At 40.9% G+C, this 65316-nt stretch overlaps 3 protein-coding genes across 4 annotated transcripts; all 3 read left to right on the top strand.

Moving 5' to 3' along the window:
* The first annotated feature begins 36540 nt into the window (after positions 1 to 36540).
* On the top strand, positions 36541 to 39770 carry LOC141639374 (replication protein A 70 kDa DNA-binding subunit B-like). The gene is made up of 8 exons (XM_074448522.1): positions 36541 to 36687; positions 36828 to 37089; positions 37159 to 37261; positions 37345 to 37469; positions 37680 to 37758; positions 37890 to 37998; positions 38099 to 38158; positions 39630 to 39770. The coding sequence occupies exons 1-8, from the start codon at positions 36541 to 36543 to the stop codon at positions 39768 to 39770; spliced, it is 1026 nt and encodes a 341-aa protein (XP_074304623.1).
* Positions 39771 to 40415: 645 nt separating this feature from the next.
* Positions 40416 to 43452, top strand: LOC141639371 (uncharacterized). Of its 2 annotated transcripts, XR_012542496.1 has the most exons (4): positions 40416 to 40780; positions 41259 to 41360; positions 41676 to 42328; positions 42425 to 43452. XR_012542496.1 is itself a non-coding variant. In XM_074448519.1 (2 exons), the coding sequence occupies exons 1-2, from the start codon at positions 41605 to 41607 to the stop codon at positions 42466 to 42468; spliced, it is 768 nt and encodes a 255-aa protein (XP_074304620.1). In that variant the 5' UTR covers positions 41367 to 41604; the 3' UTR covers positions 42469 to 43452. The 2 variants fall into 2 exon arrangements, 1 of the variants encoding a protein (XP_074304620.1); XM_074448519.1 differs by lacking the exons at positions 40416 to 40780; positions 41259 to 41360 and having other exon boundaries at positions 41367 to 42328.
* Positions 43453 to 44673: 1221 nt separating this feature from the next.
* Positions 44674 to 45642, top strand: LOC141639372 (uncharacterized). Its single transcript, XM_074448520.1, has one exon. The coding sequence runs from the start codon at positions 44674 to 44676 to the stop codon at positions 45640 to 45642; it is 969 nt and encodes a 322-aa protein (XP_074304621.1).
* Positions 45643 to 65316: the final 19674 nt, after the last annotated feature.

Raw genomic sequence — 65316 nt, 5'->3', positions numbered from 1 at the left:
TTGAAGTATTGAAATTTTTGGTGGGAAGTTTAGAGTCTAATTACTTCCCTAATTTAGCTTACTTTATGGACAAATTAATCATCCATCCCATTTTCCATTGTACTTTTACTACTTCCTTATAATTTTCTTAAGACTTGTGCTAATTGTACTATGGTAGAGTGGAATTCAATAGAGGAAGTATCTTATATAAAAAGAGAATAGGGGGTTTGCCTATTTTTACACAGCCTATACCCTTTGACTACACATATATTTACAGTCAATGCCACTTAATACTATTAATTTATGTTTCTCTTATGTTCCATGTACACCGCCTAAAATTTTTTGTTCATCTACCATTCCATTCCGATTCATGTATCCAAAAACTTCTCATCTATCATTCTTATCGTTTCCAAAATTGATTATAATTGATTTGAGATTACAAGATTAGGAAATTTGCCTTTGTTAATTTTTTCAATTTATTTCAGTACAGGTACAAACAATTAAACTGGAGAACAATTACACCAACAATGGCGGAAAACAAAGATAACAAGAAGAAGGTCCTCATCCTTTGCGGTGATTATATATATGGAAGATTACGAGGTTCTTTGCTTATAATACTCAAGTAGTTTTTTTTATTGCTTATTATTCGAGGAATCGTTGTAATCTTTTCGGGTAATTTTTTGCTTTTCTATATTTTTTCTTTAGATTGTTCAGCACCATATTTTTTAATGATTACTTTTGTATATCGGTTTTTTAATGAATTACTTTTGTATATTGTTTTGTTTTCATTACAATTCCATTATTGTTGCGTTGTCGACATTCGTTGCCCAAGAGCTATCCTGTTTATAGGAAAAAAAATTTTGTAAGGTAATTCATTTGTGCTATTTTTATTTACGTTCCAAGCTGTAAATCGAACACAATTTAGTTGAAAATTGGTATATGTTGCTCTGAATATAGTAATTTTTCTTATATGCATAACAAGTGTTTGTTGAAATGTCCCATAGAAAATCTCCACCATTAATTAGGTAATAGAGTGAAGAACCTACGAAAAAGAAATAGCTGGACTATTGATTGTGACCAACATGCTTAAACAGAAGAATGTAGACAAGTAGGATTATACTAATACGACAATTTCAAAAAGGTATAGCCAAATTTGCTTATACAAGGATGGTTAGTATATAGGGTAGTCATCCTTTCTTTTGTTCCTTTGTTACAAGTTTTATAAGTAGATCCAATATGGTCAAACATCACATAATTCATTTGGTTAATTCTTAATCTTATTCACAACTTGACCCATAGTTTGTATGTCTACCATGTTTTGGTTAATTGCGCATTCCAAAGCCTTCTTGACGCCAGTATTCCGATGCCTAAAATCACCAAATCTTATACAATCAGCTATGTTTGCTTCTGTTGGAGTAATCAGGTCATTTCTGAAGCCGTCCAAGGCAAGCAAGACAAGACCTGCAAGGCCTTGCTCATGTTTGGAAGGAGGTGAGATGGTACCAGCCCCTTACTGCGCACGAGGGAGTGACGTAGAAGCAGCAGCGGGTGCAGGTACGGAATGTGTGCTACGAGTAGGAGCAGATGCTTGTATGTTCAGAATATTGCGTTGAGAGTAGTTCATATGGTTGTTATTGGTCCCTTTTTAGGGTAAGTTTCGGTTGGTAGAACTTGAATATTTGGAAGGATTAAGCTTAATATCTTTTCCAGCTTGTTGCGGAAGATTGACGGAATTTTGGGCGTAACACGAGCATTCAAATATACTTATTCTACCAATATCAGGAGCACTATTAAAAATGGGAGCTGAAGGGGCTTGAGGTCTAGGGTGGGCAGGACGGAAAGAATGGTTATGCGCAACCGGAGGAAACAAGTTCCCAGGGGTGTAACAGAGAGAGCAGGGGCATTGCTGGGCCTATAAAACAAAACATCTTCTAAGTTGTAGTTATCGTCAATTTTGCGAGGAATGTAGTTTAAAACAGTTTGTGTTACGAGGCCTTACATCTGTCTATGTCGTAGTTAGTTCATATTTGATTATTACCGTTTAGTGTAATACTACGGTTTTCTATGTCTATGGGTACTCTATCGAGTGGGGCTTACTCTGTCGAGTAAGTATGTTTTTACGCAAAACAGTAGTCTGCCTATTGGGTACTCGATCGAGTACGTGTGACACTCGATCGAGTAAGGGCACTCGATCAAGTAAGTCACTTACTCGATCGAGTAAGTGAGTTTTACGGGCTGAGTTTGACGGGTTTTGTTAATGATGCGAGATTGATATAAAAAGATGACCGTCACTTTTCTTAATCTCTTTTAACATTCTAAAAACCTATTTGAGAAGAAGAAGAGTTACGTAAGTTGTTCTCGTCGCATTGTTAACAAATCTCCAAGGCTAGGAGTGTCGAATCATCTTGTTCTTTACGCCGTTGTGATCCTTGTGTCAAGGGTAAGCTTTTTATATAATTTTTATAATGTTTTGTAAAGTTGGTTGAAACCCTAATTGGGTGATATTGGGGATTTTGGGTGATTTGTATGAATGTGGTAGTAATTATATGTATGTGTGTTATAGGAGGAGGTTTCGTTGAGGAAAGGTTCTGATTAGCTGCTAAGACCGTCTGTGGTGTTTGCATTCCAGGTAGGGTTTCCCTACTCAGTATTAGCTACATGGCATTGTTGGTGTTAATGTTGTTAATGTTGTTATTGTTGTTGAGTAATTATCGTATTGGATTCTCATTTGGTGATTTTTGATAGAATATTGTGATTATTGTATAACTGTCTGTGATCTTCGGGGTGCGTCCCTGGCTGAGTGGAGTCACTTGCAGGAGTGACTTCACGCCCTTGATTCGCCTTCTGTGGAACCCGCCACAGAAGAGGTGTGCACATTAAGAAACATGGGTTTATCGCTCGATGGAGATGAGCGGGGCTTAGGTGGGACCGGCTGTGGTCCCCCACTGGCGGCGAGGAGTACTTGTTGCGATGGGTACTCTGGCAGGACTGCACGCTTTAGTGTGTAGTCAGATATGAGGAGATAGGGTGGAGTGTGGTAACTGTGATGTGTGGAATTGAGTTGTTTGTATTATCGTTTCATTGCAGTTGTTGTCTTTATGTAATTAGTACTGACCCCGTTTAAATGTTTTAAAAACTGTGGTGATCCTTTCAGGGGTGGTGAGCAGTTGTTTAGCAGGTATATCTTGGATACGCGCGGGTGTAATACACGTTCTTTTAGGGACCCGTTGACCAACGTTGACCGACCTTGGGAGCAGGTAATAGCCCTTAGTGATGCGTACCAGAGTTACCTAGTGCCATGGTTGCCTTTAGATTTGAGTGGTACTCGATAGAGTAGAGGTTACTCGATCGAGTAGCTTGGGTACTCGATCGAGTAAGGGCCACTTGATCGAGTACGTTAGTTACTCGATCGAGTAGCGTCTTTTCAGCGAGGGTTTATAATCGTGTTTCGAGAAATCGTAAATCATTTCCGCCTCCTTCCTTCAGACCTAGATGTCGCCTCCTTCCTTTCCCTTCACCTTAATACCTTCCATGGGAGCCTTTGAAGATGCTTGTGCCATAGGAGTGGCTAGCTTGAGTCGGGTAGCGGTCTTTTTGCCAGGTTTCTACGTGTAGGTATGTCGTCATCATCGTTCTTGTCGTTGTGTTTTCAGTCAGGGTTAGAATGGTAGTGATAGAGGATTGTATTGTGTGTATATGTGTTGTTTGATTGATGGGTGTTGCGTGTGTGGACGTGGAATCGTTGTGGTCGCTTAAAGGTAGGTTCGCCTACTCAGTTTCTGTTGATTGTCTAGTGTGACGGTTGTTGTGCCATTGTTGTATTGTTGTTGTCACCGTGTGGTTGAGTATACATGGTAGTTGGTTGGTGTATGCTGTTTTGTTGATTGTCGTTGTATTGCAGCTGTGTGTGATTGATTGTCTCTGGTTCTCGAGGTGCGTCCTCGGCTGAGTGAAGTCACTTGCGGGAGTGGCTTCACGCCCTATTTTTGCCCTCAGTGGAACCCGCCACGGGAGGGGATGTGCACATTAATGGGACAGGGTTATCGCTCGGTATGATGAGCGGGGATTTGGTGGGTACGGCTGCGGTCTCCCACTGGCAGGGTTGGTCCAGTGGACAGTCGGTGACGGAGATTGGTTGGAGTGGTGGTGACTGTGTGTGTGTTTGATTGTTTTTGTAGTATGTTGATGATTGATTGTTGTGTCTTGCCTCAGTTACTGACCTTGTGTGGTTGTCTTGTTTGTCTTATGTATCTGCCGTGATCCCTTATGGTGAGCAGTCCGTCTTAGCAGGTGTTGTCTTGGATGGTTGCTGGAGTCCTGGCTGGGATGAGTCCTCACGAGTTATGACAGAAGTAGTATATAGTTGATGAGTTGTATCTTTATTTAGTAGTTTGGCTGTAACACTTATAAAATAACTGTAAATGTTCTTCTATCGACGTTTTGATGATTTCTTACCTCGGGTAACCGAGATGGTGATGCCCTTATATGCTAAGGAAGGTCTTCTTAAGGCTCCTTGGTATATGGGGGTGTCACAAAGTGGTATTAGAGCGACGATTTTGGAACCTGTAACAAATGAACCTAATGAACGTAGTGAGTCTGATAAAATGAACCTGGTGTATGTATATTGGGAGCCCCAACTGATGCTAGATTTTGGGTGGGTAGGCGCCCTCATTTCAAAATCTTGGCCCCATTGTGCTTAAGCCGGTCACTGGGTATGGGAATGTTGAGTCGACAACTATGTACCTTATGTGTATGGTGATTATGTTGGAATTGGTTGTGGTCGAGTCTCTGTTGAAGTTAGCATGTGTATAATAGTTAAGTTAGAATCATACATGGTAAAGTTTTGATGGAGTTAGTATGTGTGTGTGATGATAATGAGGAGTGTGAAAGGTTTTATACGATAGAAGTATGTGACAAGAGTAGAAACGTGTGATGCGATATGAAATGTGGTAATGACTATGTTTGTTGAAGTCGTTAGTCATGATAGTTTCTATACGGATTTATAAGTTTTATAATAGTGCTAATGATGATAGTTAAAGAGTTGTAGAATTGTAATGAAAAGTACCAAATGTTAATGGATGAATGTGATACATGTATGGCTGAAAACTTCCGCATGTGACGTGATTAATTTGAGTAGATTAATTGTTTGTGTTGAAACATAATTATGTTACTAGCTCACTAGTATAATATCTGTAAATTTAGTGTTAAAGGGGTGATTAGAGTAATGTGACTATAAGTTTATTATCGATGTTGTACACAAAGGTTTAGATACGAAATGGTACGTTAAATGTATATATGAATGATTTAATAGCATGGTGAACGATGTTGTGTGGAGTTCGTTATAGAATAACATGATATGTATCCTAGTTGGTGAAACCGGTGTGGTACAATTGAGTAGTAATGGTATAATGTGAATGGATATGATAACCGGTGACGATTTCCGAACTCGGTTTGGACTCGACACGTGATGTTGTTTTGCAGGAATCTTCAGTAAACTCGTAAGTTCCGACCATGTACCCAGCCTTACTTGACCGAGTGTGAGTGCTTACTAGACCGAGTAGACCTCACTCGATCTAGTTAGGAAGCTATGACGTCAAGGATGTAGGAATTTCCTGCGAACACTCGATCAAATAGCGCCTACTCGATCGAGTAGAGGGAACTCGATCGAGTACCCGAGACACTCGATCGAGTACCCGAGACACTCGATCGAGTAAGCTACAGTACCAGAATTTTCACGGGTTCATAAACCCCTTTTCTTCCTCACATCTCGCGAACCCTAACCTACATATCCCCCTCAAATTCTTGAATCCTTGTGCTTGTGGTGATTTATTTGGTCATTTTCTTTGCTTTTACTTGTTCTTTCACTTCCTATTTGATTAAGGTATGAATCTCTTTCCTATTTTAATGCTTTTCATCAATTAGGGACAATTGGGATGGTAGAAAAATCTGAAATTTAGATTTATATGGAAGAAAATTTGCTTGTGATTGTTGTAATATGATCTAGATGCTTCCCTTTTATGATTATTGTTGCTTATAATACAAAACTCAAATAGAAATTGCATATATTGGTGACCGAATTTTCTAGGGTTTGAGAAATTAAATTGATTTTTGGTTGTCTTTTACATGTTAAAGGATGAAATTTGAGTGCTTTATGTTGAATATGTCATGTGGAAAGTTGATTTTTGTGATTTTCACCTCAAAATTTGCCTTAAAACTCCGTCTTAAAAGTGCCTCAAATTGGAATTCGTTTCATATGATTGGAAATTTATGTTGTACATGGATGTAGTTTGAATACATGAGTCCTAAAATAATTGTGGTAGTTGAGTTAATTCATGTTAATCTTGATAAGATTTTCACAGCTGTAAAGACCGTCTAAGCTATCAGAATTTGAAATTCTACTCGTAATTTGGGAAATTTTTGGTGATAATGTGTACTTAGATGATCCTTTCATGAGCAAATAGGTGTCCTTTGTACGTTTTGTTACATATATGCGGTGTATTTAAATACTATGTTGGAACAGATGCCGAGACTAAACTTTGGGACCAGACAAAGTAAGAGGGGTAGGGCTTCTCAGCCCGAAGTTGGGGAGGGTAGTTGACCAGTGGTACTAGCTGTACCAAAGTATCCTTCTGTGGTCTTTGTATACTTTACACAACGGGAAAGGTTTGTGGCCTTACAGTCCCGTAAGATGAGACCGACTCGTTGTGTGGACACGACCCTTTTAGAGGACCTGGGTATTGAGACGGATGTCCGTCATATCTTTTAGACTTTGGGGTTTACTGGGCTATACCGTTTGCGGAAGCATTCTTATGGTTTTCTGACCTTGGAGTTTATGAGCTCGTTTAAATACGAGCCGGCTGAGCAGACCGTACAGTTCCATCTTATGAACACCAGCTTCGTGTTGACCATGGACCTTTTTGCCTCTCACCTTGGCTTGGCTAAGCCTCTCAAGGGATCCCTTCGTGACAAACCGTCTGAGTGTGGAGTTTGCCGCCTTATGCCCTGTATCACCGGAAATCAGCCCCCACCGCTAGCAACATGCTGATTAATGATGTGCAGCATGTTACTTTAAGGGTCTTTCTTCGTGCTATGTCGTGTCTCCTTTACTAGAGGTCTGATATGAGTAAGTTGAAATCCCACAGTTGTTGCTTCTGATGGCTTACCTTAACCCTGAGCGGACTGAGAAAGTGACCTTTAATGCTCCTGCAATAGTTTGTGCTAGCCTTGCCTTGATGGCCTCCTCTAGTACTAGATTCCTGAGTTGTGGTGCTATCGCCACTCGGCTAGCCGAAAAGCTAGCTTCTTTTGAGCCTTCCTCCGAGTACGTTCCCTTAGCCACCCCGGTACCTACCATGAACAGAGATTATTTCCTCGACCTGAAATGGTTGAGAACCTTGGCGGATGGTAGCCTAGCATGGAGGGTGTGGGGCATGAGCTGGATGAGGATACCGTCCCCTGAGCACCTCCCACCGACTGAGCTGTTCGATGCGGTAGTGGTAGCTGCTGATTCTGATGAGGAGGATGAGGATGCACCCCCGGCGAGACAGACATACCTCATCGATGAGACGATCCTTCAGGTTATGCCCGAGCCGAGGAAGGGGGAGAATGTGAGAGCTGCGGAGGACAGACCCAAGATAGGGAGGGGACCACGTCGTGTGAGTTAGAGAATGGCTGAGACCCAGCCACAGCCGGCAGCACCACCACAGCACCCGTTTCCTTATTACCCTTACGTTGATACCCCGGAGACACGTGATAGCTATCTGACTGAGAGAGTGTCTTCTACCTTGACGCTCCAGAACATCCATGAGATGGCGTATTCTCAGGGTATTGGGACATCGGGACCACACCCAGTTTGGTGGAGGGGAGTCGGAGATTACAGCGGGGTTTTCCACTCTTACGGGGTGGACATGTCCACATGGGGAGCACCTCAGACATATCCCTACGGTGGTTTGACCCCTTGGTATGTGAGGCCAGATGCTGGAGCCGGTGGTGATGCGGGTGTTGGTACATCAGGACAGGCACCTCAGGTGGTGGTGGATACGATTATGTGTAGATACCTCATTTCTGCACCTCCCGCAAACCACCCGGTGATGATTGGGTGCATGTTTGGTATACGGAACGATTTGTGACAGTTCGTAAGTTTATCGTCAAGTGATCGCTCAAACACTTGTGTCTACCTCTTAATTGTCATCTACGTGCCGAAACGGTCGTTTTGGCAGTAATTAGAGTACATTTGGAGTCCGGGTCAAAAAACCGTCTTCATTTTCTAATAACCGAGTCGAATGTTCTGGAATGTTCTGAATATTTCTATTCCATACCTTTTCCAATCTTTTGATCTTTGGTAAAATATCTCCCGTAATATTCACTCAAAATATTAAGGAAACGAGATTAATCCGCTATTCCATAATAGAAACGTGGAAATCTTTCTTCCGTAGGAGGAAACCACTGAGGAAAAGACGCAGCAAGTGCTGCGCCTCTTCCAAGGGACGCAGTGCCTGCTGCGCCTCTTCCTCAGTCCTTTTCTGCGTATTTTCCGTATTTTTTTGAGATTCACTTCCAAAGTTTCTCCGAAAATCCTACTCTTACCATAATTCCTCCGCGTGATTAGTATAAATAGAGACCTTTGGTCTCACATATTTCTCACGCGAGTGTCCGCCCTTCTCTTCTCCCTTTGCATTCTAGACCACGTTCTTACTTTTTGGCGTCTACGTGCTTGAACTTTAGACCACGTAAGCTCGGATCCTTCTGAGTACCAGCCTCGTTTTGCATGACCGACCAATTTGACCAACTCCACATAATCAACATTAATCAATCTTATTCGTTTTCCTCCTAGAGGGCACTTTCGTCATACATTCGAGTCGAGCATCACTAAACGTTAACTTAGTTAATCTCGTTTCGTCAAACATGTAAGTCTGAGGGTGTAAATCCTTCTTTTATTTATTGTTCTTTATTTTTCGTAATCATCATTGTAAGATTTATGTCGAAAGTATTCTTAAAACCGATTTGTAAAACCTTGTTTAAAAACCCTTTTTACGGATTAGCAGAAGACGACCGTCGAGAAAGGACGCAGCAACTGTTGCGCCTCTTCGAAGGGACGTAGTACCTGCTGCGCCTCTTCGTGAGGCTGCCGCAGTTCCTGCTTCCTTTCTTCTTCCTTCGTCTTTTGATAATTCTATTGTTTTGTTTTGTTTTCAATAATTGTTCATTGTTTCATTTAATTTAAGTATGATAATATTGACCTGTAATTCATTAATCATCATTAATTAATTCATCTTTTAAATCCCGACTTAAATCCCTTATAATTCATATTTGCGGGTTTTCGTCATTAAAATCAATTCGATTTTTAGAGATTCGATTTACCCATATTGAATCTCTGGAATTCATCTTTGATATTCTTGTATCTGTTATTTACCGTCACCGTCATTAGTTCATCATTAATAACCTGTTTAGTCTAATTAATTTGATTAGTTTGTTAATTTGTAAATAATCTTATAAATCTTGTAATAATTCGTTCTAATTAGTTTTCATTCGTGCTTTATCGTTTTTATGACCTCATTCACGTGTAAATAATATGTTAATCACTTTCATCCGAGTTAAATATAATATAATCAAGCATTAAAATCACCAACGAACATTAACAATTTGCAATTCCGGCTTCAGAGCAAGAACTGAGCCAAGGAACAGACGCAGCGTCTGCTGCGCCTCTTTCAAGGGACGCAGCTCTGCTGCGCCTGTTCCCGGTTGAATTCTGTCTCTGAACTCCCGTTTCTGCATTGACCTAGTTTATTAATTACGTATTTAATTAACTATTACTCGTATTATCACCCTAATTTCCGTTCTTTTATTCATTCATTCTTTCTTTCTTTTCTAAAATTATCCGTTTTAAATGTATTTTCGACATAAATCAATTAATCCAATGTAATTATTGTAATTTTCTTTATTGTATTCTTTATTGTATTTCTTTTATTGTATTGCTTGTATGCTCTCACATGTAATCGATCTTTAATTTCTACTTCGACATTAATGCATGTTAAATTACGTGTCTACCGACTTAGTATTAATTCTCACATGCTAGGATTAATCTAATGGATGTTGCATTGCATGCATATAATCGACAATATATCGAGTATAGACAATTTCCCTAATCATTAGTAAAGACCGCTATCGAGGCGGGCGGGATTAGGTGTTCGATCAAAAGAGCTTCCTAATACGTACCCTCACCCCTTACTCCAGATCTCTGTGAACATCCGTGTTCGTTGGGATCCACGAGAGTCATTCTAGACATAGAATGCTAAGGGTAACGAGTGCTTAGTGTTCATGTCACTACTTTGTGTCTTGACATGACACGAGGTATTCGAACGGTTTCCAATTTTCCACAATAAATTGGTGGCGACTCCACGAATGCAAACAAACAAAGAGTGAAAAGCTTGCTTCGCTTTTCGTCCTCGTGGGCCCGCGTCCACAGTATGATGTCATGGATGAGCACCAGCAGTAGGAGAAGTGATATTCCTTTTATCATCTTGTTAGTAGTTGTATCGGATGTTTGTTCGCTTTGGTTGGGACATTCTCTTTTTGTACTTTTTATGTTCGGCTTGTATTGGTGGCCATATAGTTTTCCTTGACTTGTTGGCAGGATTTATGGTCGGGATATCATCCGACTTGCGGTTATGCGATTGTATCTATATATTTTGGTGTTGTGTTAGGAAGTTTCGAGGTAATTTGACCTGGGGCCACTCGACAGAGTGCCCCGCACTCGATCGAGTAGCTGCAGGTGTGTCAATTAAAAAGTATTCTGATCTCGGACTACTCGATCGAGTAGCTAAGACACTCGATCGAGTACCTAGTATACTCGATCGAGTAACACTGTTACAGCAACTTTTCGAAAAATAAATTGTTTGATTATTTATATTTGACAGGGCAGTCATATACCTATAAAAAATAACCAACTGGCTCTAACTAATATTGCTAGGGAAGTCGGGTCGAATCCACAGGGAGATGGGAAATTGTCAGTTTTATCTAAGTCCGTCAAGGTAACCAAATTGGGGGGGTTTTAAATGTTTGATTCTAAACTAATGATAAGGATACGGAAGAGAAAATAAGAGAATAAAGATAAATCAAGTAGAGAAAAACAGGTAAGACGGACGGTTCACCATAATCATTCAGTCAAGTAATCCAGGTCTCAGGTCAATGCAAATACGGTCTGAGGGGCAGTGAATATCTCTTTTCGGTCTCAATTCGCCCTAAAGCACAAATAGCTTAGCTTTCGCCCTAACTATAATGCTCTATTGTTCGGTACTAGTCTCGCCTTTTCCAACCTTTCGGTCCAGGTCAAGGGTCACTAAGATATAAATGCCTAATTGCGTCGACTCAATTTAACAGATACAGTTAATTGCAGCGGTTAACAATAAAGATTATACCAGCATTAACCCAATAGATCGATTACTTTCCCTTTATAATTATGGATCCCCTTTAGTCTTAGTAGAGGGGAATTAGCTACGCATCATCATTGAACAAACAATAATAACAAATAGATAATTGAAACTAAACATAATAACAAAACTAATAAAGATCGAATTAAAGCAATTATGATGACAATAAGAGAGAGAAGGAATTAAAGCAATAATTAAGATTAGGAGATTAAAGAAGAATAATAGTACCAATACAATCCGAATCCGAGTAGCCAAAAATGTAGAAAGCAAGCAAAAATTCCAATTAACAATAGCAAAGTATAGAGTAAAAGTGTCGAGAGAGGGAAGAGATCCAGTTATGTTCTTCTCTTCTCCCCTTTATACGAAAAATCCACTCTAAATCTAACCTATGGACTAATTACAAAAGCCCATACGGAAATTAGGCGGAAAAAGTCTATAGAAAAATAAACCACTCGATCGAGTGGAAATAAACCACTCGATCGAGTAACTAGTCATCAAACCTCTCGATCGAGTGGAAATAAACCACTCGATCGAGCACTCCTTGTAATGTCTTCCTTCGTGTAAGCTTGAACTACTCGATCGAGCAGCTCCAACATATAAAGCATTCGATCGAGTAGAAAATCTACTCGATCGAGCTATCTTGGCACGTAAGACATCAAAATACTTCCCGAAACTAGGTCACGCGTCTTCCAGGTATTAGATTTCCAAGCTCCGGCTCCTTATTCTCCTTAAATGCATGCAATTGGGACAAAATAGGCTCGATTTAGCTCCTCTTTGGTTTATTCCTGCAAAATACATAAAGCGAACCAAAGTAGAATATTCGGGGGTATTTGTAGCTAGATGCTACATAAATAGTACATAAATGCGTGTAAAAATGAGGTAAAAACCTTATATAAAATACACGCATCAAATCTCCCCAAATCAAACCTTTGCTTGTCCCCAAGCAAAATATGAATGCAGCTAAGAAATAACAGTGGAACGGGACCAACGCATCAGCTACAAATCACCCACTAGAACTAGTTTAATGCAACAACTGACAAAGCGGCAAAAGATAAGTGCAAACGAGTTAAATCAATGTTTCAAACTTACTGAACCGTCGACCTTGCAAGACTCAAAAGACATCGGACTCTCACGGGTCGCTCATCACTCAGAATTAAGCACAAGGTGATTATATGTGTGAAAGATAGAATGAAGTAAAGACACTCACCTAACTCGACCTATAAGAACATGCATGCAGCTAACATGAATAAAGTCTCTACAATCGTACATATGCATTCCAACCATACCAATGACCAAGACACATGCCGAGGACTTACATTTGGGTAAGTGAGGTAATGGGTAAGAAGGGGCTAAGATGAATTTGGATATGTGGGGTTAATAGCCAGGCTAGCAACAACGAAATCCAAATTTGAACTGCATCCCAACTTCGTACTCAATATAACAAGATGAAACGGTGCAAAAACCATGCACTCTACTCACGAAACACCAAAACAAACTCGTCAACTCCCCAAAAGATATAAATAAAGCATGGGAGTAAAGATCATTGTACAATTTCTCATTTTTTTTTTCACACATGATTTTTCTTTCTTTTTCTTCTCTTTCTTTTTCTTCTTTTTCATTTTTTTTCATTTTTCATCCATCATTTTTTTTCATTCCCTTCAATTCTTCCACCATCTTCTGAAATCAGACAAAATAACCATACTGCAGTAAAACATTCCAAACAACTACTCATCACTAGCTCGGCTAGGGTAGAAAGTATTATAGAAAGTAGCTAATAGGACAAAAAGGCAATTTGGCTATGTGGGGCTCATGGGTACAATGAAATAAAGGGAACTGCCTCTCCTAACATGTGTCACCATCCACAGACCGAATGCATACAGGTATTAAGGAGACTAGACTCATGCTTATGCAAATTGATGTTACATGCCTTAAAGAGAGTACTACTCACATCCTAAATGAAACCGGTCATGAATGTCACCGGTTTATAAAGCTCTAACCTCAGAATGTAATGTAGTTTGCCGATATAATGAATCAAGTCTATTCGTTCAGGTAAGAGAGAAACAAAAACTCGTAGATCATGCACATAATCATGCCAACTAAATGTCAAGAATATGCAAGGCTCAAGTAAGGATTCAATGTAGCGTCAAGGTTCAAACGTTCCGACTCAAATTAAACGTGAAATTTTTTGAATTTATGGTTTTTGAATTAATAATTAAAACAACAGTGCATGCGAAAATAATTAAACGTGCAAGCAAAAATGCAAGAGAAACATGCAGACACAGATATGGATGCATACCTCTCCAAACCAAACCGTACAATGCCCTCATTGTACCAAAAATAGGGAAAGAAATGCAAACTGAAGAGAAAAGGAGAAGTGGAGTCGGAAAACTTACAAAATGTCGTATAGAGGGGCCTCCCCAAACCGACCATGAACATGGGAGGGCAAAGAAAGTCAAGCAGTAGCTCCATAGACGTAATATAGCGGCTGGAAGGCGTAAATACTCGATCGAGTAGCTAAGAATTGCTCGATCGAGTAAACTGGCATTTGGAAGGACTCGATCGAGTAGAAAACCACTCGATCGAGTAAACGCGTTTTTGCATGTGGTCGATCGAGTAAGAATATCACTCGATCGAGTGAATAAAACCCAAAAAGTACTCGATCGAGTAGAAAAACTACTTGATCGAGTAACTGGACCTGCAAAATAGGCGTTAAAAGCAAGGAAAGCATAAAAAGTTGGTAAAACAGCGTCTAAAGTTCAACAATAAGCTAAAGAAAAATAAAATGTTCAACAAAAGTACAATAAAACAGTCCGGGCTGCCTCCTGGAGAGCGCTGGTTTAAGAGGTCCCGCACGACCTTTCTGGCATCAAATAACTGGCGCGTCTAGCTCGTCGAAGTACAAGACTTCAACGCGGTTGCCTGCTTCATTCGCCTCGTGGTAATGCTTCACATATTGCCCATTCACCTTGAACCTACTACCTTCGGAATCTTTGAGCTCCACAGATCCAAATTTGGTAACAGCTGTCACCGTATAAGGACCACTCCACCTGGACTTCAGCTTGCCAGGAAACAATCTCAATCGGGCATTAAACAGCAGCACCTTTTGCCCAACATGAAACTCCCTAGGTAGGATTCTCTTGTCATGCCATCTTTTCGTCTTTTCTTTGTATATGCGCGAGCTATCGTAGGCATTAAGCCTAAACTCTTCCAACTCATCTAGCTGCAAAAGACGATTCTGACCACACAACTTAGGATCAAAGTTAAGCTCACGAATTGCCCACCAAGCCTTACATTCCAATTCAACAGGTAAGTGATATGATTTCCCATAAACTAGCCTATAAGGGGATGCACCAATCGGTGTCTTAAAGGCAGTTCTGTAGGCCCATAATGTGTCCTCTAACTTAAGACTCCAGTCCTTCCGTGATTTAGAAACTACCTTAGACAAGATCTCTTTCAACTCGCGATTAGAGACCTCAACCTGACCACTAGTTTGGGGATGATACCCCAAACCACGCCGGTGTTGGACACCAACTTTAGACAAAATAGAAGTTAGTTTCTTTTCTTTAAAGTGTATTCCTCCATCACTAATGACGACCCTAGGGACACCAAATCGGGGAAATATGACCTTTTTGAACATTTTTATCATGGTCTTGGCATCACAATAAGGTGAGGCAATTGCCTCAACCCATTTTGACACATAATCTACAGCCACTAAGATATACCTGTTACCTTTACTAGACGGGAACGGTCCTTGGAAATCAATGCCCCAGACATCGAAAACCTCAACCTCTAAGATGCCATTTTGTGGCATATCATGTCTCTTCGAAATGTTTCCTGATCGTTGGCAAGCATCACAAGCTGAAACAAAAGACTTAGCATCAGCAAACAAAGAAGGCCAGTAAAAACCAGACTGAAGTACCTTAGCCACGGTGCACGATGGACCGTGGTGACCACCGTATGAAGAGGAGTGACAGCCTTCCAGGACTACTTTGGCCTCCCACTGCGGAATACACCGTCTGTAGAGACCGTCTGCACATTCCTTAAACAAATAAGGATCATCCCAGAAATACTGCTTAGCGTTATAAAGAAAACGCTTCCTCTGCTGATGAGAAAGGTCAGGCGACAGCTTGCCATTGACAATGAAGTTAGCTATATCTGCATACCAAGGTTCTTGGTTAACAATAGACGATATAACAGCAATTAAAGTATCGTCAGGGAAAAAGTCATCAATAGGTAGAGAATCTTCCCCTTCTTGTCGCATCAGTCGCGACAAGTGATCAACTACAACGTTCTCAGCTCTTTTCTTATCCTTAATATGCAAATCAAACTCCTGAAGAAGGAGTATCCATCTCAATAGCCGCAGTTTATCCTCCTTCTTAGCAAGGAGATGCCTCAAAGCTGCATGGTCAGTAAAAACAGTAACTTCTGACCCAACTAAATAAGAACAAAACTTCTCTAAGGCATAAACTACAGCTAGCAGCTCTTTTTCAGTGGTAGTGTACTTCACTTGAGCCTCATCCAGAGTTCGGCTCGCATAGTAGATAGCATTCAGAGCTTTGTCTTTCCTTTGGCCTAGCACCGCTCCTAGTGCATAGTCACTGGCATCACACATAATCTCAAACGGCAAGTCCCAGTTGGGAGGCTGTATGATCGGCGCAGAGACTAAAGCCTGCTTTAACCTGTGAAAAGCAGAAAGACACTCATCAGTAAACACAAAAGAGGCATCCTTAAGTAGCAACTGTGTAAGTGGTTTAGCAATTTTTGAGAAATCCTTGATAAACCGGCGATAAAAGCCGGCGTGGCCAAGGAAACTCCTCACCCCTTTAATAACATTGACGGAGGTGGTAATTGCTGAATCACTTCCACCTTTGCTTTATCAACCTCTATTCCCCTATCAGAAACTAAGTGCCCTAAGACAACTCCCTCGTTGACCATAAAGTGGCACTTCTCCCAGTTCAGCACAAGATTAACCTCAATACAGCGCTGCAACACTTTCTCAAGGTTAGACAGACAGTTAAAAAAATCACTACCATATACACTGAAATCGTCCATGAAAACTTCCATAATAGAGTCAATATACTCTGAAAATATCCCCATCATACACCTTTGAAAGGTGGCAGGGGCATTACACAAACCAAAAGGCATCCTGCGATAAGCAAAAACGCCCTGAGGACAAGTAAATGTAGTCTTAGCTTGATCATCTGGGTGTATAGGGATCTGAAAGAACCCAGAGTACCCGTCTAAATAGCAGAAAAATTTATGAGAAGCTAACCTTTCTACCATTTCATCAATAAAAGGAAGGGGAAAGTGATCTTTCTTGGTGGCGGCATTAAGCTGTCTGTAGTCTATGCACATCCGCCAACCAGTCACTACTCGAGTAGGTATTAACTCATCCTTATCATTCTTAACTACAGTTGTCCCTCCTTTCTTCGGGACCACATCTGGACTCACCCATTTAGAATGACCAACGAATAAATAATACTGCGTCAAGCGGCTTCATTACCTCGGCCATCACAACATCTTGCATCTCTCCCGGTTCATCTGCGCCGACCACTGTCTACAAGGTTTGTGATCTTCCTCCAGCTCTATCCTGTGCATACAAATATCGGGACTAATCCCCTTGATATCGTCCAATGAATAACCCAGTGCTTTCCTGTTTTTCTTAAGTACAGCTAACAAAGAGGTCAGCTGATCATTATCAAGCTTAACACTAACAATGACTGGAAATTGCTCAGTATTGTCTAAGAAAACATATTTTAGATGAGAGGGGAGAGGCTTACGCTCTGGTACCTTTACCTCAATGGAGCAAAGAGTGCTAATCATCTGTTCCATTTGCTCTCCCTCAGCTTCGATGAGTTCAGGCTCATCTAAATCATCAACAAGCAAATCCAACACAACGCGTCACTGTCATCTGAGCTACTGCACACTCATCAAAAAGCATAAGAGCTTCTAGTGGGTCCTTCATAAAAGAACCCGACCAGAAGTCATAAATAGACTCGTCAATAATATCAACCGAATAGCAAGTATCCTCTATCATTGGCCGAGCCAAAGTACTAGGCAGACTAAAAGTGATCGCGTCATCCCCTACTGCAAGAGTCAAACGCCCTTGTTTGACATCAATGACGGCCCCAGCTGTACAAAGGAATGGTCTTCCTAAGATTATTGGGGTCCGGGTGTCCTCGGCTATATCTAAAACAATGAAATCCACTTTGGGATAAAGAGCTTGCCTATTTTCACAGCACGTCCTCTAAGACACCTAAGGGCTTCCTAACGATCTATCACCATCTCGTAGGGTAATATTAGTCACTTTAAGGCGACTCATGTTCAGTTTCTTGCAGACAGATAGGGGTATGACACTAACACTGGCTCCTAAGTCACAAAGAGCCTTATCAATAACCACATTGCCTATAATACAGGTAATAAAAAAGCTGCCCGGGTCTTTCATTTTGGGTGGAGCCTTGTTTAAAAGCAAATTACTAGACTCTTCCATAAATGAAACTGTCTCAAACTCACTTAAATCTCTCTTACGCGTCACAATATCTTTCATAAACTTAGCGTAAGTAGGTACCTGAGTAACAAGTTTGGTAAAAGGGACAGTTACCTGGAGGTTCTTCACAACGTCCACAAACTTACCGTACTGTCGCTCGATCTTTGCGTCCTTCAGAAGACCTGAGAAGGGCACTCTGGTAGCAATGAGTGGACCCGCAACTTTCTCTTTACCTTTATCAACGCGTGACGTCTCCACAGCAGGGGAAGATGACACGGTAGCGGAATTAGATAGTGAAATAGGATCTCCGCCGCTTCTGGTACTCGATCGAGTACTTTTATCACTCGATCGAGTGATTCCTTGTTGAGAAATACTCGATCGACCACTTTCCTCACTCGATCGACCATTCCCTTTTTCTGCTTTACTCGATCGAGCATTTTTATCACTCGATCGAGTGATTTCTCCAGCAAACTTACTCGATCGAGTAAGTATATCACTCGATCGACCATCCTTGATTTGTGCATTGCTCGATCGACTATAATTATTACTCGATCGAGTGACGGGATGAATGAAATCACTCGATCGAGTAAAATTTTCACTCGATCGAGTGCCTAGAACACACGCAGCAACAATTTCGTCCAGAAACTCATCTATATCTTCCTCCGGGGTATCTTCAGCTATCAAAACCCCGTCTTCTGGTACTTTTGGCTCTTCATGAGTAAGGCCAACTTGGAGATTCATTGCAGTGGCTGAATCGCATGTCGGTAGAGGCTTGGCTTGGTCTTTTGCGAGTGTTAACTGCGCGACTTGTTCTCTCAACTCTGCTATGACATTTTCTTTCCTATTGCACTTCTCCTCAAATTGTTGTGTTATGCTAAACATAAAGGATTTCAGTTCGGCAATTTCTTGATTTGCGGGGGAAAACCGATTCGGCGTTTGGCGTATAAAGAGTAGGAGCATTCCTTATTTCTTCGTACAATTGAGAAAAAGGAACTCCTTGCTTGTATTTCTGATAAGCAAGGACACGCTCTGTACTCGCCAGGCATCCAATAGGGTCATGCCCTTCCATACCACATCTACCATATAGCTCAACATACTCAGTAATCGAACAAACCTGAGCACTCTCGCCTGAAACTTCTGTAATCTCCACATTACCTAGACTTTTGCTAGGACCTTCCACTGCAGCAGCTGCTGACTCAATAACTTGCTCACTACCTCGGGGATTTCCATATTCAGAAACATGAATAGCCATCTCTTCAATGAGACGCCACCCTTGGTCATCTTCAACATTCTTCGTGAACCTCCCCTTAGCTACGCTGTCAAGAATAGCTCTCTCGCTCCGATATAAACCATTGTAGAATTGGGTACAAAGGAACCATTTCTTGAACCCATGATGAGACACAGAACGGACAAGCTTCTTGAACCTAGTCCAAGCCCCACTCAAATCTTCAGTAGGTAGCTACTCAAAAGAACTAATCTGAGCTCTCAAGGTATTGGTGCGCTGCGGCGGAAAATATCGCCTGTAAAAGGCCAAAGCAAGGGAACTCCAGTCGGTTACACCAGCTGCCTCCCTATCAAGATCTCTCAACCACTCCCGGGCATCATCAGCTAAAGAAAAGGGAAAGAGGGCTCCCTTCACTTTGTCCTATATCACCCAAGCAGAAAGGGGAATGGTAGAGCAATACTCTGTAAACAACTCTATATGCCTGCATGGATCTTCTTCAGGTACCCCCCTAAAGAGATTTCTCTCTACCAGCTGTATGTAAGATGGGTGGATTCCAAAGTTTCTCTGATCAGTAATGGGTAATAGGAAACCTTTTGGAAGTGAATCCACAGTAGGCTCTGAATGGTTGGCTAACTTAGGCATTCTGGCAAATAGATTTCACAAAGCAACAACTAACCTGCAAAGCTAATCAAAAACTTTGCAAAAATGAGATCAGTTTCAAGGAATAAATTCTTTGAGACGAGAAACAAACTTAAATAAAGCAACAAAATTGCGCCACCTCCCCGGCAACGACGCCAAAATTTGACAGGGTAGTCGAATACCTATCAAAAATAACCAACTGGCTCTAACTAATATAGCTTGGGAAGTCGGGTCGAATCCACAGGGAGATGGAAAATTGTCAGTTTTATCTAAGTCCGTCAAGGTAACCAAATTGGGGGGTTTTTAAATGTTTGATTCTAAACTAATGATAAGGATACGGAAGAGAAAATAAGAGAATAAAGATAAATCAAGTAGAGAAAAACAGCTAAGACGGACGGTTCACCATAATCATTCAGTCAAGTAATCCATGTCTCAGGTCAATTCAAATACGGTCTGAGGGGCAGTGAATATCTCTTTTCGGTCTCAATTCGCCCTAAAGCACAAATAGCTTAGCTTTCACCCTAACTATAATGCTCTATTGTTCGCTACTAGTCTCGCCTTCTCCAACCTTTCGGTCCAGGTCAAGGGTCACTAAGATATAATGCCTAATTGCGTCGACTCAATTTAACAGATACAGTTAATTGCAGCGGTTAACAATAAAGATTATACCAGCATTAACCCAATAGATCGATTACTTTCCCTTTATAATTATGGATCCCCTTTAGTCTTAGTAGAGGGGAATTAGCTACGCATCATCATTGAACAAACAATAATAACAAATAGATAATTGAAACTAAACATAATAACAAAACTAATAAAGATCGAATTAAAGCAATTATGATGACAATAAGAGAGAGAAGGAATTAAAGCAATAATTAAGATTAGGAGATTAAAGAAGAATAATAGCACCAATACAATCCGAATCCGAGTAGCCAAAAATGTAGAAAGCAAGCAAAAATTCCAATTAACAGTAGCAAAGTATAGAGTAAAAGTGTCGAGAGAGGGAAGAGATCCAGTTATGTTGTTCTCTTCTCCCCCTTATACGAAAAATCCACTCTAAACCTAACCTATGGACTAATTACAAAAGCCCATACGGAAATTAGGCGGAAAAAGTGTAACACCCCCTCATACCAAGGTGCCTTACCAGGACCACCCTACCATGAAAGTGTGTTACCATCTCGGTTGCCCGAGGTTAGTACATATCAAAAAGCGTCTGAACTGAGCACATTTATTAAACTACTGTAAAGTGTAAAGTTTACATCAACCAAACTCAAATACTGTTTTAACAAAATACAACTTCAAAGTCCGACAATAAAAGAAATCCAACTAAGACTCAGACGGTGATGCTATGACTCGTGATGGCACTTCTCCCAAGACAGTCCCCAAGCTCACACTAGCAATACCTGTCAAGCCTGCTCACCATCCCCAATGGATCACCGCAGATTCCACAAACAACACGGGGTCAGTATTACTCAATCATTAAAATAAACAAACGGAGAAATCAACTGATCATCGCCAATTCCTAATCCTCCATTCACACACAGTAACTGACTACACACTGAAGTGTGTAGCCCTGCCAGATTACCCATCGCAACAGGTAATCCTCGCCGCCAGTGGGTGACCGCAGCCGATCCCACCTAGTCCAGCTCCTCAACGAGCGACAATAATCCCTGTCCCTTAATGTGCACATCCCCTCCCGTGGCGGGTTCCACGGAGGGCGAACTAGGGTGTGAAGCCACTCCCGCAAGTGACTCCACCACAATCACAATCACAATACATCACAGCCATCTCAACACCCTTACACCAACATCGTTACAATAATCTCCATACTCCGATGATCAACAGATAACAATAATCACAACAACATGTCTTACAATAATAGTAAACTGAGTAGGAAACCCTACCTTAGCAACCAACGGTAGTATGCAACACGGACAATCAAAAAGGCTCCTCTACGAAGTCTTCTCCTATACAATAATCATGTAACACAATTACACATTGCACAATTCCCAAAATCCCATTTCCATATATATATATATACAGTAACCCCAAAGAGTACAAATAATCATAAAGATAGGACTTACCAACAGTGCAACGAGAACTTATACGCAAGAGTCACGAAGATTACCCACACGACGATGCTACGGAATGATTAAGGGAAAGATTAGGGAATGATTAGGGTGTAACTAGGGTAACGTAGAAATTGATGAAGTTGAAATGATGTTTTGAAAACGGACGCGGGATATAAAATAATCTTAAACATTCCCTAATCAAACCGTCAAAATAATACTCGCCAGGCCGAATACTCGGTCGAGTATCGTTATACTCGGCCGAGTATCCTCTACTCGGTCGAGTATTCACTATACTCGGCCGAGTATTCATCGGCAGAACCAAAACAACTCATAACAACAGCACTACTCGGTCGAGTAGGCTCTACTCGGTCGAGTAGTCGCCAAAGAAAATCCGTAGTGTTACAATCTTCCCCCTTAAAAAGAACTTCGTCCCGAAGTTCACACTGTACTATAAAACAAAACACAACACTACACCACAAGACTATACTAACCACATATAACAACACCAAGGAACTATATAAGTCACCACAAAAGTCATTACCCCGACTCAGAGCAAAACAACAAACAAAACAAAACACGACCACGACCATCTCCTACCCCCTAAAAAGACAACGGTTACGTCCCCGTAACCAAACATACCTGATCAAAAAGGTTAGGAAAACGTTCTCGCATAGCTTCCTCGGGTTGCCATGTGGCTTCCTCCATATTATGATTAGACCAAAGGACCTTGAGTAAGACCGTCTCACCATTCCGGGTCTTACGAACCTTGCGATCAAGAATCTTCTTAGGAATCTCGGCGTAGGACAAGGATTCATCAAGCTCGATGTTCTCCATCTCAAGGATATGCGACGGATCGCTCACATACTTCCGAAGTTGAGATACATGAAAAACATTGTGTACTCTATCCAAAGCTGGTGGTAACGCTAACCTGTAGGCCACCTCGCCAACACGGTCCAAAATCTCATAAGGACCTATAAACTTTTGGCTTAGCTTACCCTTTTTCCCAAACCTCATAACACCTCTCATAGGTGACACTTTTAAAAGAACTTTGTCACCTACCATAAACTCAATGTCCTTGCGGTGCAAGTCAGCCTAGCTCTTCTGACGATCTTGAGCTGCTCTCATCTTTTGCCGAATTAACTGGATCTGCTCAACCATATGTTGAACCAGCTGTGGCCCTAAAACCACCGTCTCAGAACTATCATCCCAACAAACTGGACTTCGGCATTTCCGGCCATACAAAGCTTCAAAAGGTGCCATCCCAATGCTTGTATGATAACTGTTATTGTATGAAAACTCGATCAAATCAAGCCTGTCTTCCCAACTGCCCCCAAAGTCCATAATACATGCCCTCAGCATATCCTCTAAGGTCTTAATGGTCCGTTCTATCTGACCATCGGTTGCCGGATAAAAGGCTGTACTTATCTTTAAAGTTGTACCCATCAACTCTTGCAGCTCTTGCCAAAACTTGGATATGAACCTCGCATCACGATCAGAAACGATATCTTTAGGTATACCATGTAACCGAACCACATGCCTCATGTAACCCAATGCCAGCTGCATCTTAGACCAAGTATCTTTCATGAGAACGAAATGAGCTGACTTGGTTAACCGATCAACAATCACCCAAATCATGTTGTTACCTTGTTGTGACCTAGGTAACCCCACAATGAAGTCCATGGAGATCGACTCCCACTTCCACTCGGTCTCACAAAGACTGAATCTTACCTTGTGGTCTCCTTTGTTCACCCTTGACCTTTTGACAGGTCAAACATCTGGCCACAAACTCAGCTACATCTCTCTTTATGTTTGCCCACCAAAAAGTCTTCTTAAGATCTCTATAAAGTTTGTCACCACCCGGGTGAACTGAATATGGAGTGCAATGAGCCTCCGTCAAGATCATTCTCCTCAACTCTGCATCCTCAGGGACACACCATCTCCCATCAAAACGAACACTCCCATCTGGATGGATAGAAAACCTGGAAGCCGTTCCACTCTCTACCTTTGACTTCCACTCCTGAATCTTAGGATCAAGCTCTTGCTTACTTTTGATGTTCTCATACAACTCTGGCTCGATCGTCAAATCCCCGATGGTATCCCTCTCTCGAATCATAAAGATCCCCAAACTAGACATCTCATCCCTCAACTTCAGCAAGGACATAGCTGTACATAGCGAATGAATGCTCTTCCTACTCAATGCATCTGCAACAACATTAGCCTTACCCTCGTGATAGATGATCTCTATATCATAATCTCCAATCAGCTCCATCCACCGTCTCTGTCGCATGTTAAGCTCCTTCTGAGTGTAGATATTCTTTAGACTCTTATGATCAGAGAACACCTTAAAAGTTGCTCCATAAAGGTAGTGTCTCCAAATCTTAAGAGCGAACACAACTGCACCCAGCTCCAAATCATGAGTAGGGTAGTTCTCCTCATATTGCTTCAGCTATCTCGAAGCATAGGCTATAACTTTCCCTCCCTGCATCAAAACACAACCAAGACCATTCTTTGAAGCGTCGGTATATACCTCAAAGTTCTCACAACCCTCTGGCAAGGCTAGGATAGGAGCTGTGGTCAAGCGTTCCTTTAGGGTCTGAAACGCCGTCTCACAACTCTCATCCCAAACAAATCTGACTTCCTTCCTCATCAAGGATGTCATAGGTCGTGCTATGGTAGAGAAATCTTTCACAAATCTCCTGTAGTAGCCAGCAAGGCCTAAGAAACTCCGAATCTCAACAACATTCTTCGGTGATTCCCACTTGGTAACGGCCTCAATCTTACTAGGATCCACGGATACCCCCTTCTTAGATATTACATGGCCCAGAAAAGCCACTTCCTCTAACCAGAACTCACACTTGGATAGCTTGGTATAAAGCTGATTATCTCTCAAAGTCTGTAGAACTATCCTCAAGTGCTCCTCATGCTCTTCCTTAGTCTTAGAATAGACTAAGATATCGTCGATGAAAACAACCACAAACCTATCCAAAAACGGTGTAAAGATCCGATTCATCAAATCCATAAAAGCTGCTGGCGCATTGGTCAACCCAAAAGGCATCACCACGTACTCGTAATAACCATATCGAGATCGGAACGCTTTTTTAGGAATATCCTCATCTGCTATCCTCAGCTGGTGATACCCCGACCTCAGATCAATCTTGGAAAACACACCTGCTCCACTTAGCTGATTAAACAAGTCATCAATCCTCGGCAACGGATACTTGTTCTTCACTGTGACCCGATTGAGCTCTCTGTAATCAATGCACAGTCTCATACTCCCGTCTTTCTTCTTTACAAAAAAAACTGGAGCTCCCCACGATGACACACCAGGTCTGATGTAACCCTTGCCTAGCAACTCATGTATTTGCTTTTTCAACTCTGCCAACTCTTTAGGTGCCATACGGTAAGGTGCTTTAGATATAGGGCCCGTTCCCGGCTTAAGCTCCACGCTGAAATCAACATCCCTCTTGGGAGGCAAACTCGGTATCTCCTCAGGAAAAACATCTTCGAACTCTCTCACCACGGATATCTCGGAAGGCACATCGGTGGCTCTACTCGGTGATCTCTCACATGACAAAGAATCAAGGGACACTTCTTCCTCAAACATGACTTTAAAGTCATCACAGCTATGAACCTACACTTAGGCTTTACCACAAACCCTCTATAGGACACTCTAACACCCTTGGGACCCTTTAAGGACACCCTCTTTTGCCGACAATCTATCCTGGCATCATACTTACCCAGCCAATCCATCCCGACAATCACCTCGAACCCATCCATAGGAAACTCTAACAGTCTCACTGGTAAATCTACCCCTCCAACTACCATGGATACTCCCTTATACAGACTTGAGACACGACACGACTCCCCGAAGGTATGAATACATCATCTTTTACAACCTCAAACTTTCCCAAACCCATAGACACAACATGACTCTTAGACACAAAAGAATGTGTAGCCCCGGAATCAAACAAAACAAAGGACGGTACATTATGAACAAGAAAGGTACCGGTAACTACATGAGCATCATCCTGTGCTTCCTGCTTGTCCATCATGAAGAGCTTTCCACTGTTTTCTGTCCTCCACCCTGAACTAAAGCATTGGAGGTACTTGGCTTGGCTGCCGAATCTGAGTGGTCTTTGTTGTTACGCGATAAGATCCACCACCACCGCAGGTTGTAACCGCCCTGTTGCCCTGTCCACCTCTGTTGCCCCATGAACCCCGGTCGGTTACTAGCAAAACTCGAGTCGGCCCCCGAGAAAAATTCCCTGACCGTGCTCCTGAACCAGTGCCGGGCTTGTAGCTCGTGCATTCCCGTCTTTTGTGGCCTATCCCACCACAGTTGAAGCAAGTAAGGTTGGTGTTGTCACTCACAGCCCGACCCCCATTCTTTCCCCAGCCACGAGATCCTCCCGAGAAACCACTCCACCGAAAAAGCCTTAGCATGGTTGAAGTTCTCTTTCTTGTTGGTCGGTGACCGTTTGTTTCCACCATCGCCTTCCTCTTTCTCGCAGCGATCCTCTCATCGATCTCTCTTGAGAGATCTACCATTCTCTCGGCTTGACCCGCTCTCGGGTACACTTCCTTGAGCTCGGTAGCAACCCCACCGGCATACGACTCATTATCTTAGCGAGATAAACCCCTCTCAAAACGGAGAGCTAAACCTCTCTCGTCCTAGCCGCATGTCTTCCACATAACGAGATAGCTCCAAAAACCGATGATAGTAGTCAGTGACCGTCATCTCCTCAGACATGGTGAAGGAATCAAAGTCGGATCTCATCTTGTGTCGGATATGCTCCGGCACAAACTGCTCTCTCATAGCACTCTTCAACCCAGACCAAGGAATAGCTCCTTCCGCCTGGTAAAAAGCTCTAGCATCCTCCTTGACATTTTGCCACCAAACTGCAGCCTCACCTCTTAGGTAGTACACTACCTGCTCAACAATCATGTCCTCAGGGCACTTAACCATTTGCATGAGAGCTTCAATCTCACGGTGCCACTTCTCGAGTAGCTTTGGTTCACCTACCCCGTCATATGTGAGAGGGTTGAAACGAGCAATGATGATCTTTGAGTTTGTGTTGCATCCATCGATTTCTCGTTCCCCTTTCCCACATTTTTGAGAGCTTCAAGGAGAGCCTCTTGTTGCTCAATCATGCGAGCAACCTCATCAAGAGTCATCTCTGAAGCTTGGATCTGCGCGGGAGTTCTTTTGGGCGGCATACTGAGCTGACAAGAAAGACGGAAACGTAAACACACAAGTTTACGACTCAAAACGTAAAAATCTTCCGCCAAAAGAACACTCGGCCGAGTATAAAACACACTCGGTCGAGTAACGACTACTCGGTCGAGTATCTTAGATACTCGGTCGAGTATTCGACTCCAGAAGCGAACGTCAAAAACTCAAAAACATCACTCGGTCGAGTAAAACAATACTCGGCCGAGTAGACACTACTCGGTCGAGTACACTTCTTTACTCGGTCGAGTTGTCACATACAGTAGCTACTGTTACTCACTGCAAATCAATACTCGGTCGAGTTCTTGGTTACTCGGCCGAGTGCTCCCTACTCGGTTGAGTACCTGCCCTGCTCGGCCGAGTCACAGAATAGACGGGTATACAGTATAAGGTTCCCCTATCATGCTCACTATTCCCCGCAGCAAACACATAATATTAAGAACTTAAATGCCTTGTTATAATCACATCAGCATACAATTCATATATCAAGAACTTTAATGCCACATTATAATCATATCAGCATACAATTCATGCGTATGCTAAATCCAACATGACCAACATTCACAACCCGTCATATCCACCATTCCTCCCATCACAACATTTACAACTTCAACACACATACTTTCAACTATCAACTTTTACCAACATGCATCTTCACATACATGTACATACAAAACCTAACTCTCATCACACTTCCCCATATTACCGGCTCGAGTTAGTGAGGGCCAATTTGCGACTCCGGGACGTCTCCCGAGTCTTTGCGGTAGCTTCTAACAACTCTCCCCGGGTTCATTTTATTTAGACTCTCTAGGTTCATTAAATTCATTTGTTTAGGTGCCGGAATCTTCGGCTCTGATACCACTTTGTAATACCCCCTCATACCAAGGTGCCTTACCAGGACCACCCTACCATGAAAGTGTGTTACCATCTCGGTTGCCCGAGGTTAGTACATATCAAAAAGCGTCTGAACTAAGCACATTTATTAAAGCACTGTAAAATGTAAAGTTTACATCAACCAAACTCAAATACTGTTTTAACAAAATACAACTTCAAAGTCCGAAAATAAAAGAAATCCAACTAAGACTCAGACGGTGATGCTATGACTCGTGATGGCACTTCTCCCAAGACAGTCCCCAAGCTCACACTAGCAATACCTGTCAAGCCTGCTCACCATCCCCGAATGGATCACCGCAGATTCCACAAACAACACGGGGTCATTATTACTCAAACATTAAGACAAACAAACGGAGAAATCAACTGATCATCGCCAATTCCCAATTCTCCATTCACACACAAGAATGACCGCTACACACAAGTGTGTAGCCCCGCCATTACCCATCGCAACAGGTAATCCTCGCCGCCAGTGGGTGACCGCAGCCGATCCCACCTAGTCCAGCTCCTCAACGAGCGACAATAATCCATGTCCCTTAATGTGCACATCCCCTCCCGTGGCGGGTTCCACGGAGGGCGAACTAGGGTGTGAAGCCACTCCCGCAAGTGACTCCACCACAATCACAATCACAATACATCACAGCCATCTCAACACCCTTACACCAACATCGTTACAACAATCTCCATACTCCGATTATCAATAGATAACAATAATCACAACAACATGTCTTACAATAACAGTAAACTGAGTAAGAAACCCTACCTTAGCAACCAACAGTAGTATGCAACACGGACAATCAAAAAGGCTCATCTACGAAGTCTTCTCCTATACAATAATCATGTAACACAATTACACATTGCACAATTCCCAAAATCCCATTTCCATATATATATATACAGTAACCCCAAAGAGTACAAATAATCATAAAGATAGGACTTACCAATAGTGCAACGAGAACTTATACGCAAGAGTCACGAAGATTACCCACACGACGATGCTACAGAATGATTAAGGGAAAGATTAGGGAATGATTAGGGTGTAATTAGGGTAACGTAGAAATTGATAAAGTTGAAATGATGTTTTAAAAACTGACGCGGGATATAAAATAATCTTAAACATTCCCTAATCAAACCGTCAAAATAATACTCGCCAGGCCGAATACTCGGTCGAGTATCGTTATACTCGGCCGAGTATCCTTTACTCGGTCGAGTATTCACTATACTTGGCCGAGTATTCATCGGCAGAACCAAAACAACTCATAACAACAGCACTACTCGGTCGAGTAGGCTCTACTCGGTCGAGTAGTCGCCAAAGAAAATCCGTAGTGTTACAAAAAGTCTATAGAAAGATAAACCACTCGATCGAGTGGAAATAAACCACTCGATCGAGTAACTAGTCATCAAACCTCTCGATCGAGTGAAAAAAAACCACTCGATCGAGCACTCCTTGTAATGTCTTCCTTCGTGTAAGCTTGAACTGCTCGATCGAGCAAATCCAACATATAAAGCATTCGATCGAGTAGAAAATCTACTCGATCGAGCTATCTTGGCACGTAAGACATCAAAATACCTCCCGAAACTAGCTCACGCGTCTTCCAGGTATTAGATTTCCAAGCTCCGGCTCCTTATTCTCCTTAAATGCATGCAATTGGGACAAAATTGGTTCGATTTAGCTCCTCTTTGGTTTATTTCTGCAAAATACATAAAACGAACCAAAGTAGAATATTCGGGGGTATTTGTAGCTAGATGCTACATAAATAGTACATAAATGCGTGTAAAAATGAGGTAAAAACCTTATATAAAATACACGCATCAATATTTTTGCATATTTGGATACTTCTAATGGTTATTGAAGGTTATTAACATGTTTGGGTCGACTTATTAGTTATGCTTGGGTCCATGCTTGACTTATAAATGATGTTTTGTGGGAATAGATGTGACATAAAGGTTTCTTTTATTGCATTCACAAGCAAGCCTAACTTATTTATTATCGAAAAGACTTGTTACTTATTGCGTAAAATTTCTATAACTACATTATATACAGTTGATATGTGCATGTCTTTTATGGTTCTTGATAATTATTCTCGTAAGGTGGCGGATGTATATATATATATATATATATATATATATATATATATATATATATATATATATATATATATATATATATATATGATTAACAAATAACTTCTTCAATTATATACATTTAGTGTAATTTATGAACATGCACTTATCACTCCAAGTTAATGTCATCAAGAGTTAACACATAAATTGGTTGATGAATGGTTTCGTTTTTAAAGGGAATAATTTAAATATTCTAGAAATAGTTGAGTTAATTTTAATTTGTTATGTCACATTTAATTTGTCACGCCACTTTTAATTTGTCGTGATTAGTGAGTAATGTCGACAAGGTGCTTTACGTATAGGAAAATTGTTTGATGGTGAACTTCGGGGACGAAGTTCCTTTTAAAGGGAAGAGTAATGTCGCAAAATAAAAAGACCGATATTATAATAATTTTGTTGCATGTTTGTAATATTTTCTATTATCCCGGTTATATTGTTAGCATGAAGTTGTAATTGTTTTAATCGTTTGATGAGTAATTTGTATATTTAAGTAAAAGTTGAGTAATTTACAATGACAAGATAGTCATAAAGAGATAAGTATGTCGAGAACGGTAATAAAATGTTTGAATCACACAGTGTAATAGGATCGTTGTGTGACATGTTTTGATATTAGTAGTTGTGTGCAAGTGAAAGTATAATCTCGTAGTTGCGTGGCTAAATGCTTGGAGTAAAAGTATAGTCGTTGGTCGTGTTAGTACATGTTGTGAGTTGGTAATTCAAGTTGTGGGTTGTAGAAGTTGGTGTATGTGGTGTGTCGGACATGGTGATAATGATGTAGTGGGGTAATGCTTCTAGAGCGTAGTGACCTGTGTCGGGGGAACAGTGATGTCGACCCTTGTTCCTTGCCTTATGGGTGGGGGAGGATGAGTTGAACTTCGGGGACGAAGTTCTTTTTAAGGGGGAAAGACTGTAATACCCATCATTTTAGGGACCCGTTGACCAACGTTGACCGACCTTGGGAGCAGGTAATAGCCCTTAGTGATGCGTACCAGAGTTACCTAGTGCCATGGTTGCCTTTAGATTTGAGTGGTACTTGATAGAGTAGAGGTTACTCGATCGAGTAGCTTGGGTACTCGATCGAGTAGGGGCCACTCGATCGAGTATGTTAGTTACTCGATCGAGTAGCGTCTTTTCAGCGAGGGTTTATAATCGTGTTTCGAGAAATCGTAAATCATTTCCGCCTCCTTCCTTCAGACCTAGATGTCGCCTCCTTCCTTTCCCTTCACCTTAATACCTTCCATGGGAGCCTTTGAAGATGCTTATACCATAGGAGTGGCTAGCTTGAGTCGGGTAGCGGTCTCTTTGCCAGGTTTCTACGTGTAGGTATGTCGTCATCATCGTCCTTGTCGTTGTGTTTTCAGTCAGGGTTATAATGGTAGTGCTAGAGGATTGTATTGTGTGTATAGGTGTTTCTTGATTGATGGGTGTTGCGTGTGTGGACGTGGAATCCCTGCGGTCGCTTAAAGGTAGGTTCGCCTACTCAGTTTCTATTGATTGTCTAGTGTGTCGGTTGTTGTGCCATTGTTGTATTGTTGTTGTGACCGTGTGGTTGAGTATACATGGTAGTTGGTTGGTGTATGCCATTTTGTTGATTGTCGTTGTATTGCAGCTGTGTATGATTGATTGTCTCTGGTTCTCGAGGTGCGTCCTCGGCTGAGTGGAGTCACTTGCGGGAGTGGCTTCACGCCCTAGTTTCGCCCTCCGTGGAACCCGCCACGGGAGGGGATGTGCACATTAATGGGACAGGGTTATCGCTCGGTATGATGAGCGGGGATTTGGTGGGTACGGCTGCGGTCCCCCACTGGTAGGGCTGGTCCAGTGGACAGTCGGTGACGGAGATTGGTTGGAGTGGTGGTAACTGTGTGTGTGTGTGTTTGATTGTGTTTGTAGTATGTTGATGATTGATTGTTGTGTCTTGCCTCAGTTACTGACCTTGTGTGGTTGTCTTGTTTGTCTTATGTATCTGCCGTGATCCCTTATGGTGAGCAGCCCGTCTTAGCAGGTGTTGTCTTGGATGGTTGCTGGAGTCTTGGCTGGGATGAGTCCTCACGAGTTATGACAAAAGTAGTATATAGTTGATGAGTTGTATCTGTATTTAGTAGTTTGGCTGTAACACTTGTAAAATAACTGTAAATGTTCTTCTATCGACGTTTGATGATTTCTTACCTCGGGTAACCGAGATGGTGATGCCCTTATATGCTAAGGAAGGTTTTCTTAAGGCTCCTTGGTATATGGGGGTGTCATAGCGGGATCTAGCTAGGGATGTCGTCATCACATATCAGAGTCTTTAGTCTTCCGCTGTGTCTGATGAGGCAGTTCCTTCTAGTTGGCTTACAGTTTTGAGAACGGTTGTATTTTACTTTACAGATGATTGTGTTATGTAATCACTTAAACTTATTTATTAAAGTACGTTCTATTATGGTCTATTTAATATACATTGCTTCGGGTAACCGGGATGGTAGCATTTTCATGCTTTAAGTGGTCCTGGTAAGGCGCTTGGAGTATTGGGGTGTTACATTTAGTACCTTGAATATTTCCTTTGTATTTGATTTTCAGATTTAGTTTTTAATCGACAACGAAAAGTGATTTTGACGAAGTGGTACTCTCCTTATGCTCAAAAGGAGAGTAGTAATGTATTATTTACATAGTTTTGCTACAGTGTGTCTCCGTATTTCATTCAATCGATTGTCATTGTTAGAGGTTGTTTCTTAGTGTTATCCGTGAACTTGGTGATTTGCTTGCTTCTCGGTAAACAATGTTTTGCAACTTTGTGGACCTGAGAGGATTAAAGGTTGTCTACAGAAGGTAATCTTTCTATCTTTGCTTTATTTTTTGGTAGAAGAAGATTTTGTTGATTATGGGTTGTTTTTTTCTTTATTATCGTGCGTATTCTTGATATTTATTTTATTTGTTTTGGTAAATGAGGACTTTTGCATTGAATTGACACATTTAGGAAGTTTTACGATATAAGATGTTGCACAATCTTCCAGAGCAACTCACTTTCTTGTCAAAACACTTTGGTTATCCGGTCTAGCCTCCTGACAATGACGGAAAAGCAAATCGCATTTTATGTGGCTGGATTGAATGCAAGATTGTCATCTTGCTAAGTTTTAAATTGGTTTACCTCATTTGCTTGGTTATGACTAATTGAATCTTGCCTTATTTCAGCAAAGTTAATAAAAAATTATTGGAAGCCTACATCATTTATAATCGTCTCCATTTCTAATTTGAGACTTTCTTAGTTATGAGATTTGATACTTCATAATGTTATTGAACTACTTCTGTTGTTTTCATATTACCTTTGTACCACTATTCATGATCTTTCTTAGTAAATTTTCTGCTATTGGTACACTATTATCATGTTCATTAACAACCTCTCACATTATAACATTGTTTCTCATAATTAAGAAAGGTGAGAAGTTAAAAGTAAAAAAAAAAAAAAAAAAAAAAAGTATTATTTTCCAATGGGTTAGTTACACCATGTACGATTTGTAACACTTACAGTAATTTTTTTTATGAAAATCTTTATTGTAGAATCCCATCTAATTGACCATAATCTTATTGTGAGATAAACCTGCATATTTTTGTGTATGGTAATTGGCAAAGCGCTCTAATATTAGAATGTCTGTTCAGTCTTTCTTGTATCATGACACACCTCGTATTTCATATGGTCGGGAGCAAGCAGCAATTACAAACCTCGTGAGAGTCAGTGAAGACACAAGAGTTGGCGGTCCTTCAGAAGGCGCTCATTTTCACGTTGTTCACCTCTCTGATGTTGGAACTTCTTTAGATTTTTTTTAAAAGTATTTTGTTTGTCCACTAGATATTTTATATGTTTGCCCTTTAATATAAGTCAATAAACCACATTATTCAAAACACTCAATCAACGGAAAATATTAATACAAGTGAGCCTAATTTGTCTTCTCCTCCCCACATCATTATATCAGCTTCCATTTTTTTTTTTTTTTTTTTTCAGAAATCAAGGGCCAGAGGTGACAGCCTAACTGTAGAAACATGTCAACATTACCTTTCATTTTCTGCTGAAGAGATTCAAGATGGAGACACTCGGTTTAAGTGTGCTCCACCTATCCGTCATGCTGAAAACAAAGATAAACCATGGGAAGCATTGAAGGTATCCAAAATTTGTCCCAAAATGCAAAATGCAAAATCAAAACCAGAATCTTAACTTCGTTAATTCTGAGGTTGAAATTGTTTCCATGGTGCAGGGTTTGGTGTAGTATAATTATTAATTAAATTTCACCGGGGTATATTAGAAAAGACAGTAGAGCTATTTGTTTAAATTAAATTTAACTGTTAATATATTTTTGGTCACCAAACTGTAAACAGTAAAAAAAAAAAGTATTCCCTGGATTACAAGGATATATGTCTACTGGCTAGATTTGGTTTTTTGATTGTGGTGTTGGTTTTCAGGTTAATGGTGTTGACATGTTGATTTCAACTTCGAATTTTGCAGTAGCTATATTGGATTGACATATTGGACTGACGATCGTTCATAAATATGCTTTATTCATTGGTAAGATTGTGATTATTTGCCTAACTAATATTCTGATTTAATTTTTGTTCTTTAATCAATTGCCTTTTGCCATTTCTAATTGTTTACTATGATTTTCTTATAATTCATTCAAAGTGGAACTTCGAAAAAGAACTGAGTCGCTTCTTCGAATATATAGCTTGTGCTTGGGAATACGTTGCTAAAAAAATATGGTTTAGTAGGTAAGCAATCATTATACACAAATTTACTTACGCTTGTGTTTGTTGGAGATGGAATATACTCCTGAGATTCATTGGTTAATCGCTAATAAAGTAAACTTTTTCTATTTACAAGATATCGAACAGAAAAAACCAAGAGTTTGTGGCTAAATCTATAAACTGCCGAAATAAAAATTCAATAGAAGAAAAAAAACTAGAGGTAATTTTATGTGACTCTCTTTCGCTACTTGTAGTTATTTAATGTCCTTGCTTATAGCTCACATAGTTTATGCGGTTTAATGTTTAGGATATTTTTTTGAGCAATGCTTAAGATTTGTAATATTTTTTCTTTTTTCGCTAACGTAGTACCGAGTATTCACTATTTCATCATTTTGCGTTTTAAAGTTATCACTTTGTTAAAGGGTTTACTGTCGATTTATTTCTTTATTTTATTTTTTGGAATGTGATTCCTTTGAAAACATAAGTGAAATACCTAAATAAGCAATTATAATTCATGGGTTCCCGGAAGAATTATAAATCGTAAAATGATAGTTTATAGCCTAACTTAACACTAAATATTCTCATCTGTAGTATTCAATGTTGTTCTTCTTCGACCTTTAAAATGATAAATTACAACCTCTATTCAGTCATGGATTAATAAGTCCGCTTCTTTTGACTGCGTCCATTCCCTATATCAGTAGCTATATCAGTACATCAGTACCTGCACTATACACTTTTATTACCCAAGTATATTGTCACTCAGCGGATCAAATTGTGTAAGGCACTATTATGATTAGACATTACTTTTATTCATTGGAAATTATTTCGCCTTTTTCAACATGCTAGATCTGAGACATGTAGAGTATTGGGAGTTCATCAGTTTTGCAATTTTTTGAATAACTTCATCACCATGTTCAGTGAAGTATAGGTCAAAGAAGATATATTTTTTTTTGTGTTAGCTTTATTCAGAACATTTTTATAACAGTTAAGACATTTTTACTTCTTAATTAATACTTTATCTAAAAAAGACAAACGCTACCATGTTTCAGTCCAATAAATATGGTTGTTTTTGGTTTTTTGTTTTCTTGCAGTTAATTTATTTTTTTTCCTGCTGATTGTGACTTATCATTACTTAGAACTTAGGGAAGCTGAGATGCAGAAGTAGACCTCATACATTTAATCTATGCCATGCAATATCTTATCATATATGTCAATATATGTGAGAATTGTGCGAAATTGCTTATCTCACTGCTTGCTTAATAAAAGTTTTTTTTTTCCAGGTGTGAATTTTTATTACATTTCTTTAAATTAGCAAAATGCAGCAGCATACTATATCAAAGCAAAGGTCACTGACTCACTGCTTTCGTCATCGAAATTGTTTTATCTTTACCATTGTCCTTTTTTTACTTTATTATTTTAAAACAAATATCAGATTCTTTCGCTATTGTCATGTTAGGCGGTTCCGAAGATGGTGAATGCGAATATGTAGATAGTGATGATAAAGTCTAAAGTCTAATATGCATGGACGCCACATTGCGCTCTGATATTACACTTCCAAGATATGTTTGGTTCTTCTATTAGCATTAAATTGTTATCGCCAAAATCCACCGTATGAATTTAACCCTCTTTGTTTGGTTCTTATCTTGCATTCCTTATAAATTGTAGTCTTCATACCTACTCTTTATGCACTTCCTCTTTTTGATATTTCTTTATTATCTAATATATATAATAACATAATAGATACATACACATAAATGGAAGCCATAAGAAAACCTCTTTCGGAGATAACACAGCCTAGCCGAAATGTTGCTGTTGTTGTTACTCTGGATTCACTTCTTCCAGAAACAACATCTATTTCTGGCATCGTTAAGTATCAAAGACTACTATTTAAAGACAAAGCAGTAAGGAGATTACTTATTCAAATGTATATGTAGCAAAACCTTAGTTATGCAGATGTATACGTACTAAAAGTTTATGGTTTCACATGATGGTAGGAATTTTAGAAATTATTTTAACTTTTTGTTATTTTTTTGTTTCCTAGGGTACAGAGATTCCTGTTACTTTTTTTTATGAAGATATTGCGCTGTTTTCAGAAAAATTTCACGTAGGCAGAGATTATGACATTACCGACGCCGTAATCACCCCCATACGTGAAGACGTTAGACGAGGTTCACAACTTTTTCAGATGATCATCAGGTCTACAACCAAGGTTGTTGAGTTAGCTCCCTCAAACGTAGTTACTCCTTCGTATATTGTTCCTCTAGATTCAGCTACCGAATACGTAGAACATCAAGGCAGGATCGGTATGTAAATGACTACACATATTTTAATTTAACGTAGTATTATACCTGTTTTAATTTTTTTTTTTCAAGACGTCATTGGCCTTGCTCTTCATGTAACTTCACCAAGAAAGGTTCGACCAAAACGTAGAGACACTGAGTTTGATGCGCGTGATATTGTTCTTATTGATAGAAGGTAGTACCATTAACTTTACTAATTTAAATTTTGTATATAACTATCAGTTTTGCTAAGTAAAATATGTTTTACCCTTATTTCAGCATGAAGCCTTCAATGTTAACTGTTTGGCAAGCTTTTGTTTCAGTCGAAGCTCAAGCGATTTCAGATATTGTTGTTGTACACCCTACTGTTCTAGTAACACGTGTTTCGGCTTCTAAATTTCGTGGTATAAAATTCACCTCCATATTTATTTTATCATATATAAAATTTTATTATTCATAATTTTCGACGACACTTTTCATTTTTTTGAATTACTACTATAACATCTGGTCTTATTTAAAATTTATTTAAAGTTAGTTCAATTTTTTTTTTCATTTCAATTTCAACGATTTTTTTTTTTTAAAAAAAGTGACATAAAATTCGTATACTATTGCAGGTGGAAGTTGGAACACAACTTTCTTTTCTACTATCCAATTAGATTATGATGGCCCCGAGGCAATTACTCTTAGACAATGGTTTGTTCTGATTAACGTTTTTAAAATTTAACTATTGTAACACTCATACATTTGTTTTCATTTGTTTGATTGGAGTAGTTTAGAGAACCAATTATTTATTATATTCTATTTGCTTATTTGCACTAATGTAGGGAAACAGAAAACGCTGTAGAAATAGCTCGAATTGATACAGATTTGGAGTCAAATGTTGGTGAAAATAGTAGGACAATTTTACCTATTGCTGCACTCGGTTTTCAAGAGGTGTAGCAACTTTCGACTATATCGTAGTAATTGATATCTCGCTTTTCTTTTGATTTGTATTAGATGTAAATGATTCTTAAAAATTATAAAAATGTTTCAGGATGGTGCAACGGTTTGGATCAAAGGTAAAGTCACCTACGTTATTAATCCGGACAGTTGTGTATATGCTTCATGTAGTGTAACACCCCTATACTCCAAGTGCCTTACCAGGACCATTAAGGCATGAAAGTGCTACCATCTCGATTACCCGAGGCAATGATAATCAAATGATAATAAGGAAACGTACTTAAATAGTAATAAAGTTTAAGTGATACAATTCCAACTCCAAAAAAACTGATAAAAAGAAAATACAAGGTCTCAAAACTGTCAACTACTAAACAACTACAAAATGTTCGACACAGCGGAAGACTTCTAAGACTGCAACGTGATGACTCATCCCAGCTATCCCATGCGCATCGTCTCATACCTGCTCAATAACTGCTCACCACCCCGAATGGATCACCACAGTTTTTAAAACATTTAAACGGGGTCAGTACTAATTACATAAAAACAACAGCTGATATGAAACCTCAATGTAAGAAACTGAACACACAGTAAAAACCTCCAAAACTCCACCCTATCTCCACATATCTGACTACACACAAAAGTGTGTAGGCCTGCCAGAGTACCTATCGCAACAAGTACTCCTCGCCGCTAGTGGGGGGCCGCAGTCATTCCCACCTAAGCCCCGCTCATCTCCATCGAGCGATAAACCCATGTTCATTAATGTGCACATCCCTTCTGTGGCGGGTTCCACAGAAGGCGAATCAAGGGCGTGAAGCCACTCCCGCAAGTGACTCCACTCAGCCAGGGATGCACCCCGAAGATCACAGACAGTTATCAACCAAACATCTTATACAAACAACAAATACCAACAACCGATGCCAATACGATATAAGAATCAATCAACAACGACGACAACAACATCAACACCAACATTGCTATGTAATTAATACTGAGTAGGGAAACCCTACCTGGAATGCAAACACCACAGACGATCTTAGCAGCTAATCATAATCTTTCCTCTACGAAACCTCCTCCTATAACATACATACATACATACAATTACTACCACATACATACAAATCACCCAAAACCCTCAAAAATCACCCAAATAGGGTTTTAAAGAAACTCAACGAAACCCAACATAAATTATACAAGAAACTTACCCTCGACACGACGATCGCAACGATATAAAGAACAAGATGATCCGACGAACGTAGCTTAGGGATTTGCCAATGATGCGAGAGAAACAAGATACGTAACTTCTAATCGTCACTTGAAAAGTTTATGATGTTGAAAAGTGTTTAAGAAATAATAACAAACCCTTTTATATTTATCTCGCGTCATTAACAAAACCCGTCAAACTCAACCTGTAAAACACACTTACTCGATTAAAGTTTTGCTATAAAACTAACTCTGTTTCAAGAACTTGCCGAGAAGGTCTTATAACGGACAGCATCACAGATTTCTTGCCTTTCACACGAGGTTTATTTTTTTTCTTTCTTTTTTAAAAAAACAAAAGGTAAAAAACAAAAAAAAAACAAGGAGCCTTTTTTTAATTATAATCTTCTTATTATTTTTTAATGTAGGAACGTCTTTCGTTGGTCAGTGATTTTATCGACAATATGAGCGGCCGACTATTTACCATAAAGTTGTTAGCGAAACAGTTTGGAGATTCCAATAAACAGCTAAGATTTAGTGCCCAGTATGTAGAAGAAATAGAAGAATAGAAGACGCTTCTACTATACGATATGTTATCGTAACGTACGTACTTGTATATAGTCATCAATAAATCAGGTTTGGTTAGAAACTCATATACTGTGTGTAACGTTTTTTTGGTTGTTGCTTGTTTTAAGGTGTGTGGTATGTGTGTGGTGTGTTTAGGTTTGTAATTTGCTTAATTATCTCGAGTTAGATGTAACATATTCGAATAAACACACTTCGGGTGTAATCCGTTTCTCATGTATCTTTTATGCGCAAATTTTATATTAAATGTTTTTTTATCGCTACTCTTCTATGGGAGAATTTTTTTACATTAACCTAACATTCTCGGACCATTAATGTCTTCCGGGCTTTTTCTATAACTTATATCATTTAATAACTGTCTTCGTGTATTAAAAATTTAGAATTCACTAGCGATACTTTAGCCTAAAGCATTTTCAGGGTGGAATTATAATTTTAATAAAAGATGTATTATAATAAATTTAAAACGAAATACTGTGTACTTAGGAAGAGGCAATCTATTGTAGATAAATACAGTTGTTTATCGAATGTAACTTGTAAATTACGCTACTTAGCGGTAAGTACAAAAAATTATAATGTTGTAGATTGCAACCCTCGCAAGCTTTATACTCTCAGAACTATGTCTCCTCACTTGCCCTTTCACTTGCTCCTTTTGAGATGTCACAATATTGTGATTAAATATTGTCGTCTCAAATAAGAATATTTATCCGAAATGTTGAATAATATATATTTTCAGATTTCGATGAACGCACAAACTTTTTGACTTACAATTACTATACTATTTTGTCATTTCTTCAAATCTTATCTGGTGAAACCTTATAAGACAAAATTATTAATTACATATATTTTGTTTTTTTATCCTTCATGTTTCTATAAATTGCATTACCTATGCGTTCATGTGTATGTAAAAAATAGTCCAAAGAAAAAATCCTCCACAACTTAAACTCTCAACAAAAAAAAGGAATTGAAGTTATATTTATATTTTTGCCACTTCAAGGTAAGCAATATTTTCTTTTTGTTTTGATTTTAATATATTTATGATATTAAAGTTTACACTTAATAAAATTCTTAGTTATTTTCAAATTAGGTTTTAGTTTTTGCATCAATTAAACTTTATCGCACTAAATGTATTTATTTATAGATATAAGGATTAAATAAGATGCTCTCGACATATTTAAGAATACAATTTAAATGAATTTGTGATGATATAACGTCGAGAAGTATAGAGAATATGTTTTAATTTTGGAATGTCTACAAATAGAATTCACCAATCTACAAATGCTAAGAGTAGCACTTGTTATGAAATTAAAAGTTTCGTTTTCAGAAATAATTATTTGTACAATAACAAAAAATTACATTATATTTCAATTTAAATATTTTAATAATTTTTTCTCAAATGTAATATCTGTTTTTTTTTTTTTTGGTTATAGAAGCATATGCGCTGACGTACGTAAAATTTAAATTTATTAATGTAGACTTCAATGTGAGTATGTTGTTGGATATTGCTTCAGCTTCTCATGCCCATCAGACGTTAGAAGATAATCAGCATGCTGATTTCGTCGCAATTAGTTTAAAAGGTTTGGAACATTTTTACTTATTTGTGATTTTTTTTTTCATTACCATACGTATATGAAAGTTTTGGTAATACTTTTTTTTATTGACAATTTTTAAGGTAGAAAAAGACTGCCAAAGAAACCATATGTACTTCCTTTGCCCAGTTTCTGCTCATATTGTGGGGCGAAATTGTTTAGGAACGAGTCTATAAATTTTTGTTGCAGTCAAGGCGATATTCGGCTTGCACAAAATGTTGTTCCGGAAATTATGCGTCGTCTTTTTTTAGGAATTGACGCAAATGCAAATAATTTTCAAAAGTTTGTGTTGTTCTACAACAGTTCTTTCGCTTTTACATCGTACGGAGTAAAAAAGGATCACGAACTTGCTCATAGAAATCGTGGAATCTACACCTTTCGTGTTCAAGGACAGTTTTACCATTTCATAAATGACGTGCTTCCAACACAAGAACAACCACGTTATATTCAACTATATTTCTTCGACACAGATGTAGAGCTTTGGCATCGTTTACAAAGTTGTCCCGATCTAACGCGTATTTTCGTTAGTACACTAATGAGGATTATGGAAATTAATCCTTATGCCAGTTTTTTTAGATCCTTGAGAGAAATTGGTATTCATGAGGAAAGTCGCATTGTTATTCGAGCTGATCCAACCCAGGATCAGCGCACTTACAATGCACCTACTGCATCTCAAGTAGCAGCAATTTGGGTTGAAGATGAAGGTTCGTCTGAACATCTGAGACATGATATTGTTGTATATGCTCGGTCAGGGATAAGCCTTCGTGTACGACATTACTATGGTTGTTATGACCTTTTACAATATCCTCTTCTTTTTCCTTACGGCGACACTGGATGGCATAGATGCATTTACAAGTGTAATACTTCACATCGTCGTAGAGAAGTTTGTTCTACATTTCCTATAAACGAAGTTCTTGTCCAAACTGCCGACGATTTAATTGAAGCTGAGGATAAAGGTTTGTTTCTATTTCATATCTAAGTACTTATTTTTTTTACCTATAATTACAGCTCAAGTTTAAAAATAAATATATTTTTACTTTTCTGTACTACAGTTGCAAATTCTTCGGAATCGGAAAAAAAAGTCTCCTGTAGATAGTATTACTGTTACCGTCTACAGAATCGTCCTAATGATTCATCTATTTTACTACGTAGTGGTCGTCTTCTTCAGCAGTACGTTGTTGATATGTATATTAAACTCGAATCAACCAGACTTGATTTCATAAGAGCAAATCAATCTGTTATTAGAGCTGAACTTTATCAAGGCGTTATTGATAGCTATAATGCAGGCCAATTATATGGCTCTAATATTGGACAGATTTATATTCTTCCAGCAAGCTTTATAGGGTGTGGCAGTGACTTACGTTCTCGTTACCTTAGTTCAATGTCTGTCGTACAGCGTTACGGCAAACTAGATATCTTTCTAACCATGACATGTAATCCTAGATGGCCAGAAATAGAAAGCGAATTACTACCACATGAGGAAGCACAAAATAGGCCTGATCTTGTCGCTCGTTTATTTCGAGCAAAACTTATTGAGGTTAAGAAAGAAATTGTCGAAAAAAAACTATTTGGTAATGTTGCTGGATACGTATATGTAGTTGAATTTCAGAAGAGAGGACTACCGCATGCACATTTCCTAATCATATTGGATGCTAATAGCAAAATACGATCCCCGGATCAACTTATGATGATTTTGTGTGCGCTGAAATTCCAGATGTGTTCGAAAATCCTCGCCTTCATGCTGCTGTGTTAAAACATATGATGCATGGCCCTTGTGGTAGAGACTTTCCTACAAATCCGTAAATGAAAAACGGAATATGTAAAAATCATTATCTACGTGATTATGCGGATATGACGACAAATGGTCGCAATTCATATATATCGAAGACGACGAAATGGTAGAAATGATGTCGTTCGTACAGCTACACTTGATAATAGGTGGGTTGTGCCTTATAATCCTTTTTTACTGGCAAAATACGATTGTCATTTAAATGTAGAAGTATGTTCAACAATAAAAGCAGTAAAGTATCTATACAAATATATTTATAAGGGACATGATCGTGTTTCTTTTACGGTTGAAGATGGTATTGAACAACGTGATTATGATGAAATTAGTGCTTTTCAGTCCGCACGTTGGATATCACCATCTGAGGCAGTTTGGAGAATTTTTAGATTTTGCATGAATGAAATACATCCTAATGTGGTGCCCTTGCAAGTTCATTTTCAGAATATGCAAACTGTACTTTTTCGTCCGTATGAACGCCTTGAGAATATTGTCGACGATGATAGCCGAAAGAGAACTATGTTAACAGCTTTTTTTGAACAAAATCAAATTGATTCTTATGCACGTACTCTACTATACCAACAATTTTCGGAACACTATGTTTAGTTAGGGCAAAAAGACGAGAAGCTTTGGCTTCCGCGAAGAAAAGGTTTTGCCGTTGGTAGGTTAGTCTACATTAACCCTACAGAAGGTGAACGATACTACTTGCGATTGTTACTTACAAATGTGCGAGGACCCCAATCATTTGAAGATTTACGTACCGTCAATAATGTTAGACTATCTTCGTTTCAGGAATCGGCATATCGACTAGGCCTTCTTGAGGATGATAATTCGGTTGAAAACAGTTTATTGGAAGCTTCAAATTTTCAGATGCCGTTTGCTTTAAGACGATTATTTGTTACATTACTAATTTACTGTACGCCTAAAAGTCCTAGGATTCTATGGAATCGTTTTTTCTCAGCATTATCAGAAGACTACAAATTAGCATTTCCAGAAAGTCCAAGTAAAGTTCTAAATCTTACGCTTAGAAGGATATGTTGCATCATAGAGTCAATGGGAAAAAGTTTCAAGGATTTTGACTTTGGAGAATTAAGATTAGAAGAGGAAGTCGTTGATATGCGTAGGACTAAAGAATTTGAAGAGAAGCTTAGCATTCCTATTACACTAAAAGAGCTTAACGCAGTCAACTTGCTGAATGTTGAACAAAAAAGAGCATATGAAATAATATATAATAGATTTATGGAAAGAAGACCAAGTGCATTCTTTGTAGACGGTCTTGGTGGTACAGGCAAAACTTTCCTCTACTCATCGCTTCTCGCACAGTTGCGCAAAAAAGGCTTTATTGCTCTAGCAGTTGCAAGTTCAGAATTGCAATCAAATATTTCTCATTTGGCGAACAATTTCTCTTTTCAAAATTCCTCTTGATCTTGAAGAAAACCAAGGTAGTAAAATTTCAAAACAAAGTGCGCTTGCTGAATTGATTAGAGCATGCAATTAATTATCTGGGATGAAGCTCCAATGACAAAAAGACAATCAATTGAGCACTTTGAAAGAACATTACGTGACATTTGCTCAAAAAACATACCATTTGGAGGAAAATTTGTTGTGTTTGGTGGAGATTTTCGCCAAGTGTTGCCGGTCATTCCAAAAAGTACACTTCGCGAGGCTATCAATGCGAGTTTGGTTATGTCTCCGCTGTGGCCTACGCTTGAAAAGTTCAAATTAACTATCAATATGCGTGCCATTAATGACCCTTGCTTCAGTGATTTTGTTTTGAATGTTGGTGAAGGATGCCCACCTTATGAAAATGGTAAGGATATAACACTACCAAGAACCATTGTGATAAACAGTAGTCAACATTTGTCATTGTTACACCGCCTGATTGAAGCTATCTACCCAAATGTAGATGACATTAATTTCAACTCATTGATTACAACGAGAAAAGCTATTTTAACGCCAAAGAATGATGACACTAAAGCTATAAATTCCATATTGGTTTCTCGTCAACGGGGAGAAGCATTTGAATATAAAAGCTTTGATGAGGCTATTGATATCACTACAGAACAGTACCCTATAGAACTTATGAATACATTAAATCCAGGAAGACTTCCACCACACCATTTGGTACTGAAGAAAAACAGTCCGATAATTTTACTAAGGAACCTTGATCCAACTTTTGGACTTTGTAATGGAACAAGACTCATATGCAAAGCTTTTTCAAGAAATATTATTGACGCGAAAATTGTTGTTGGACATCATAAAGGAGAACGTGTTTTTATACCTCGGATACCTCTGCAACCATCTCCGGCTGATAAATTTCCCTTTAACTTTAAGAGAAAGCAATTTTCAATTAAACTTAGTTTTGTGATGACTATTAATAAAGCGCATGGGCAAATTTTGGATAAATTAGGAATTTATTTACCTCAACCGGTTTTTTTCACATGGTCAGCTATATGTTGCCCTCTCTCGAGCAAAAAGAAGTTCTGATGTTGTTGTTGCTATAACATCCCAAAGTTCATATGATAGTTCGCTTAAAACCAAAAATATTGTCTGCTATGAAGTATTGCGACGTGCCGGTATAATGTAAGATAGTTATCTACTTTATTTCAAAATTTATGTATTTTGTATGTAAGAATATCTCTCTGAATACATATTGTATAGCAAAAGTATTTTGTACTCTTATGTGTGTATATATTTATATAATTTAGTTTTCACTATCATATATTTTTTTTAATGTTGATCACAATTTGTTATGTCAGATAATTTATGACCTTATTTTTTATAATAAACAATTAATTTCAGCAATACATATTACTATAACTTAATAAAATAATTTTATATATATCAATTATATACGATAAGGAATATTATAATATAATTTTTTAATATTTTATTTTAATTATTTTAAGACACTTTAATCAAATACAAAATATGGTTTCAAAATCGATGCAAACTGAATATATATCTTCTATCTTGGATACCAATTAATATATTAAGGATAGGTTATGAGTCATTCGGCACAGAAATCCTGACACACTACTGTTTAACACGTACTGGATACGTGTGTTAAACATAAAGCCTTTTGTGCTCCTATATATATGTGCATATCTTCTATATAGAATATTTATATAACCGACCTGCACATGATGAGTATATCTATAACATTATAATTTAATGCTTTTTAGTTTCTTATATTTTTTGTTTTTAACATATATCAATTTAACTAACGACTTTATTGTTTTCTCTTTTTCTATAGAATTGATGGATACATCTCGCGTTTGTGTTGAAGTTAATCTTAAAATAGTGTTGAATTCTATTTTAAATAGGATCAAACTAGCACCTGCAGAATATGGAATACACGTTGTTTAGGTATTTTTCACCAAGTTGATTGATTAGGGTTAATGCGGTCTTACTCGTTGGTTAATTGTATGATTGCTCGTTTGTTGATACTTAAGTAAAGAAATAAAGTATGCAATGTAAATTGACACGTAAGATTTGGTGACGCGAAAAACCCAATGTGGGAACAACAGCGGGAGGGACGGTACCCTGCCAAGTATTGCACTATATGAATAGGAGGGTGATTACAATTGTGGCACGAAGCTAATCCTGCTGGCCCTAGGCGTCAGGCCTGCAAGATCTTGGACGAATGTATATTTGAGTATAATAATATGCCGAGGTGTTGATGTGATCTTGAATGCGGATGTGTGAAGACGGATGTGTTGAATGTCCTTCTTGATTTTCTTCCTTGGCTATTTATAGGGTAAGAACCCTAGATATGTCTTACTTCGAATATGGAAAGGGAATATAATTTCCATAAGAACTCTTTCCATACTTGGCCGGCTTTCCCAATTCTCCCTGATCTCCCTAACTTCTCCCTAACTTCTCCCTAACTCCTCTTTCCTTAATCCAGACGCCTTCTATGATGGGCTCCTGATCTCCCTTGAGCTCGTTTCCCCTTTCTCCAACCGCGGGCTTCCTTCCTCCTTATCACTCCTTCCATAGCTTTATTTTATTAAGTGGGCCTCCTTTGCTGTGCTATTTTTAGCCCAAACAGTTTGCCCCAAATTTCTTGTGAAGTACGCTTCTAGGTATCGAGCAAGGAATTTACGTAACCAAATGCTAAAACCCTAAGCCGTCTTTTACACTCCTTCCCATGCAATCCATCATGTCAGCCACCCTACTCCTCTTTTCTCGCACCCAACTCCCTCTCTCCTCTTTATAACTTCAACCTTCACCTTCCACTTTTCATTAATCTCAAATCATTTAAAAAAATACTCTTCTCTCTTAAACCCTCAACCTTCCTTATTCTTTATCCTTTGTCGGCTTCACTGTTCCTCTTCCCCGTCTCTTTCATCAGGTAATCCACCCTCCTTTATTTTTTTAACTTTCATTTTCTCCCTCCACCATGGGCAAAACTCGACAATCCTCCACACCCTCTGACCGTAATCTCGACCCCACTTTTCCTTCTCGGGGAATTTTTAAGCACCCCCACGACTGCGACTCCGCCTTGACTGCGGCCGACATTCCCACGATCAAGAATCTGCTTGGTCTTGGTGACGGGGTGGACATTGCCATTCCTGAACCGGGACAGAAAGCCGACGCCCTCCGTCCAGGGTGGGTTAGTTTTTACCTGTACCCATTTAGATACGGCCTCCGTTTTCCTTTTCCTAAACTCATTCAAGACTTCATCTTCACCAACAACTTTGCCATGGCATAAATTTCTGCTGCCATTTGGAGAGTTCTTCTCTATTTCCTTGCCGCCGGTCAAAATACTGGTAAATCTGTCACTCTGGGCGACCTAGCCCATATGTACAACATCAGATCCCTGGGCAGGGGTTAATTCTCATTGCGGGGCCGTGGAGAGGCTCCCTTCAGACACGTGTTAAAATCCCGTGATGAGAAATGGTTTGAGGACTTCTTCTACGTGAGGAAGGACTCCATCCAGCCTCCTGCTGATTATATTTTTGAGAAATGGGTTCTAACTTCGAGTAAGTAGTCATCCTGTCACCTGATTTATTTTATCTCGCTGCTTACTAGCTTACTTCATCGTCTTCGTGCAGGCCCCTGTGACCTTACCCGTATTGGTGCCAAGATCCCTGCCTGCAGCAAACTGTTTAGCATCTCTGAATCTGAGAGAAGGTTCCCAGACCTGCTTCCTGGTTTTTCACCTACTTCCTCCTCCAATCCTCCTCAGTCGGCTCACAGTATGTCTTCTGGTAAGACTTCTACAGCCGTTTTAATTTGCATGTTGTTTCTGCTGATGTTTTTAGCATTCTGTCGTTTGAGACTATATATGCTTGCAGGTTCAAAAATTGATCAATTGGAAATCATCCTCCAAAGTGCCAAAAGAAAGAGACCTTCTGCCAGCCCTGATGTGGCCTCTGCCTCCAAGAGGAGTGCTCTAGCTGCCTCCTTCCAGACTTCTCCCACATTTTCCAGTTCTGCTGCACGGGAGCCCTTGGAGGTCGACCCGTTGTCTCGTCATCCGCCTACTCCTCTTGCCAGTCCTCGGGCTTCATCTAGTGGAGGCATCATTGCTCATTTCCCAGAGGGCTTTGGGAATGTGGACCAGGTGCCATACTGGCCGGAGATTGACCAGCTGCTCTTCCCTCCTGTTGAGGAGACGTTTTCGAAGTTCTCCCCAGAGGAGATGGCTGAGAATGACGTGCACAATGCCTTCATGGTAAATATTCTTCGCCCTCTACCTGTTTGTCTTCTCTTGTTTAGATTTTATCTTTCAACTTTCTTGCTGACTTCTGATTTTTCCTGCCCCGGACCCTCCAGTCTGCACTCTACAACAGGAAAATGATCAACATAGTGCAGACCACTAGCCGTGCTACCAACGTCAAGAACCAGGAGTTGAAGGGGACTATTGCTGATCTGGCACAGCAGCGGGCTGATCTGAAAGAGCGTGTGGTGGAGCTGAAGACTGAGCTTGCTGTCACCAAGAAGAAGCTGAAGGAGGGGGCTGATCACCTGGCTCGTACTCAAGCGGTGTGCAACACTCTCTCTGACTCCCTCAAGCGCTCTGATGAGAAGATCAGTGAGCTGATCTCCCTGGCCACCAATGTTGTTGCCTATGCTACCTGGCGGGGAAAAATCAGTGGGATGTGTGCTGCTCTTGAAGAGGCTCCTACCCAGCAAGCTATAGAGGAAGAGGAGAGGCAGCTGGAGATGCTCTACCCCACCCAACCTGATCTGAGTGTGCTGATGCCTGAAGTTGGGGAGGTAAATTCTCATGCACTGGCTGAGAAAGCTGCTGGGGGTGACGCTGGAGTGTCCCAGGATGCTGCTGATGGAGCTCAGGGAGCTATGGCGGCTGAGGATGCGCAGGCTGGTGCGGTACCTGAAACGGGAGGTCAGCAGGCAGAGGAGATGCCAGAGGTGGAGGTCATTAATGTGACTGATAATTAAGTATTTTTATGTTTTGATGAACTTTTTTGCAGTCTTGCCCAGAGGTGGCAGACTTTGTAAGTTTTAAAACTTTCTTTCTGTGGTTGCTCCGCCAAGGTGGCGGTTAAACTTGGGGTCGTATTTTGGCCATGTTTTGAAATGCCCCTTGTCATAGTTTGGCAAGGTTTTAGTTTTACATATCGCGTGCTTGTTATTTATTTTTCCTATTTTTAGGAAGTTTGCCGTGTCACTGCTGATCGATTTAGGCGAGTCTGTCAACCTGAAAAAAAGGTGGCGTTGACTCGACTAGCTCACCGGATGGCCAACCTAAAAGGAGGAGTGGCCGTGGGGAGGCTGATTTAGACCCCTGGCTGTCGGCTGAATAGGTGATCCGGACTAAGCTAGGCTGTCGTGTCAGCCGGATGGCTGATTAAGGCGTATGCCGCAGTTTTGGACTACTTAACCTTGTTCATGACGCAAGGTGTGTTCATCACGTTTAAAGCCAGCAGGGGCGTAATTTAGGCAAGTTTATCGCCGTTCTAGGACCAATGGGACGCTGCAGGATTCTGGTAGCGCAGATATCCCTACGTTCCATGTTCGTGTGCATGCATCTTTGGGGCCCCGATTAATTGCGATTAGTGCGAGCTACGTCCGGGGGTGGTATCGGGGTAGATGGGTAAGCGTATTCAAATCAGACCAGGCTCTCTTTCGTATGTTCCACATTTCGCCAGTGAGGGTGCTCCTTGTGGAGAAAATAGGTTAGGCATGTTGGAGTGCCATGTGCCTTGTCACCCCGCGTTGGCGGTTGACGATCTGCTAGACATCCTTTCAAAGTACCATAGACACTAGGATTCAAAGTGATGTACTTAGAGAAGCCTGAAAATAAGAAAATCTATTAAAATGATGTGAAGTACCTGTCACCATCTCATGGGGTACCAGAGCAATTGTGGTCCCAGGACGCTGCCAGACCACACCACCCAATAGTAATTTAAAGTTTTAAAAGAGCTATAGACACCAGAAATAAAAGTGAAATTGGCAGTATGCCTACTATCGGATTTTATTTTAACTTTAAAAGTGATTTGGCTTTTCATAGTACATCATTCAGAAAGCTAAAGTCTACTTATTATTAAAAGTAATATCTCTTCAGGTGAAGTATGTTCCATGGGCGTTGTATGATTTGACGTCCATAGTCATCAGTCTGTATGCACTATGGCCAACAACTCCTTCTACCTGGTATGGTCCTTCCCATTTGTAGGCGAGTTTGCCTGCTTTTCGATTCTTGGTGTTTTGGAACACTTCTCGGAGGACCACGTCTCCTACCTCCAGGAGCCTGACTTTCACATTCTTGTTATAACTCCTGGCCACAGACTCTTTGTAGGCAGCCATACGGATTTTTGCGCTTGCTTGCAGCTCGTCAATTGTGTCCAGGCTTCTGATCATCTCTGTATTGTTCAGTTCCCCTGTCATATTTTCATACCTGTGAGTGGGAACTAGAACTTCGACGAATATGATTTTTCTGCGCAAACACCAGTGAAGGGTGTTTGACCTGTTGCTATCTTTGGTGTCGTTAAATCCGATCATAACACTAGTGGCAATTCATCTTCCCACTTTCCTCCTAACTCCCGTAACCTCCTTCTTAGATTGTCCATGATGATTTTGTTCTTTGGATTCACTTGCTCGTTGGACTTGAGTCCTAGGTGCTGACTTTTTTAAGGTGATGTTCCACCTGGCATAGTATCCCTCGGTATCGTTGGAGATGAATTGTGAACCATTGTCACATATGATTTCTGATGGGATACCAAACCTGCAAATGATGTTTCGTTTTATAAACGAAATGACATGTTTATCTTTTACCTCTGTGAATGCTTCTGCCTCTATCCACTTGGAGAAGTAATCTGTCATTACTAGCATCCAGGTTCTGTTTCCTGTGGCCCGTGGTAGAGGGCCTACTATGTCCATGCCCCATGCCATAAATGGCCAGGGAGAAATGATAGGATGCAGGGGCTCTGGTGGCTGATGGATCATTGGTGCTGAGCGCTGGCAGGCGTCACATTTTCGTGCGTACTCTGCTGCATCTGCCTTCATTGTAGGCCAATAGTATCCCTGTCTTAGGGCTTTATTTGCCAGACTCCTGCCCCTGCATGGTTTCCACATTCGCCATTGTGGAGAGCATGTAACACAGTCTGTGCTTCTTCCTTGTCCAGGCACCGTAGGTAGGGGCCTGCTAGCGACTTTCTGAATAATATGTTATCAATAAGTATGAATCTGGAGGCCTTCACTCTGAAAGCTCTCACTTCCTTCTTGTCATCTAGTAGCTTGTTATGGCGTAGCCAGACTAGGTAAGGTGTGCGCCAGTTGCCTTCTTGTTTGGCTGTTCGGTCAGGCGTCTGCCTGTTTGGCTGGGAGTTCTCACCTTCCTCTGTAACTGCCTGGACTTCTTTCTCGTTCTGTAGATCCTCCAGTTCACCTTTATCTATTTCATCTGCCTTCTGGATGGAAGGCTTCAGCATGTGTGCTATTGGGATGCTGGATAGTTCCGTTGGTTTAAATGTTGCCCCCAGAGTTGCCAAGGCGTCTGCTTCCACGTTCTGATCTCTGGGGATCTGTTTAAGCTTGCAAGTTTCGAATTTCTGTTTTAACTCCTTTGCTACTTTTAGGTATGCAATCATCTTCGAATCTCTGGCTATAAATTCATCATTCACGTGGTTGACTATTAATAGAGAGTCACTGGATATGAGCAGGTGCCTAACCCCTAACTCCAAAGCTAGCTTCATTCCTAATATCAAGGCCTCGTACTCTGTTTCATTGTTGGTTGCCTTGAATTCACATCTTCTCGCTTGCGCTATCGGTCTCCTGTGGTGACCACAGGATTAATCCCACACCCGCCCCCTTTGGTTGGAGGCTCCGTCAATATGCATCTCGCGAATTTTGTCTCCTTGCTTCCTTCTAAGGTGAGGATCTCCGTGTCTGCGCGTTCTCGGATGGTGGTGAAGTCGACACAAAGTCGGCCAGTGCTTGCGATTTGATTGTTGTTCTGGGGTCATATTGGATATCGTATCCACTGAGGTGTACAGACCATTTTGACATTCTGCCTGATAGTTCAGGCTTCCTCATGATAGATTTTAGCGGGTAGTTGGTCACGACATGTATGATGTGGGACTCAAAATAGGGGCGCAGTTTGCGAGATGCTACTACTAATGCTAGTACTAACTTTTCAAGGGATGTGTACCTAGTCTCTGCCGCCGGAGAGACTTGCTCACGTACTATATCAAGCTTCTCGCTCCTTTTCTTGCTCTCGACCAAGACAAAGACACTTCATCGCCACTTCCGTGACGGCCGGTATAGGAATAGTGGTTCTCCGGCTTTGGTTTTGACAAATAGGGGGCGGGCTTCGAGGTAGTGCTTCAGACTCTCGAAGGCTTGCTCGTGCTCGAGGTCCATTCAAACTTCGGCTTTTTCTTAGAACGTCGTAAAACACTGCATTTATCTCAAGATCTTGAAATGAACTGTTTCAGGGCTGCTACCTTTGCAGCTAGTCTTTGAACATCCTTAGGCTTCTCGGGTGACTCCAGTGCAAGACGGCTTTGATCCGCTCGATCTTGGCCTCTATTCCTCTTTGGGTTACTATATAGCCTAAGAATTTGCCAGAAGATACTCCGAAGGTGCACTTAGATGGATTTAGCTTCATTTTGTATTTTCTGAGGGTGCTGAACGTTTCTGCCAGATGCCGTATATGATCTTTGGCCTTTTCTGATTTCACCACCATGTCGTCGATATACACCTCCATTGTTCTTCCTATCTGTTCTTTGAACATTCGTTAACCAGCCTTTGATATGTGGAGCCTGCGTTCTTTAGGCCGAATGGCATGACGTTGTAGCAATATATTCCTCTTTCGGACATAAATGTCGTCTTCTCTTGATCTGCAGGATCCATCTGATCCGATTGTATCCACTCCATGTGTCCGGGAATGTTAACATCTCATGTCCAAATTGTCGCATCTACCATTGCGTCAATATGAGGCGGCGGAAAGGATCTTTAGGGCATGCTTTGTTGAGATCGGTGAAGTCCACACATACTCTCCACTTTCCATTCTTCTTAGGCACCACCACTACGTTAGACAGCCATTCTGGGTATTTACTTCTCTTATTTTCTTCGTTGCCCGGCGCAGAATATCTACTTCCTGGTTGATCACCTTATTTCTCTCCGCCGCAAACTTTCTTCTTCTCTGTTGGATGGGTTTACACTTTGGGTCCACACTAAGCTTATGTGTTATGCTTATCCGCTCACGAGGGCCATGGTTCGCCCGAGTCGATGGAGAAGCTGGACCTCCCAGGCCAAGCCGACTGACTACCGCCGGAGGTGCGGAACTCAGACCAAAGTAAATTTTCTTTATCAAATCACGCAAAGATCGTCATCGAATATTTGCTTGCATAGTAAAGCACAGTGTACTCATCTTGTAGCCCGCCCAAGAGGACGCGAGCTGGAGAGTGGGGCTTCATCCCGCGGGTGAGGGTTGGGCAGATGTGTCGTAACGAAGAGCAAGCGTTCTTTCTCACAACGTCACCTTATGGATTTAACGCTTCTTTCACCGAGCAAAACAGTATCCCACTATATTAACTTGATTCTTATATTGTCTTTAATTGATCAGGAATGATCCTCGCTCATCTTGTCAGCAAGTGCTCAGACTTCGCGAGTACGCTGGAGCGCCCTCGTGGGTCGAGGTCCTCGGGACCAGGAGCTTGCCGGCTGGCCGCTGAGGACGCTGGCTGGTCCCGCGTGGTACTGGGCGAGCGCTTGCCTGGGCTGTCATGGGCGTGGCCGATTCTGCCTCGCGATCCTCCTGTGATTTATGTTTAGGAGCCTTCTCTCCTCGAGGCCGAGAGTGAGGCTGACTGGTCATGCCAAATGTGACGACCATCTCTCAAGTGCAGGACTATTTCCTGCTGCCTTTACTGGAGGTTACGATCACACAAGAGTGTGAGACCATTTTGATTTGATTTTTTGAGAATCATGACGAAAAATCATCGATCGACGAGAACCATTCGTCATAGAGAGGTCAGGCGCACAGATGGGGAGCTCCCCTGAAAGACTCCTTTGAGACCTCGAGTACACTTCGACGCAACCGGGACGACGATCTCCAGCGCCACGGACTGACCGGGAGCCGTGATGCAGGATGGCCGGCCTGGACGATCAAGATCCGATTTTGAGGCCTCTAACTCAGATAACTTTCGTAAAAGAACACATTTGACAAATGTTCAATGCTGAATTTCTTTTTTTTGAAAACGCAGCTGCTACCGCCGATTTGTGCGCCAGGAGGGGTGCTAACCGCACAAGGACATCGTCGCGAGTAATTTGTTTCCATGGCCGAGGTCGGCCGTGTATGTGAACCTTACGCCTATTTTATTTCTTGATTTTTTTTTTGATTTTCTCGATTTTGCTTCAAACAACTGATATGAGCCAATTATCACACGTGGTGGCCGCCAGTCGGAGCGAGTCAGCTCGCCCCGGGAGTGAGACGCTCGCTGTCGAGGGAGCCTGAGGTTCGGACGCCGAGATCGCCGCCTGCGGGCGAGAGCTGCAGAGTCGATGGCGCCCAATGAGTTTTCTGTAGCTACGTATTTCGTACATTTCAGACATTGATTTGAACATTTTTTTGACTTTGTTCGGGGCTCGAGCCTCCAGCTTGTTGTACATTTCCTTCATTTGGCATATAATGATGTATCTCGAGTGCCTTTGTCGATTGTTGTTCAGACCGCAGTTAGTCAACAGTTTGCAGATGATTTGGGCCATTCGGCCATGCCGCCAAATTGCGCAGAAAAACACGCAGAAAACATGTTATTCGAGCATACATACTACCACTACTCTCAAAACGAGACTCGAGAATGCAAAAATGCAAAAATTTTTGTTTGAAAATTAATCGGACGAGAGAGGGTTACCAAAAAAAAAAAAGTAAAAAAGGAAATTTATAGTTAGAAATGTAGAGATTTAAATTAATATATACATTTCGAGATTTGTTAAAATAAACGAATTAAACAAACTTATTTCCTAAAAATGCAAATGAATTTATTTCCTAAAAATAAATAAAATTTATTTCCTAAAAAGAAAGTGCACATGTGGTAAAATGGCGTAAAATGTCGATGTCGTTCAAATGCATGCCCGCTGAATTTAGGGAGAAATCAAAACATGGTAATCTTCCGTGAGATTTACCAAAATAATAACTCGTAGGAATAGGAAATTATTCGTCATGGAATTAGGAAAGATCCAACGCGAAAATCACTGGCTTAAATCGAGGAAGAGGCTACATCACGTTTAGTCATGTCTCTTTAAGATAAGGCAAAGAGGCCGCACTGCCTCAAAGTTGTTCTATTCTGATTTGATTGAAACAAAGAATTAGTATAAATAGAAACGCTGATGGAGCTTTGTATTCACACAAATCTTCCGCCTATTCTTCGTCTAATTACACAAAATTTTCAAAATAAATTCTCTCATCAGCGAATACTGAGATCCGCTTCGGGAAGGAACGACCAACGCAGTTTTCAAACACACAAAGATACGGGCTCTATACCCCTGGTCGCTGTTAAGTTCAAAATCACTGTTGCTGTGAAACCGCTTCGGCACGCTTCTCGTCAGATTATCGGGACCCGAACTACTACGCTTTATGCTTCCCTCGGGGGTGATATTTGTTCCTTTTCCTGGAAGAATCACGCTATCGTGACGACCCTAACATCGGTCGCCATTCCTTCTTCTACTTCAAGGCACAAAAGCAAATTTTGAGATTTGTTTCATCGATTCAGACTTGCGTGACCGCCGCCCAGTTACCTCCAAAAGGTGCGTGAATGTCGATCGCAGATCGTATTTATCAACAGCCAATTCCACCGGCTTTCATGCTGCTAAAGTGAGGGCACTAAGCCATTGTCAGATGCGTATGTCTTCTGCAAGCATGTTGATGAAGACTCAGAGGATCTCGCTGGGCCTTGTTTGAGCGCATGAGCCGCGGGAGGGCTTCCAAAATTGCTTATGCCTAGGGAGAGATTATATTAGGTTTGGATAATAGTGGAAATCCAACCGTGATTCCATTGCCTTTGGGAGTCCTGGCCATTTCGGCAGTAAAAGAATTTTTTTTTTTTTTTTTTTTCATGATTTCTGCTTTTGTTTTTTTCGGCGTTCAAAATTCGCTTTGTAGGCTCGCTTATGAACTGGCCTCCGATTGATCAACCCCTGCCATGCGCTTTTCTCCATCAGTGCCTCATTTATCATGGCGAGGGCGTAGGTTGCATATGGTGACTTTTACCCGGTCCGTGGATTATTGGAAGAACAAGCTTCAAGAGTGATGACGGCTCAAGCGATCGTGGCTGCCCATGCAGTGGTACCCCTTACAAGTCCGTCACCTCGAAAGTGTCGATCCACTCAGGCCTGTGCATTCCTGATTGGAGTTTACTATGGTATCTTGAAGAGTCGATGAGACAAGTTGGGCTGAAAGCCTCGGCACGCATCCTTAGGTTTGATACCGTCCCAAGAGATCGGCATGTAAGGCTACGCCATGGGTGAGAGTCGGAGAGAGTGGCCCATTAAATGGGCCCAAAGAAACACGTGGTTCTTTGATTCTCCGCCAATGCTTTATGGGTGTCGATTCTTATCCGAGGTAGAAAGGCTACAACCTAAGAGCGAGAAGTCGAGTAGTTGCTGCAATGCACGAGCATAAGGTGCGCGAGGAGAAAGAGAAAGCAGAAGCATCCTGGATGCAGAGGATAAGAAGAAGCCGTTTCAAGTCTGCTCATCCTTCAAGAAACTTGCCAAGACTACCTGTCAGTAGTAGACGGCAGATTGGCAAGAATGGAAAATCTAGACCCTAGAGAGACCGTTGGTGATTAGGTCCTGGCGGCTAAAGAGCGTCCTACTTTCGAGGTCGATAAAAATATGACAAGAATGACAAGGCAAGGGAAGATGGAGGAAGAGTCTTAGCCTTTATTTATTATTTGATTGTTATTATTATTATTGTTGTAATAAAAAGGGAGGGATTTTTGTGAATCCTAAATTTCATTCTATTTTTATTACGTAGTTGATCATTATTATTAGAAAATGAATGAAATAAAAAGGTTAAATGGTTATGGAAACTGTTGTGATTTTCTCTTATTATTCTTGCTTTGAATTTCAAATGCACGTAAATGTCCTTCATTACATTTTAGATATGATGGGTTGAATCTCTGGAAGGATTGCCTACGCATTCACTTAAAAATAAAATCAAAACCTCGCGCGTAGTTCTATAAATGTGTAAGAATAATTGTTCTAAGCAAGAGCTCAGAATGAACTTTAGAAAAGAAGCATGAGCTTTTGCTTACTCAAGGTGCGAATTTAAGTTTATTTGATGATACGAGGATGACAAATTTGACAAATGCAAGAGCATGTGCTGACATTTAATTTTATTTCACTGCCAGGTCAGTTTATTTAGTACACAAGAGTTTACACGCTGGTTTACGTTGAGGCTGAATTCCTTTAGTTCTAGGTATAGCACTGCTTTGGGGTCGGTCAAGGTTTGTCAGGGTTTGAAAACTCATTCCCGCTCTGTGTCCGTGATCCTAACCGCACTTCTCGGGAGGCTTGATTCACCAGAAAATGGTTCGCCCAATTAGGTTTGAATTTTCCCTGGTCGACAGTAAAAGAGCTCTAACCGATTCGAGCACTAAGTCTCTTCTTCGATGCCCTTCGCCTAACTCTTTTGTCGAAAGCCCGCTGACACGTGCTTTCGATATGGTTCGACGTTAGCGTAGGAGCGCAGCTCGCCGCTTCGTCTGTAGAGGATGAGTTTTCATATCTACCTCTTCCAACGGCTATGATTCACTTTCTTCGGAGTAAAACACAAGGATGTATTTCTAACTCGACCGTTGTAATGCCTTCCACGCCAGAGTCAAATAGAGCGAGTAGCCCCGCCCAAGGCCTCCGACAGATGTATTGATACTCCCCATAAAGCAAAGGGTATCTTGCTTGGCCAATCTCTATAGTTGTCAATCATTTTCGAGAATCGCGGATAACATTCTTGTTTGCCGGCTTACCGCGCTAATATTGAATCGTGGTCTATAGGCGGTAAGATGCGATACGCTTAATCTCGTATTCGCTAGCAATCGCTTTGCCATCTTTGGAAAATGTGATCCGCTATCGCTTTTTAATGATTTCATGTGGGCAACCATACCCTGATGGGACATGCATGTTGTTTTTATGAACTTTGGCTAACATTTTTACTGTAAGACCAAACAGAGGAAGCCGCTTCCTACCCATTCGTGAAATAGTCGATCATACTTAGAAACTCTAAAGTCAAAGGACTGCTCCTGGGCCAAGTCTTCCCGATTATGTCAATTCTGCGTAAATGGCTATGACGCTAACAGATAGAAAGATAACGGGCTGAGCGATACGCCAGACATTCCCCAAGATTTGGCAACAGGATAACGCTCCACGATTTGACGAATCTGATTCCATCAGGTCCAACAGTATCCCAAACGCCAGATTTTCTTGGCCATCATGGGCCCACCCATGTGGAGGACCGCATTCTCCGTCGTGACTTTCTTCCATCACTCGTGTACGGAATGATCATATAACGAGACTACACCATGAGGTGTTCTTTGCATAATTCCTCCCTTTACGAGAAATGTAATAAAGCCAGATATGATAGTGCGTTGTCTCCTCTCGGCCCATATCCGGTGGATATGTACCTGGCTGTTTAAAATTGGGGATTGCCGAACTGTGGCTCGCGCGATTTCCTCTCTACCTGATTCGTGACATGTTTGCTTCCCCACCGGGCTGCTCGATGCACAAAGCGCATTTCACCATGATCCGGGGCAGGCTGATCAAAGATGCGAAGCCATGAAGAGCGTTCTCGCAAATTGATTTCTTCTCCCGAGGTAGGTGTAGGTAGGCGCCGGATCAAAGAATCGGAGCCACTCGGCTCATCTTGCACTGAGGCGCGAGGCCAGCCTTGGCTTTCCAAGATCCTTGTGAATTTCGTCAAGGATCGTTAGATGAATCCCCAGCGTACTCCTGGGAGGTTTTTAATGCTCAAGCTCACTGCGCCATTGTAGTCCAGAACGCAGACAAGCTTCAGATTCGCAGAGATTGGCTGGCCACCTGGTCGAGCCTGATGTTAATTATGTATGCTCGCCAAGAGTAATGAGCACACACCTATTCCGACCTAAGTTTGAGTGCTCCATCAAAGTATATGGGGTCCATGAGGCCCATCAGCTGAATTATATCTCGCCTCGGAAATGACCAAGTATTCATTGTCGATGTCGTCGATGGATTTTCCATGTAAAAATTCTACGACTCGCCGACCTTTCTTTGCGACTTTCGGCACGATTGAGGTCGCACCAGAGCATTAAGGTCCATTCACATAGACGTCCGAGGATCGGTTTCAAGAGGTATTGACCTGGATCCACTCTTGGAGTATATTTATCGTGAGTACTGCCACGTAGAATGGCGTAGCTCTTCAAGGCCCAAGCACAAGAGCGAGGCATGTCTTTCTCGAGGCTGGGCAGTATTTACACTCGATTCCAAGAACTTCTACTAAGATAGTAGATAGCCTCTTTCCTTTCCTACTCTCAGCTTTGAGCCGCATGGCACCCATGGTTTGCTTGCCATCATGGAGATATAAACCAAGAGTGTCACCGCTTGTCGCGGGTAACAGCACCGTGGTTTAGCCAATATCTCCTTGATTCGGACGACTGCCTTTTGATAATCATCATCCCACATGGTGCGGTCTGCTTTTCTTTGAGCTTCTGAATATAGGCTCACAAATTATCGTAAGTTTCACATGAATCGACTTATATATCGTGACCTTTCTCAGGAATCCTCCACTTCTTTTTCTGCTTGAGGCTGTGGCATTTCGACGAGCTTTGATTTTGAAGGACTCATTTCTATACCTCTTCTCTTGACTAACTTAATGCATCCCGTGGAGTTTGCTCGCGTTATCTAACGCATTTCCAGGGTCGTAGTCTCAACAGACTTCTTCAGAAATTTCTCATGAAGAATCGGTTGCCTATTATGCCCTTCTTCTCCCGGATTTGACAATCATGTCAGCTTCACATACTCCTGCAACTCTTCGGTGCACTGCGTCACGGCGGCGTAGTCACGGCATAGCTGGAGCATGTAGCTCCTACATGATTAACCAATCAGATTATCAGATAAAGAAGAGCTCTCTCATCGGGTGACGTAATGCGGCCTTATGATATCTTCCATGGCCATCTTGATTCAAGAGGACCTTTTATACCATCCAGGCGAAGGATAAGGGTGAATATGGTTCTGGCAGATTGGCTCCACCACGTCGACGCTGGGAGTGGTAGATAGTGCCGCCTTCTTCGACTTCGCTTGTTTAAGTCCCTAAAGTCGATACAAATACCATTCTCATCCTTTTGGTACTTCTGCACTATGTTAGTATACCAAATTGAACACTTTTAAAACTTTGATGAACGATCGCTTTATTAACTTTCCTTAATTTTGTGAGCCCACTCCGCTCATTCGTCAGTCGCTTCGAAGGTGCTCGTTCGCTTAATCAACTTATGTTCAGCCGAATCGCCGATCCTCGCAGTTATCCTCAGAGGACCAAGTTAAAACGCTTGAATTCATTTAGAGGTCTATAACTCATTTCCTTCTTTGCAGCCCAAGGTGCAGTTTCCCCACCGAAGTTCGGGGCTCCCAGCCTGCCTCTACGCTACGGGTCTTGGTCTCACACGGTCCCCTTCCCCTTCCCGTAATATTTCTTTGGCTAATGAGGGAGGCATTGATCGAACGGGCCTCCTGGGTCATCTCGCATCAATGTAGCTGTAATCACCCAAGATAACACAAAGAGTATAATCCCGATTTATTCATATTAAACTTGAGCAAAGTTGAAACAGTAGTCAAACCAACGCGGTCAAGACTTTTAAAGGACAAAGGTTGGGGCATTTCCTAACTACCTGACTCACTCGAGACCAAGCTTGTTATAAACGGCGATGGGATGACTACAGAGCAGCATCGAACCCACTTCTCTAGATCTTACCTCGACTCCGACTCCGACTCAACTCATCGTCTCGGTCTCCTTGAACATCTCTCCTTCTCCAAAGGCAGAGCTAAGAGTCTTCCTTGGATTGTCATCCATTTCCATGATTTTTTCCATCCTTCTGCTTTCTCAAGGCTTTGCGGGATCAACGCGTACGGGTCAAGCGCATCGCCTCATACGCATAATGATCTCCCGCTACTTAACGAATCGGGATTTCTCCAAACAGTAGATTCATGGGTAAGATGTTTGAGAACGGTGAATAGTTCCTCTGCCTTCTCAATGTATCATGATCTCATCTCTTTCTTCAATCGAGAAAATGAGGTGTGAATAATCTAAGGTAGATTCGCCACTAGGATCACTAACTCCAAGAGGATTCTCGAGTGTTGTCATTTACCTCCTATGGTATCGGACGCACCCATCTTCAATCATGTCTTGGAAGCACGTTTTCAACTCAGTAGCACTTTTCCGTGGTCAGCGGACCCTTGCCCTCTATGGTATTCACAAAGACGAGTTCTCGTCCAGTCAACTCCTGGATTTCCTTCCTAAGCTCCTGGAGCAGGTCCAATGGGTTGGAGTCTACCTCGCTTCATTAGCTCTTTTTAGAGCGTTAGAGCAAGTGTCCCCAAGGTTTGTGAATTTCCTCAAGTGGAAGTTTTCTGATGGGGTCTTCGAGAGAAGGTTAACTTACTCTGCCTCATCTAGCAGGCACTTATGAACGATCAGTAGACCTTCTGGTATCCTCGACCTCACCGCTTTCGACAAGAGTCTCGTGCTGATGTCATCTTCAATCCCTTGCTCCTAGTACTAATGTGCTCTCAAAGTCCTCGAGCTTCGTGCTTCGTATCTCAAATGATTGGGCATAGACGTGTCCTGAGATTATCCACGAATCTCTCCACAAGAGTAGCCCCGTCCTGCAAGCCAACTGAGTGCAAAGGTCTTTCTCCACCTACTCTAGAAAGCCTCAAGAACTCCTTCTTTGCCGTCTTCTGGGGTAAGAAACCTCTGTAGCACTGGGATGTCGACTTCATCCCGCATCAACCGTAGACATTGCTATGTGAGAACTCGATCAAGCGGCATCTCTCCCAAGCGAATGACTTTCTAGTGATCTCAAAGAGTAGAACCATTGTCATTGATGTGTATTCAAGAGATGGAAGGAAAGATCCTCACAGGAATATCTCGGTTTGACGCCTTCGATAGACACGTAATCCTGGCTATAGGCACTGGCGTGGTCAGTGCGGCTCTCGTGATCCCTCGAACTTAGTGGATATCCGCCGTATACCTAAAGTTAGTTGGCAATTTGGAATTGACGCTCCCATACTTCATGCATTGTTCTCCCTATAAAATGCCATCACCTCCTTAAGGCACATCAATTGCTCCTCTAGGTAATCGGAGTCCTTTGCTCACCACGCTCATCCCTACTTGCAGGAGGATTCTCCATCCCTCGATTCGCTCGTCTGAGTCACGTTAGGTACTTCACTTTCAAGAGGAGGCAAACCTTCCTCTACGTCAAGAATAGATACTACCTTCGAGGAGCTCACGTGCGGCCATAGGTTTGTTCTTTTAGTAGCTTGTATTTCCACGATGCGCTACGTTGGATCTGGATTGATTACCATTTTGAAGTTGGTTGAAGTTTGCTTTCAATCACTTGATCCGGTACTGCACCTGGAGATTGCTAAGAGATCGGGCGACTTAATCAAACACGACCGACCACTCTAGTCACAGCTCTGCTAGCAGCAGCAAAAGTTTCGCAGCTGCGCAGGGTGTGTGCCACTGTCGAGTGAGCTTCAAGACAGACAAATGTCTTTTGAAAATGTGTGTCCTAAACCAACTATATAGTACAGTTGCAGGAGGACTTCAAGTGAGGTTTTGAGCCTGGGCTTGTGTCTTAATTCTGACACGCACAACCGACGGATGTTTTGACCGATTTTACGCTAATTAAAAGCCCATTTTCAAATTTTGTTTGAAAAACGGGTTTTGATTTTTTTTTTTTTTGAAAAATCGTCACGCTTCTGCTGAAATGGTGATCATGTGAAGGTATACATATTTACAATAAGCATTATAACTGGCGCTGTCATGTGTATTTTAAGAGTGGATTTGGTTTAAAAGGTGGACGCTATACTAACCATCAAACCGGGTTCGGAGAGGCCTGCGCGCTAAACAAGAGTAAGCGCCGATTCCCAGTCCATTTCTCAGTAGTAAGGTCCTTGATACAAACAAGAGTAAGCATCATGGTATGGATGACGTTAATCGCTATCCATCCTTAGGCCCAAATAAGAATTTGGACCATGCTTTGACAAGGATTGGTCGAATGGAGCTGGTTGGCCTAGAGAAGGTTTAATGAAACGAGTCTAGGTACTCGAAGAGGAAAACTGACAATTATCTTGTACAAACTATTCCCTAACCTTGTTCAAGTTTCACCCTTTGGCTACACGTAAGTGTATTATCCCCACGGAGTTACAACCGTGGACATGGGCTTCACGGAGGCGCTTGGGAACAAAGAAACAGCCAGCATTTGTAGGAGTCGCGACCCATTTATTATGGAAAATTGGAAACCGTTTGAATACCTCGTGCCATGTCAAGACACAAAGTAGTGAAATGAACACCAAGAACTCGTTACCTAGCATTCTATGTCTAAAATGACTCTCGGATGCCAATGAACACGGGTGTTCACAAGATATCCGAGTAAGGGGTGAGGGTACGATAGGTAGCTTCTTGACGAACATCAAACCCGCCCGCTCCGCCCCGATAATTTTTTTCCTTACTAATGATTAGGGAAGTATTCGCATTTCTTGATATATCGCTTTACTATATGCATGCAATGCAACATCCAAGTTTAATTCAGCAATGAAGAATTAGACTAAGCTTTGTGAACAATGAATTTAGCAAACAATCGGGCCGGGTTAGATTTGCTGTCTATTTACATGAAACATACAAATGATAAAAAATACAATAATAAATATAATTACAATAAAGAAAAATTACAATAATTACAATGGAAATCCAAGCATTTATGTCGAAAAACACTTTAAAATGTGAAGCAATTTGAGAAAACGAATAGCAGGAATAAATTAACGGAATAAGCGAACAGAATCCAGCTCAGATATCACGATTGAAAAGTGTTTAGTTAACATGTAAGCTAATTAAACTAGGTCACGGCAGAAACTAGGTACCGTGGAATGGTGATCAACCAGACCAAAGAATACGCTGAGAGCAATAGTTGCTACAAGGCTCCTCGGAACAGCTTTTAGACACGTCGTCGGCTCCGTCTCGTTGTTCTGCTCGCCCGGGGCCGTGAAGCCGCAATTGTAAGCGCATGCCACGTTAACTGGGTGAATTTCAATGATCGATTAAATTATTTATCGGGCAGGAAAGTGAGTTGATATATGTTATTTAACACATGCCATGGGCTGCAACATAAAACAGTGAAATAAGTGAATGAGACGTTGGACGCAACGAATCGATTATGAGTAGATGGAATAATGATGTATGGAAAATATTAACTGAGTCAAAACAAATTAATTCAATCAACTAAGTTAGATACTGATGGTTTAATGACGAAGATACGCCGGCGAACGGAATGAACAGCATGTAAACCTATATCAAAGACGATATCTAAACCCAGAAATCGTATTGATAATCAAAATAAACTCCTACAACCCTGGACTTGAATTTAATGACGAAAACCCATATATATTGATTACTTGGGATTTGAGCTCGATTTATGATGATTAAAACATGCCAATGAT

This window comes from Silene latifolia, unplaced genomic scaffold (genome assembly GCF_048544455.1).
Source record: "Silene latifolia isolate original U9 population unplaced genomic scaffold, ASM4854445v1 scaffold_358, whole genome shotgun sequence".
NCBI lineage: Eukaryota > Viridiplantae > Streptophyta > Magnoliopsida > Caryophyllales > Caryophyllaceae > Silene > Silene latifolia.
Note: the sequence above shows the minus strand (reverse complement) of the source record. Positions and strands in the feature narration are given on the sequence as shown.

Coding starts and splice junctions, on each gene's coding strand:
- LOC141639374 (XM_074448522.1), top strand. CDS start 36,541: ATGGAAGCCATAAGAAAACCTCTTTCGGAGATAACACAGCCTAGCCGA. Junction 37,470..37,679: donor TTCGGCTTCTAAATTTCGTG/GTATAAAATTCA, acceptor ATACTATTGCAG/GTGGAAGTTGGAACACAACT. Junction 37,999..38,098: donor CTGCACTCGGTTTTCAAGAG/GTGTAGCAACTT, acceptor AAAATGTTTCAG/GATGGTGCAACGGTTTGGAT.
- LOC141639371 (XM_074448519.1), top strand. CDS start 41,605: ATGCGTCGTCTTTTTTTAGGAATTGACGCAAATGCAAATAATTTTCAA. Junction 42,329..42,424: donor AATTGAAGCTGAGGATAAAG/GTTTGTTTCTAT, acceptor TCTGTACTACAG/TTGCAAATTCTTCGGAATCG.
- LOC141639372 (XM_074448520.1), top strand. CDS start 44,674: ATGACAAAAAGACAATCAATTGAGCACTTTGAAAGAACATTACGTGAC.